The 72,089-nt window shown below is 36.6% G+C and overlaps 1 protein-coding gene across 1 annotated transcript; it reads right to left on the bottom strand.

Moving 5' to 3' along the window:
* Positions 1 to 44,417: 44,417 nt before the first annotated feature.
* ALLC (allantoicase) lies at positions 44,418 to 71,840 on the bottom strand. Its single transcript, XM_049784656.1, has 14 exons — positions 71,751 to 71,840; positions 69,871 to 69,921; positions 68,158 to 68,245; positions 66,582 to 66,707; positions 61,404 to 61,486; positions 60,069 to 60,201; positions 56,228 to 56,383; positions 55,557 to 55,630; positions 53,479 to 53,587; positions 50,846 to 50,970; positions 49,456 to 49,641; positions 45,404 to 45,539; positions 44,827 to 44,942; positions 44,418 to 44,564 (listed from the first exon to the last, which is right to left on the bottom strand). The coding sequence occupies exons 1-14, from the start codon at positions 71,838 to 71,840 to the stop codon at positions 44,418 to 44,420; spliced, it is 1,620 nt and encodes a 539-aa protein (XP_049640613.1).
* Between the last annotated feature and the right edge of the window lie 249 nt (positions 71,841 to 72,089).

Genomic DNA, 72,089 nt, shown 5'->3' with positions numbered 1-72,089 from the left:
ACCCCTGAGCTTAAATGGGTGTGCCCCCCCCAAAAAAATGAAGAAGAAGAAAATGGCATTTTTTTTGTCTTTGCTCAACATAATAACTATAGAATCTACCTATGGGGGAGCTCTGGGAAATGATCTTATATTCACTGTAGTTTAAGCAATTAATGGGGAAGAGGTATATGAGGCTACTCAATCAATGATGCTGTATCCCAAAGACGGCTTTAAAAACTACTAATCACAGCAGTTCCTGGACATAAAGAATGCCTTTACTACTGTAGGAGCTGAAATTTTGTGCTCAAACTAAAAAATAATAGTCTCAGAAAGGAATACCCAAGCACATCTGTACACTAAATGTACCTCATGTATTTGAGATTCCAACATTGGAGCAGTATGCTTTGCTTTTAGAGAGAAGAGAATGGTTTCTGTAGGAAGAATAATGTCCCTATGGGACTAGGGTCTTAATGACAAGCAACTCCAGGCACACATACCTAAAGGCTGCTTACTAGTTATCCAAACACCTCATCTACTTGTTTAGCTTAACCAGAAATCATACACTTAACCTTAACCATAAACTCAGCCTCTAATCTAATTCCAGGGCTTTCATTTGTGATGAACATTTTAAGAACTGGAAGAGTCTTTTCCTCTTAATTTATTCTGATGGGCAGCCTCTTTCATACATACCACTGAACCTGATCTGTCCCCAACACCTAGTACCACTTATATCTCAATATAATAGGACACACGGCCTATGAAGACTCCCAAGACTACCAAGAGGAGTCAGCATCTGACAATATAAAAAGCAAAGAAGCTGCTTGAGATCAAACAATTTTTCAGATTACTAATATAGAAAATGTGGTTTTACACAAAAATGCAACCTAAAAAGTAAGACAGCTGAGACACAGAAAACTGTTAGAGAAAGCATTGCATTTAAATCTCTTTGTTTTGGGTCCACATCCAGCAGTGTTCAGAGATTACTTCATGCTCTGAATAAAGGTATCACTTCTGATGGTACTCAGATGACAATTTCTTGTGCCAGAAACTGAACACTTGTAGGCTATATGCCATGCAAATAACTGATTTATTGGTTTATCACTTTGGCCTTCATCAGAGCAATTCTACCTAGAAATTAGGTAAAATTAGGATAATGCAGAACATCTCCCTATGTAACTTCAAGGACAGTGGGAGAGAGATAGTTTGCTCCACAGGTGGTTATGGAATCCCCATAAGTGGGCTCAATGCAAAAAATAGAGGAAACAATTGTGAAACTATGTTAAATCTGAACTGAACAGAAAGCTTCATAAGAAAGTCAAAGCTCCAAAGCTGAGATTTTCTGCCTTAGTGTAAAGTTTATTGCTGTCTCTAAGACATGATTCCAGGAGAGAGTTCTGTATATTAGTTACACTTCATTACGGTGTTTGTCTGGCTTATGCTAGATCACAATAGAATACGAACCCTGTTTTAAAAAGGCATGTCACACCAATCAGATTAGTAGAATGGGTAACTATGAATGTCTCATTATCGTAATTGTTCCTTCTGTCCCATAAACGGATACAACTTCTATCCATGTCCAGAATCTAATATGAACATCATTGCTCTTTTCATTGGAGAAGCTGCCAACACACACCAATGCTTGTCTTTAAATAAAAGAAACAAGTCAAATTTAGAAAACAAAACAGCACTGTGCAGATAATGAGCTCTTTTGTGTCATATCCCAGGGCCAGTATGGAAACTATCTGCACATTTAGATTTTTGTACCTGAAAAAATCCGACTATGCTCAGAGAAAAAATATTTCAGTGAAGTCATCAGAAGATCCTATGTTCTTGTGTATATTCTAACAACAGGAGTATCTCTATGTGTGATTTTGAAAATCCAAACTGTATGATATAAAGCATTTGAGAAAAAAATAACTATCTAAAAATACTGAATAGTATACTAAAGTACTGAAGAAATAACAAAATTTAAAGCACTTGCTTTGCATTATACCAACTCTTGATTCAAATTCTCAGCACTCATATGGTGGCCCAAGCACAATCAAGGGACAGTCCTGAGCTTGGTTACAGCAAGGAACAGTTCTGAGCTCTACTAGCTGTATTCCAAGGCCTACCACCCCCATTTCCAGAAAAGTAAGAAAAAATAGATATATAGCTAAGCTCGCTGTTTGGGGAGAACCAACAATGGGGACAGGGGTGGAGTGAGATGCACATTTTATCAGCACAGGAATATGCTTACAGTTGGACCTCTCTGAGAACCTTTGGGGACTTCCAGTAAGAAAAATATTTGAAGGAATCCAATCCTGCAGCAACATAAAATTGGTTGTCTTGGAATTCCTTTGGGCTATACAAAAGATTCCCAGTCAATGTAAATAATCTGTAAATAAACAAAGAAAAAATGAGCTGGAGGTTTCAGAGCAATGGTATGGGGATTTGGGGGTAGTCTGAAATGATGTAGCTAGTGTGACTATTGAAAAGCTGATGTGCATAAGCAAAGACAATTCAGACTGACTAATCCAGCCCTGTGGGAGCTGTTTGTCCAGAACTGGGCATTTTTCCACTTTTATATTTTTTAATTAAAGTATATTTTTAATTATGTACATGTGTTCAGAGACCCTGGAGGGCATTTTTAATTCCTAGTTTGGTATTCAATTAATTTTAACTAATAACAGTTAAAATTAATACAAATTGATTTATATTGCAAGAATACTTAGTAAATAAATCAACATTTATTAGCAAATAATATTTTATAAGTACACAAAACTAATATGTGTCCACCTTTTAATTCAGTACTCTTATTGGAAAAAAAACATAACTAATTCACTCACTTGTTTACTTAAGAAATTACTTCATTCATTCAATGCTGAGACTATTTTATACAGTTAATGAAGTAGACATAACCTTGGGTAAAAATTATAAATAAGAAAGTCAGTTTCTGCAGAAATATGATCAGAAAAGAGCAAAGTATTGGATGTTCTAGGCGATAAAAGAAATTCAATAGCTTCACAAAGGTGGGATAATGGGCAGTGAATGAAAATTTTCAACACATGATGGTGAGTCGAGGTATTTGGGATCTGTGAAGGGCCTACACAAAATGCTAAAACCTGAGATAGTTTTACAACGAGTAAAATGCAGATGGATAATTTAGATGGAATTCTAGGGGGAGGAATTATTGGCATGTGTAGTCAAGGTGATTGAAGAGCTCCATAAAGAAGTGGGATAAGAGCAGAGTTATACCGACAGTAAATTGAACACTCTGAATAGAGTGTAACAGTGAGAAAACTTTACTGTAGAGGAGACTAAAGAGCAGCTGCTGCAAGATGGTGTCAGCTGTGCAGTGCAATGTATAGAATACCAGGTGTACAGTGTCTGGTTGTGATACTACTGATGTGAACTACATAATCCATTGGGGAAAGAAGAAAGAACATAAGCACTCTAAAAAGATAAAATCTACATAGTACATACTTCTCCATCAATAATTCTCACCAATCTTAGTGTGCATTAAAATCATCTGGAAGGCTTGCTAATGCAAAGATTAATGTACAGATTGTCAGGGCCCCAGTTCTTGCTCTAAACCTATGACAAACCTGAGTTTTTTGTTTAATTTTTTTTGTAACATGTGGTCTCCCTTCTCTTCTTTCTTCTACTCTACTTTCTCTCCTACAACCTTTTCCTCTTCCTCACACTGCTGTTGTTACAATGATCCTATCTGAGGTCTTAGCCTTAGACCAACCAGTGAGAAACTATAGAAGAGAAACTTCTTATAGGAAGTCTGGAATGACACTAGAAAAGAGAAGTGTCTATTTGTGGGTAGCAGGCAATCGTTACATGGAGCAGAAGGTTTCTGTGTGCTGAATAATGTTCTTCTATTATTGCCTTGGGAAAACAAGATCTGTCCCCAGAGAGAACTCAGAAGCCAGAGCTACTGTCTCACAGGGAAGTACATATACACTCAGCAGGAGAATGCTGAGGGAAATGAGAGACTGACCAATCTCCAGGGCGGGGTCCGCACACAGTTTCTGCCCCTGAGGGCTGGAAATAAAAGTTCTAAAGTGTTGAGTTGTTGGAAGATTTTACCAGAAGCAAATGTGTTGGGACATATGGACCAAGAATGTAACATAAATATGAAAAATTTGTATTTTTTTCATTTTATTTATTTGAAATAGATTTTTTTTATTTTATTTAAACACCTTGATTACATACATGATTGTGTTTGGGTTTCAGTCATGTAAAGAACACCCCCATCACCAGGGCAACATTCCCATCACCAATGTCCCAAGTCTCCCTCCTCCCCATCCGACCCCAGCCTGTACTCTAAACAGGCTCTCCATTTCCCTCATACATTCTCATTATTAGGACAGTTCAAAATGTAGTTATTTCTCTAACTAAACTCATCACTCTTTGTGGTGAGCTTCCTGAGGTGAGCTGGAACTTCCAGCTCTTTTCTCTTTTGTGTCTGAAAAATTTGTATTGTTATTATGCTTTACATTACTATTAATGTAAATTTTATGCATACATTATTCCCACAACACACTATACTTCGAGTGCTTGGTCTCTTCCGCCATTATTCAATAGGCCCCTACCACCCAAAAATCTTCCCAGGTCTGATAAACTAATTTCTGTGAACCACCACTCCAGTTCTGTTGCCTTTGGCCATTTGTTGCTCCTTTGTTTCTTGCCTTTATATCTCACATGTAAATTATACTCTATCTGTGATTTTTCTTCTTAGTGACTTCACTCAGAATGACACCATATAATTTCATTTATGTAGTGAAAAATTACATGATTTCATCTTTCCCAATAGCTATATTCTATATAGTGTATATGACTTATTTAATTAATTCTTCTGGTTTTGGACATTTGGGTCATTTTCATATCCTGACTATTGTATAAGTTTCAAAGTGAACTGGGGCATGAATTAACCATTTCATATTATGTTTTTGTATTTGGGAGGTAAATGCCAAGAAGTGGTATCTGAATTGTAAAGGAGTTCCAGTCTTGCTTTTTGTTTTATAAAAATCTCTATATTGCTTTCCATAAAAATTAAACCAGATGACATTCCCACTACCAGTAAATAAGAGCTCCTTTTCACCACATCTCTGCCAATATTGATTATTTCCTATCTTTTTCAAGGATGCCATTCTCACTTATGTGAATCAATCTCATTCATACACATGTGATTTTACATTTTTAAAAAGGGTTGAGAGCGATTGGAGTGATAACACAGCAGGTAGAAAATAACATTTGCCTTGCATATGATTGACCCAAGTTCAATCCCTGACATCCCAGAGGGTCCCCCAATCACCTCCAAGAGTGATTCCTGAGTATAGAGCCAAGTAACCCCTGAGCACCAAAATGTGTAGACTTAAAACAAAAATAAAAAGGGGAGCTATTATCAGCATAAAATAGGAACATCATACCATTCCAAAAAAAGGCCAAAGATAAATATTTGAAACAGAGCAAAGTGGGAAAGAGCATAATAAATTGAAGCGCAGAACAGATTAGTTTAAAGAGACTGCCTCAAAGATGAAACTGAGGAACTTTCCTAAACGAAAGTAGGAAAAGTGGAGAAATAGGATATATAAAATTAAAATTAAAATAAGAACATAAGATCTGAAGATTTCATACAGGGGTTGTCAATTATCTGGCATGCAATTGACCCAAGGCTTGATTTCCAGCATCAGATGACCTCCCCAAGCACTTCTGGGAATGACCCCTGAGCACAAAATCTGAAGTAGCCCACAAACATCACCATATGTCACTCAACCACTCCCTCAGAAAAATAAAAGGAATACAGAAATGAACCAAAAAATAAGAATCCTAATAAACGTGGAAAGAGAAAATATCATGCAAAATAATTAATTTACACAGAATTTGAAAAGGGGCAAGTCCTAAATTTGAAAGCGTTCATGGATGTCATAAAAATAAAAAGAGTTAGTTTTGACAATATTTACAGTCATATAACCATCCCCACTATCTAATTCCAGAATGTTTCCATCACTCTTGAAAAAAAACTCAAGTACATGAGCAGTCACTCCACACATTATTCTTGCATTGTGGCTCGTAACTCTTTAGTCGATGACCTAATATCTATGTAATTTTCTATTCTGGACATTAAATGTGAAGAGATTATTTGGCTTTTTATGTCTAAAACTGTTCAGTGCTCATCTCTAATGTACCTTAAGTCCCTCTGATTAGTGCTATATTCTAATTTCCCATGATACATTATTAATCATCTTGGTCACATAGTTTATTTGGGCCTCTGAATGTTCTAAAAAATATAAAATTTTATTATTAGAAAAGTATAACTAATCCAATAAGTACTGGACTTAAGCAAGTTCTTACTATTTTAATAAATAAAAATAAACTTTATTTTAAAAAAAGAGTGAAGATATATGCAGAAAATTAGAATGGCACACACTTTTAGATGAAGTAATTATATAAAAGGAGAAGCAAATTGAGCCTGAAAGATACCTCATGTCAAACATGTTCAAGGGTCTGAGTTTGATCTCTGACATTACATTGCCCCCTTCCCACTACATCATTATCAGATGTAGTTAGGTGTGGCTCCAGGCCTGAGCACTGAATGTGATACCAGTCATCAATGGGTCAAATATTAAAGGAAGTGGCCCAATGGAGTAAAAATAGAAAGGCAAATGCAGGAGATGCTTCGAGAGAGGTGAAGAGCAAATTTCAAAGCAGTGGCACAATTTTTATTGACATCAAAAATATTATATCAAAAAGAACATATTCATAGTAATCCAAAAATAAATTTTATGACTTAAGAAATAATCAGGGTGATTTAGAAATAAAGAGCACTAAAATATGTTATTTTCTGGGCCGGAGAGATAGCACGAAGGTAAGGCGTTTGCTTTGCCTGCAGAAGGTCGGTGGTTCGAATCCCGGCATCCCATATGGTCCCCTGAGTCTGCCAGGAGTGAACCCCTGAGTGCGGCTGGGTGTGACCCCCAAAAAAATGTTATTTTCTTATCCAGGAAGAGGAAGATACACAAATCAGTCCAGACTTACAGCTTTGTAGATTACGAGCATCATGCATCCAAGTTTAATTCTGAGTTTCCAGGCAAGAGTATAATAAACAGAAATAGTAAAGTCAGAGGCCACAGTGATGGTGCAAGAGGTAGGGCATTTGCATATGTTAACCTAGGATGGACCGCAGTTCAATCCAGGCATCCCATATGGTCCTCCAAACCAGGAGCGATTTCTGAGCACATCACCACGAGTAACCCCTAGCATCACTGGGTGTGGCCCAAAAATCAAAAAAAAAAAAAAAAAGAGAGAGAGAAAGAGAGAGAGAAAAGAAATAATAAAGTCAATGAGTGAAACTGATGCTTTTGGTGGCATGAGGTGAGTGGAAAATATAACCTTTCAGTAGCAGTGTAGTGGATATAAAAGACCTTGAGAAGCCTATTTATATGCCTCACAAACACTAAAAAATTTACAAGTTTTCCTCCAGGCAAAAAGCTTACTAGGAAGAGTTTATAAAGAACCCATTCCTATAGTACACAGGAATGTAGTGAAGAGCAATTAAGAAATCATTAATGGAATGAGATAGAAAAATATTTCTAGAAAAATAAAATAATATTAAATAAATAAATTATAAATAATAACTTATTTAATAAATAAATGTATGTATTTATTAAAATAAAAATATAAAAATTAAAATTAAAAGTATTTATTAAAATAATTTATTTAATAAATAAATATTAAATAAATAAAATAATACAAAGGGTCTAGTTATTTAAAGTGAAGTAAAGGGAGGCTCTTCAATAAGTGATTATGGGACAATTGGTTAGCCACATCCTATCCCACACCATATACAAATGTCAATTCAAAATGGATTAAAACCTTGATATCAAACCATCTAGATGAAAATACTTCGAGAAAAAAAATCTCTGTCTCAGAGGATTCTTCAATGATAAGGAAAACAAAAGGATGGAGGTGGCGAATGAGACTGCATCAAACTAAAACGCTTCTGCACAGCAAAGTAATGAAACCAAAAATAAAGATCTATTAATTGGGAAAAATATTTTTCACATCTTACAAAGGACCAATACATATAAAGCACTTTCAAAGTTCAACAAAAACAATATAGAAAATATCCTGAAAATTGGAAAAAGAGATGAAAAGACATTTTCTCAAAGAAGGAAAAAAGATGGCAAACAAACCCATATAAAAATAGTATTTGCAAAGAAATAAAAATAAGAACAATAATAAGCTATCACCTCACACTAGCCATAATATTCTATATGACAAAGACCAAAAACAAGTGCTAGTAGAGATGTAGTAAAAAAGATCTCTCATTCACTGTTGGTAAGACTGTTGCATGGTGTAACCTTACTAGAAAACAATTTGAAGATGCATCAAAACAACACAGATGAACCAGTCATATGATTTTCCAATTGCATTCAGGTAGGTATCTTTCCCAATAACACAAAAATAGTCATATGAAATGGCATATGCAAATGATTGTTCCATGCTACACTATGTACAATAATCAAGATCTGGAAACAATTTAAGTATCCAACAACAGTGGATAAAGAACTTGTGGTAAATAAATACATAATGAAATGCTATCAACTATAAAAAAAGAAGAAATTTCAGAGTATGATATAGCATGAAAGAAATTGGAAAGTTTCATGCCAAGTTATAAAGTAAAAGATAAGAAAAGAATTAGATAACCCACAGTGGAAATAAATTATAAAACATGGGGCCGGAGAGATAGCAAGGAGGTAAGGCATTTGCCTTGCATGCAGAAGGACGGTGGTTTGAATCCCGGCATCCCATTGGTCCCCGGAGCCTGCCAGGAGAGATTTCTGAGCGTAGAGCCAGGAGTAACCCCTGAATGCTGCAGGGTGTGACTCCCCCAAAAATTCTAAAACATAATTAATAGAAATGGGAAACAGAGTGTAAAGATGAGGGAGAAGGTATCATAAAATAATAATAGAGGAATTTTAAAACATTAGTGGAATGAATGGTATAATGCTCTGAACTATAAAATAACAACAGTATTGCTTTCAGGAAAGGAACCTGGATGCTGAAGACCCAATGCTGTAGTGTAGACAATACTTACTGGGGTAGACTCTTCTCACAATGCTCATTACCATGCTGTTTAATACCCTAGATGTAAAATTTATGATTGTTCTAATTGTGCTCCATGCACAATCTAACCCCTGAAGCTTTTATTTATAAAGCAAAGTTTACCCTCACCAATGATGATTTGCCTAGAAACTGGAAAACCTTTCCCCCTGCTTTGCTGACCTCAGTTTTTAATATCTTTATTTAAGCACTATGATTACAAACATGCTTGTACTTTGATTTCAGTTAAAAAATATAACATCACCCCCTTCACCAGAGGAACCTTCCCACACCAGTGTCTCCATAGTTCTCTTCCCCCACCCTCTGCCTGTATTCAAGACCAGCCTCATATTTTTTAACCACTCTGACTCATTCAACAAGAGGCAGTTCTTCAACTGCAACATATAAATAGATCTCCAATATCTGTTTATGTCGGTGTGTGTTAGTGTGTATGTGGTGGACACCTCTATGTCTTTGTAATCTGTATTGAACATAATGCCTACCTACACTGTATATAGTGCCTGTTACATATAAACTCTCTTTTTCCCCCACCCCTGCTTACCACCTTACAAATTCTCTTCTATCCTCTCACCCTCTCAACTCTGCTTTGTAATCTCTCCCTATTTAACCCTCTTTTATTATCATTTCTTTTATATATTTTTTATTTAAATACCTGATTACATACATGATTATGTTTGGGTTTCAGCCATGTAAATAACATCACCCATCACCAGTGCAACATTCCCATCACCAATTCCCAAATCTCCCTCATCCCCACCCAACACCCGCCTGTACTCTAAACAGGCTTTCCATTTCCCTCATACATTCTCATTATTAGGAGAGTGAGCTTCATGAGGTGACCTGTAACTTCCAACCCTCCTCTCTTTTGTGCCTGAAACTTATTATTACAAGAATGTCTTTTATTTTACTTAAAACCCATAGATGAGTGAGACGATTCTGCGTCTTTCTCTCTCTATCTCTCTCTCTGACTTATTTCACTCAACATAATAAATTCCATGTACATCCATGTATAGGAAAATTCCATGACTTCATCTCTCCTGACAGCTGCATAATATTCTATTGTGTATACATACCACAGTTTCCTTAGCCATTTATCTGTTGAAGGGTGTCTTGGTTGTTTCCAGAGTCTTGCAATGGTAAATAGTTCTGCAATGAATATAGGTGTAAGGAATGGATTTCTGTATTGTATTTTTGTGTTCCTAGGGTATATTCCTAGGAGTGGTATAGCTGGATTGTATGGGAGCTCAATTTCCAGTGTTTAGAGGAATGTCCATATCGCTTTCCATAAAGGTTAAACTAGACGGCACTCCCACCATCAGTGGATAAAGAGTTCCTTTCTCTCCACATCCCCGCCAACACTGCTTGTTCTCATTCTTTGTGATGTGTGCCAATCTCTGTGGTGTGAGGTGGTACCTCATAGTTGTTTTGACTTGAATCTCCCTGATGATTAGGGATGTGGAGCATTTTTTCATGTATCTTTTGGCCATTTGTATTTCTTCTTTGTCTGTCCATTTCTTCTCCCCATTTTTGGATGAGATTAGATGTTTTTTTCTTGTAAAGTTCTGTCAGTGCCTTGTATATTTTGAAGATTAGCTCCTTATCTGATGGGTATTGGGTGAATAGTTTCTCCCACTAAGTGGGTGGCTCTTGTATCCTGGGTGCAATTTCCTTTGAGGTGCAGAAGCTTCTCAGATTAATATATTCCCATCTGTTAATGTCTGCTTTCACTTGCTTGGAGAGTACAGTTTCCTCCTTGGAGATGCCTTTAATCTCAATATCCTAGAGTGTTTTGCTTATGTGTTGTTCTATATATCTTACGGTTTTGGGTCTAATATTGAGGTCTTTAATCCATTTGGATTTTACCTTCGTACATGATGTTAACAGGGGATCTAAGTTCAATTTTTTGTAAGTGGCTAGCCAGTTGTGCCACTTGTTGAAGAAGTTTTTTTTGCTCGATTTAGAATTTCTTGATCCTTTATCAAAAATTAGGTGATAGTATGTTTTGGGAACATTCTCTGATTATTCCAGTCTAATCCACTGATCTGAGGGCCTGTCTTTATTCCAATACCATGCGGTTTTGATAACTATCGCTTTATAGTAAAGATTAAACTTGGGGAAAGTTATGCCTCCTATATTCTTTTTCCCAAATGATTGTTTTAGCTATTCGAAGGTGTTTATTGTTCCAAATGAATTTCAAAAGTGCCTGGTCCATATCTTTGAAGAATACCATGGGTATCGTTAGAGGGATCGCATTAATCTGTACAATGCTTTGGGGAGTATTGACATTTTAATGATGTTAATCCTGCCAATCCATGAGCATGGTATGTGTTTTCATTTCCGCGTGTCCTCTGTTATTACTTGAAGCAGAGTTTTATAGTTCTTTGTATAGATCCTTCACATTTTTAGTCAAGTTGATTCCAAGATATTTGAGTTTCTGTGGCACTATTGTGAATGGGGTTGTTTTCTTAATGTCCATTTCTTCCTTATTACTATTGGTGTATAGAAAGGCCATTGATTTTTTATGTTAATTTTCTAGCCTGCCACCTTGCTATATGAGTCTATTGTTTCTAGAAGCTTTTTGATAGAGTCTTTAGGGTTTTCTAAGTAGAGTGTCATGTCATCTACAAACAGTGAGAGCTTGATTTTTTCCTTTCCTATCTGGATTCCCTTGATATCTTTTTCATGCCTAATCGCTATAGCAAGTACTTCCAGTGCTATGTTGAATAGGAGTGGTGAGAGAGGACAGCCTTGTCTTGTGCCAGAATTTAGAGGGAAGCTTTTAGTTTTTCTCCATTGAGGACAATATTTGCCACTGGCTTGTGGTAGATGGCCTTAACTATATTGAGAAAGGTTCCTTTCATTCCTGTCTTGCTGAGAGTTTTGATCAAGAATGGGTGTTGGACCTTATCAAATGCTTTCTCTGCATCTATTGATATGATCATGTGAGTTTTATTTTTCTTGTTGTTCATATTGTGTATTATGTTGATAGATTTATGGATGTTAAACCATCCTTGCATTCCTGGGATGAAACCTACTTGATCATAGTGGATGATCTTCTTAACGAGGCATTGAATCCTATTTGCCAGGATTTTGTTGAGGATCTTTGCATCTGTGTCCATCAGCGATATTGGTCTGTAATTTTCTTTTTTTGTAGCATCTCTGTCTGGTTTAGGTATCAAGGTGATGCTGGCTTTATAAAAGTTATTTGGAAGTGTTCCTGTTTTTTCGATTTCATAAAAGAGTCTTGCCAGGATTGGTAGTAGTTCCTCTTGAAATGTTTGAAAGAATTCATTAGTGAATACACCTGGGCCTGGACTTTTGTTTTTGGGCAGACATTTAATTACGGTCTTAATTTCCTCAATAGTGATGGGAGTGTTTAGATATGCTACATCCTCTTTATTCAACCATAGAAGATTATAAGAGTCCAAGAAGTTATCCATTTCTTCCAGGTTCTCATTTTTAGTGGTGTAGAGTTTCTCAAAGTAGTTTCTGATTATCCTTTGTATCTCTACCATATCAGTAGTGATCTCTCCTTTTTCATTCCTAATATGAGTTATCACGTTTCTCTCTCTCTCATTCTTTGTTAGTTTTGCCAGTGGTCTATCAATCTTGTTTAATTTTTCAAAGAACCAACTTCTGCTTTCGTTGATCTTTTAGATTGTTTTTCGGGTTTTCACTTCATTGATTTCTGCTCTCAGCTTTGTTATTTACTTCTGTCTCCCTATTTTTGGGTCCCTTTCTTGAGTACTTTCTAATTCTATGAGCTGTGTCATTAAGCTATTCAGATATGCCCCTTCTTCTTTCCTGATGTGTGCTTGCAAAGCTATAAATTTTTCTCTCAGTACAGCTTTTGCTGTATCCCATAGGTTCTGATAGTTTGTGTCTCCATTGTCATTTGTTTCTAGGAAGGTTTTGATTTCCTCTTTGATTTCATCTCAGAGCCACTGGTTATTCAGTATGAGGCTATTTAATTTCCAAGTATTAAAGTTTTTCTTCTGTGTCCCTTTGTAGTTCACATATAATTTCAGGGCCTTGCGGTCAGCGAAGGTAGCCTGCAAAATTTCTATCCTCTTGATATTATGGAGGTATGTTTTATGTGCTAGCATATAATCTATCCTGGAGACTGTCCCATGTACATTAGAGAAGAATGTGTATCTGCTTCTGGGGGTGGAGTGTCCTGTATATATCTACTGGGCCTCTTTATTCCATTTCTCTTTTCAGGTCTAGTATATTCTTGTTAGATTTCAGTCTGGTTGACCTGTCAAGTGTTGACAATGCTGTGTTGAGGTTTCTCACTATTATTGTGTTGTTATTGATATTATTTTTCAGAATTGTCAACAATTGTATTAAATATTTTGCTGGCCCCTCATTCGGTGCATATATGTTTAGGAGAGTGATTTCTTCCTGCTGTACGTATCCCTTGATGAATACAAAATGTCCATCTTTGTCCCTTACAACTTTACTAAGTATAAAGTTTGTATCATCTGATATTAGTATGGCCACTTCAGCTTTTTTATGGGTGTTTTTTGCTTGAATAATATTCTTCCAGCCATTTATTTTGAGTCTATGTTTGTTCTGACTATTCAGGTGCATTTCTTGTAGGTAGCAGAAGGTTGGATTGAGTTTTTTTGATCCATTTAGTCACTCTGTGTCTCTTAACTGGTGCATTTAGTCCATTAACATTGAGAGAAAGAATTGTCCTGGGAGTTAGTGTCATCTTTATATCGAAGTTTGGTGTGTCTGTTGGTCAGTCTTGTCTTAAAGTAGGCCGTTCAGTTTTTCTTTTAAGAATGGTTTTGAGTCTGTAAAGTTTCTGAACTGTTGTTTGTCTGTGAAACCATGTATTGTTCCTTGAAACCTGAAAGTGAGTTTTGCTGGGTGCAGTATTCTAAGTGAAGCATTTATTTCACTGAGTTTTGTCACTATGTCCCACCACTGCCTTCTGGCCTTGAGTGTTTCCGGTGACAGATCTGCAGTAAATCTCAAGGATGTTCCCTTGAATGTAATTTCTCTTTTCGATCTTGCTGCTTTCAGAATTCTGTCTCTATCTGTGGGATTTGTCATTGTGACTAGGATGTGTCTTGGGGTGTTTTTTCTGGGGTCTCTTTTAGTTGGTACTCTTTGGGCATGCAGGATTTGATCACATGTATTCATTAGCTCTGGTAGTTTCTCTTTAATGATGTTCTTGACTGTTGATTCTTCCTGGAAATTTTCTTCCTGGGTCTCTGGGACTCCAATGATTCTTAAGTTGTTTCTGTTGAGCTTATCATAGACTTCTATTTTCATCTGTTCCCATTCTTTGAATAATTTTTCCATTGTTTGATCATTTGCTTTAAGGCTTTTTTCCAATTTCTTCTGCTGTATGGAATTGTTATTCATCTCATCTTCCAGTGTACTAATTCTGTCCTCAGCTGCTGTTAACCTGTGGGAAAGCTCAACCATGTTTTTCTTCAATTCATCTACTGAGTTTTTCAGACCTGTTATTTGACCTAAAATTTCAGTTTGGAGTTTTCTGATTTCTATCTTCATATTCTCTTGATTCTTATTAGTGTTCTCTTCTATACTTTCTTTGAGTTCTTTGAACATCTTCCCTATTGCAACTCTAAACTCCTTATCTGAAAGACTGTCTAGTTGGTTGGTCATGTTCAAGTCATCAGAGTTGCCATCTTCATTCTCTATGTCTGGCACTGGCCTGTGTTGTTTCCCCATTGTTACACTTGTATTGTGGGTTTTTCTATGTGTAGTGGTTGTATTCATTGACTAAATGATGTGCCCGACTGGGAAGTGAGCAGAGCGGCCGTGCTCCTCTGGCTCCACCATTTCTGGGCTTGTAAACTCACCCCCAGTGAAGGCTCCAGTATTTTGAATATGTCATTCTACTCTTTTCTTGTCTGGATTGTTTTAAATGGAAGATCTGGTTTGATTTTTATATTGTTTCCTTTATATGTGAGGGATTTTTCTCCCTTAGTGCTTTAAAGAGTTGATCTTGCTCTTTGGTTTGTTTGGGGGATTTTTTTTGTATTGGGGAATTGTTGTTTTGTTTTGCATTTGGATTACTAAATGGCTTGGTGCTGTTCTATTTGGGTCTATTTTGCTTGCTACTCTTTTTTGCCTCTTGGATTTGTAGAGAAACCTCTTTCCCAAGGGTAGGAAAGTTCTCTGCTATTATCTCCCTCACTACTTGTTCTTCCCGTTTCCCATTTTCTTCCCCTTCTGGAATTTCTATAATTCAGAGATTATTTCTTCTGTCTTTGTTCATTAAGTACTTTACATTTTCTTCCAAAGTTTTGTCTCTCCGTTTTGTTTTTGTTTTTGTTTTTTTGTTTTGACTTTTTTTATCTCAGCTGGTTCTTACTTTATCTTAAAGTTTGTCTATGTGATTCTCCATCTGTGTAATTCTACTATTATGGCTTGCTAACATGTTTTTTTAGTTTCTTCAGTTCCATTTGTATGGATTCTCTCATCTTTTGAAAGAGTTCTACTTTGAGTTGGTTGAATTGTTCATCTATAGATTTCTTAATTTCACAGTCTAGTGACACCTTGATTTACATTGTTAAAATATTAAGTGTTGATTTTAGGTCCTCATCTATAAGGTTCAGGAGTTTGGGTGGACTTGGAGATTTGCAAGGATTTCTCTCCATATACCCCACAGTAGATGTCTTCTTTAGGACCCCCACTGATTGACACGTAGAAGATAACATTTATATCACAATATACCACTGGTTTGATATGAGAAAAAATACAAATAGAATTTAGTTCAGAGAGATACTTGTTAAGTAGCAATAATGTGCATAGTACCACCCTAAAACATGACTGAAGGTGGGAGAAGATTTCTGATAAAGTACTCAAGGAGAGGACTAATGGACTCAAAGTGGATTTTGAACTATGAGGGAGATGGGAATTAGGATACAAATCAAGAAAATTATAGATTTTCAAACTACGTGATCCAGATGAAAAGTCCATGTGTGAAGTGCACACATTACCCACTATTTTAATCTCCATATATCTGGTTATTATAGATTTTCTTCTGCCGAATATAATAGTAAAACCTTGATTTTCATGTTCCCAAAGTTGCCCTAGTGCTTGAGCAAGGAGTGGCTTTTGGAAAGAGCTTGCTAATTAGAATTAGGTCATGATTCTGAATGAAAAAGATCAATGAAAGAGTGAATGTTTTGCAAGACAACCCTAGCTCTTCAGCAAGATTTCTAAAGCTTGATGAAATACACAACTGCAATAGTTTTCCACTTTAATCTATATATAAATATAAATTATTCATATTTCATATTTATATGTCTATATATGAATAGTGAAAAATAAATGCCATGAATATAAACTGGCATAAATTTATTAACATCCTTTGAAAAGAATACTACAAAAACTAACCTCTGAAAATTTTACTAGGATAAAGCCATCCTGAGAAATCAAATTCTGCTTAATTGCATAAAATTATGGAAACAATGAGCTAATTGCACATTTTTGTGTTAATGACTCATTAGCCCTGATATTACCTGCCTAATTAAATAACTCCAGTAGCTAAATAAGTGATTCTGGATTTTCCACCATGCTTATGTATTAATTACCTCAGTAGTGTAAAAGCACATGTGGTTTTCTGTTATAGTCTAGTCATGATGACAGTTTCAAAACCATGTCACTCACCTGCTTTGGGAAGCTGAAAGAATCAATTGGCTTTAAAATTCTTTAACCAACAGCAAGCTGATTGCAACAGATTTAAATCAATAGAAGATGCAATTAACTTAGAGTATTTCCCCCCATTAACTCCTACATTTATTCAGTGTTTCTTATGTATCAGGAACTGCATTTATACTTATCTGCATGCATGCCTCAAAAAGCCAGGCCAATTATCTCAATAATCTTGAATCACTGAGATTATATAACATTCTCAAGAAGCTTTGCTATTAAGTATTCTAGTTATGAAAGTCATTAATAGTATTTTATTGCAATTTTTAGCAAAATCACAGTAAAGTTAAATCAGTATAGTACAGAATAAAGACAGATGTTCAGATCAATGGAATAGGGTTGAAAATCCAGATGTAAGATCAGTTTATCTTTAATAAAGGTGCAAATAAATATGATGTGAAGCCAGGAAAATCCTTTCAACAAGTGGTATTGGGATATAACATGCTGCATCATGTTATGCGAAATAAGACAGGATGAGGAAAAATATTAATGTCTCATTCACTTGTAGTATATACAGAAACAAAACAAATAAGCAAAATCAAATTATGAAAAAATCCTTGTCTCCTGATGGCATAACTGAGATAACCAGTCAGTGTGGGTATGGGTGGGGGAGGAAGAGGTGAAATAGAAATGATAAAGACAATAGTGGAATGCAGTAATTTTTACATTCATATAACTATAGTAATTAAGTTGCCTAATCTATAATTTTTTAAACATTTTAATACTTTGGGTCAGAGTAATAGCAGAAAAAGTGAGTTGCTTTGTAAATGGTCAACCTAGGTTTGATCTCTGGCATCCCATGTGGAAACTGATCACTGTCTGAAGTGATTTCTGAGTGCAGACTATTGTAACCTCAAACACTACCAGAGGTGGCCCCTAAACAAAAAAATAACAATACCATATAATGATTTAACATTAAAAAAATATCTATGTTATTTGTTAAATACAGTTTGTAGAAGTATCCCTCCAAAAAAATCGATTAATCGATAAATAAACATGTGAAAAATGATTATTTTGTGTTTTTTTCCTTTTCTTTTCCCCCCTGCATAGGCACAGTAACTATTGGGGATATTGTAGAGGGAATTCCCTTGACCCAGGAGATACAAGGTTTCTCCACCCCTGAAGTACACTGTCATGGGATTAACTCCAGACTCCTTGCATGATCATTTACTCTCCCCTTGTTGCTTTCATGGTGTGTGGAAGACTTCTGCTTTGTCTTGGATGGTAAAATAAGACCTCTGTATCTAGAGATCTTGGTGGCTGTGCAGCTCAGGGAATGGAGCTTGTGAAGTCTTTCTTTGTGGTTCTAGCAGTTATGCTTCTTCAGTGTCATTTTATTTTTTTTAAATTTTTTATTTTTAATTATGAGAACAATGATGCAAAGAGGAGAAGGTAAAGTTACAATGGAAGGACAATCGCCCATAAATATAGTTCTCAAAAGAAATCCCCTTACTGACGCCTAAATATTGAACTTACAGTCAAAGAACATTAAGAAAAATAAAACAGAACCCATGTACAATTACTTTGTCCACAAGTCCCCAGATTGTTGTACATTATTTCTTAGCAGTACACAAAGCAATCTAAAGCCATGAGATTTATGTGACTCATTAAACATTGAAGGCATAGTATTTTTTTATATCTTCATGCACATACAATTAGTTTGTTAACATCAAAAGTTTAAGGGTTTTTTTTAAGGGTTAGAGTTAAAAGAACACAGTAAAACCGGTGTTAGAGTGGCAAATATTGTTTGCATAGGCCCACAAAAATATGGGGGACATGGAAAGGAAAAGTTTTGATCTAAACACAAGGAGACCCTACCCCTGAAGTTTCCTGGCATAAGACCAATTCTAGGCTCCAGGCAAACTAGTTTATTCAATCCAAGTCATTGTCTGTAGTGCCAATACAGTTTTATTTTTCACGCAGTCTCTATTGTTGGCATCAGGTTTCTGTATTAAAGATCCTGGAATCTGCACATCCTACATTGAAGTCAGGCTGGTGTGAAGTATCCTCTCGTGACCTCACAATTAAGGGGCAATACAGAAAGAACTGTCCCGTAAGCAGGTCATTGCTGTTGTTAAGTCTTCTCAGTGTTAAGGGGAGTCTCTTTTGAGTAGGTTGATGTCAGAGCAGCGGTAGGGTCTTCCCTGGTAGAGGATTGCCTTTTGGTGATGTTATAGACAACCTTAGATGTTTTGTAGATCTCTTCCCTAGATCAGGGGTGGATGGAGAATGCACATTCTTCTGAGACCTGTGCCAGATCTTTATGTCAAAGTCTTCAGTGTTGTTTTAATCCATCTTCTGTAGTTGATGTTCTTGGTCATTATGTTGCTCCTAGAATGGAGCCTGGGATAAAGTCTTTTGTTATGTTTCCAGAAGACCCATTCAGTTATGGTTGTCTCAGTCAGACTTCTGGAATAGGAGCTCTTGTTTGTTGAACAGATCGTAGACCAAAAGCTAGGTTAGAGCTTTTTGTTGCTGTTGTTGTTATTGTTGGTTTATTTATCAATTGATCAATTTTTTGATGTCTTTATTTTGGTGTGAAGATTAAGGTTGATGTCTCCAATATTATTTTATTTTGTCTTGTCTTTCTCTTTCTTTTTGCACTCGAGCATGATTTGATTTCAGAACTAAGACTATTGTGTGGTGCCAGTCTTTATTGCTGTAGTGCTCACTGGTTATTTAATTCGATATTTCTTTCTGTATTGTTGTGGTGTTTCAATTACCTTTTTCACATCCTCTCTCAAACTGAGGTTGTAAACCTCTAGAGGGACTCCGCCCATTTTCAATGTATTTGATTTTTGACTAGCCAAGGAAGGACCACAGTTCAATCCCCCGGCATCCCATATAGCCCCCCCAAGCTAGGGGCAATTTCTGAGCACTTAGCCAGGAGTAACCCCTGAGCATAAAACAGGTGTGGCCCGAAAACACACACACAAAAAAAAAAAATCAAAGGATAGAGGAAAATTGTCCAAGCAAACACCAGCCTTAAAAAAGATAGAAGGGCCATATTACTATCAGATGACACAAACTTTAGACTCAGAAAAGTTGTAAGGGACAAAGATAGACACTTTATATATAATCATGGGATATGTGCAACAGGAAGAAATAACACTACTAAACATATAGACACCCAATGAGAGACCAGCAAAATATCTAATACAATTATTGACAAATTTGAAAGAGGATATCAATAATAACACAATAATTGTGGGAGACCTCAACATGACCCTGTCAAAACTAGATAGGTCAACCAGACTGAAAGCCAAAAAAATTATATACTAGTCTTGAAAAGAGAAATGGAAGAAAGAGGCCTATTATATATATAGGACACTCCATCCCTAGAAATCTGGATACACATTCTTCTCCCATGTAAATGGGTCATTCTCCAGGATACACCACATGCTAGCACATAAAACATACCCCTATAAAATCAAGAGGATAGAAATTCTGCAGGCTACCTTCGCTGACCACAAGGCTCTGAAATTAGATGTTAACTACAAAAGGACACAGAAGAAAAACTTTTAACACCTGGAAATTAAACAGCCTGCTACTGAATAACCAATGAATCTGAGATGAAATCAAAGAGGAAATCAAAATTTTCCTGGAAACAAATGACAATGAAGACAAAACTATCAGAATCTATGGGACACAGCAAAAGTGGTACTGAGAGGAAAATTTACAGCTTGTCAAGCACACATCTGGAAGGAAGAAGGGGCATACCTGAATAGCTTAATAAAGCAGCTTATAAAATTGTCTTTTCTGACTTAAGAACCTCAAATTATGATGTCAGAGGTAGAAACTCTGATATGAAAACATGTCACCATATAAAGCCAATTGTGATGTCAGAATCATGACCCTTGATCATACTGGTTTGAAAAATAATGTCCATTCTGATCAGAATTATGAAATATGATGTCACAGGGGTGTCCAGAATAATGTCCATTCTGATTTCAGAACCCCAAAATATGACGTGAGAAGAAGGAACTCTGATATGAAAATATTTCACAAAATAAAGCCAATTGTGATGCTAGAATCACAAAATCATGAATCACAATAACACTGGTTCCAAAAATAATGTCTATTCTGAATTCAGAATCATGAACCACGATGTCACAATAGTGGGCTAAAATTATATTCTCTGACTTCAGAACCCCAAAATATGATGTCAGAAGCAGAATCTCTGGTATGAAGATGTTTCACAACATATAGCCAATTGTGGTGTCAGAATCATGACTCATGATCACACTGGTTTGAAAAATAATGTCCATTCTCGATTCAGAACATGAAATATGATGTCACAGTGGAACCGAAATAATGTCTATTCTGAATGCAGAACCACAAAATATGTTCTCAAATGCATGAGATTTGATGTCAAAATGTTTCACTACATAAAGCCAATAGTGATGTCAGCATCATGACTTATGACAACATTGGTTCAAAAAATAATGTCCATTCTGAATTCAGAATCATGTCTTTTCTGACTTCAGCTCCCCAAAATATAACTTCAAAAGCAGGAACTCTGATATGGAAACGTTTTACAAAATAAAGCCAATTGTAATGTCTGAATCATGACTCATGATTACACTCGTTCGAAAAATAATGTCTATTCTGAATTCAGAATCATGAAATATTATGTCACTGTGGTGGGCTAAAATTGTCTTTTCTGAATTCAGAATCCTGAAAATGATGTCAGAAGCATGAACTATGATATGAAAATATTTCACCACACTGTGATGTCAGTGTCATGACTATGATCAAACTGGTTTGAAAAATAATGTCCATTTTGAATTCAGAATTGTGAAATATGATGTCACAGTGGTGGGATAAAATTGTCTTTTCTGACTTCAGAATCCTGAAATATGAAGTAGAAGTAGGAACTCTGATATGAAAAATGGAAAATGATCAACAAAAGGAACCAAAAATAGGGAGACAGAAGAAAATAACAAATTTTAGAGTAGAAATCAATGAAGTGGAAATCCTAAAAAAAAAAAAAAAAAAAACCAAAAGATCAATAAAAGGAGAAGTTTGAAAAAATAAGCAAGATTGTAGACCATTGGCAAAACTCACAAAAAAAGAGAAAGAGAGAAACTTTATACCCCATATTAGAAATGTAAAGGGGGAGATCACTACAAATATTGCAGAGATTCAAAGGGTAATCAGAGACAACTTTGAGGAACTCTATGCCACGAAATATGAGAACCTGGAAGAAATGGATAATTCTTGGACTCTAATAACCTTTCACGATTGAATAAGAAGGATGTAGCATATCTAAACACCCCCATCACTATTGAAGAAATTAAAACCGTAACCAAATGTCTGCCCAAAAACAAAAGTCCAGGCCCGGATGGATTCACTAATGAATTCTTTCAAACCTTTCAAGAGGAAATACTACCAATCCTTGCCAGCCTTTCATGAAATTGAAAAAATGGGAAAACTTCCAGACAGGTTTGGGGGTTTTTTGCGTTGTTTTTTTTTGTTTGTTTTTGTTTTTTTTGTTGTTGTTTTGTTTTGTTTTTTGAGGGAGTCACACCCAACAGCACTCAGGGTTACTCCTGGCTCTGTGCTCAGAAATCGCTCCTAGCAAGATCACGGGACCATATGGATGCCGGGATTCAAACCACTGTCCTTCTTCATGCAAGGCAAATGCCCTAACTCCATGAGATCTCTCCAGCCACAACTTCCAAATAGTTTTTATGAAGCCAACATCACCTTGATACCAGAACCAGATATACATGCTGCCAAAAAAGAAAATTACAGACCAATATTCCTGATAAACACAGATACAAAGGTCCTCAACAAAATCCTGTCAAATAGGATTCAATGCCCCATGAAGATCATTCACTAAGATCAAATAGATTTTATCCCAGGAATGCAAGGATGGTTTAACATCCATAAATCTATCAACATAATGCACAACATCAACAACAAGAAAAATAAAAACCACATGATCATATCAATAGATGCAGAGAAAGCATTTGATAAGGTCCAAACCTCATTCGTGCTGAAAACTCTCAGCAAAATGGGAACAAAAGAAAACTTTCTCAATAAAGTTAAGGCCATCTACCACAAGCCAGTAGCAAGTATTATCCTCAAAGGAGAAAAGGCCTTATCTCTAAATTCTGGTACAAGACAAAGCTGTCTTCTCTCACCATTCCTATTCAACATAGTACTGAAAGTACTTGCTATAGGGATTAGGCAGAAAAAAGATGTCAAGTTCTCACTGTTTGCAGATGACATGATACTATATTTAGTAAACCCTAAAGACTCTACCAAAAAGCTGCTAGAAACAATAGATTTATAAAGCAATGTGGCAGGCTACAAACTTAACAGAAATCAATGGCCTTTTTATACAACAGTACACATAGGGAAGAAATGGACATAGAAAACAATGCCATTTACATTAGTACCACAAACTTAAATATCTTGGTGTCAAGTTGACTAAAGATGTGAAGAACCTATACAAAGAAAATTATAAAACCCTACTCCAAGAAATAAAAGAGGACACACGGAAATGAAAACACATACCCTGCTCATGGATTGGCAGGATTCACATCATTAAAATGGTAATACTCCCCAAAGTATAGATTTAATGCAATCCCTCTAAGATACCCATGACATTCTTCAAAGATGTGGATCAAACGCTTCTGAAATTCATTTGTAACAATAAACACCCACTAATAGCTAAAGCATTCCTTAGGAAAAGGAATATGGGAGGCATTACTTTCCCCAATTTTAAACTGCATTACAAAGCAATAGTTATCAAAACAGCATGGCATTGGAATAAAGACACCCTCAGATCAGTAGAATAGGCTTGAGCACTCAGAAAATGTTCCCCAAACATAAAATCACTTAATTTTTAATAAAGAGGCAAGAAATCAATCCTAAATGCAGCAAGGAAAGCCTCTTCAACAGTTGTGTTGGCACAACTAGTTAGCCACTTGCAAAAAAGTGAATTCAGACCCCCCCCCAGCTAATACCATGTATGAAGGTAAAATCCAAATGCATTAAAGACCTTAATATCAGACCTGAAACCATAAGGTATATAGAACAACATGTAGGTAAAACACTCCATGACATTGAGACTAAAGGCATCTTCAAGGAGGAAACTGCACTCTCCAAACAAGTGGAAGCAGAGATAAACAGATGGGAATATATTAAGCTGAGAAGCTTCTGTACCTCAAAACAAGAGGCTCCTACTGAATGGGAGAAATTATTCACCCAATACCCATCAGATAAGAGGCTAATTTCCAAATTATACTAGGCACTGACAGAACTTTACAAGAAAAAAATTAATCCCATCAAAATATGGGGAGAAGAAATGAACAGACACTTTGACAAAGAAGAAATACAAATGGCCAAAAGACACTATGAACAAATTCTCCACATCACTAATGATCAGGGAGATGCAAATCAAAACAACTATGAGGTACCATCTCATGCCACAGAGATTGGCGCACATCACACAGAATAAGAACAAGCAGTGCTGGCATGGATGTGCAGAGAAAGGAACTCTTATTCACTGTTGGTGGCAATGCTGTCTTGCCCAACCTTTATGAAAAACAACATGGAAATTCCTCAAAAAACTGGGAATTGAGCTCCCATTTGATCCAGCTATTTTATTCTTAGGGGTATATCCTAGGAACACAATAATACAATTCAGAAATCCCTTCCTCACATCTATATTTATTGCAGTGCTATTTACACATCCATTGAAGGGCATCTTGGTTGTTTCCAAAATTTGGCTATTGTCAATAGTGCTGCAATGAAAATAGGAGTGAGGAAGGGATTTCTGAATTTTATTATTGTTTTCCTAGGGTTTATCCCTAGGAGTGGAATAGCTGAATCAAATGGGAGCTCAATTTTCAGGTTTTTGAAAAATCTCTATATTGTTTTCCATATAGGCTGAACTAGAAAGCATTCTCATCAGCAGTGAATGAGAGTTCCTTTCTCTCCACATCACCAATAGTACTGATTGTTCTTGTTCTTTGTGACATGTGCCAATCTCTGTGGCATGAGCTGGTACCTCATTATTATTTTGATTTGAAGCTCCTGGATATTAGTAATGTGGAGCATTCTTTCATGTGCCTTTTGTATTTATTCTTTGAGAAAGTGTCTGTTCATTTCTTCTCCTCATTTTTTGATGGGGTTAGATGTTTGTTCTTCTTAAATTCTATCAGTACCTAGTATAGCTTAGATATTAGCCCCATTGTCTGATGGGTATTGGGTGAATAGTTTCTCCCATTCTGTGGGCTGCTTTTGTATCCTAGTCACCATTTCATTTGAGGTGCAGATGCTTCTAAGCTAAATATATCCCATATGTTTATCTCTGCTTCCACTTGCTTGGACAGTGATGTTCCCTCCTTGAAAATGCCTTTAGACTCAATGTTATGGGGTGTTTTACCTATGTGTTGATCTATATACCTTATGGTCTTGGGTATGATATTAAGATCTTTAATCCATTTGGATTTGACCTCTATGCATGGTGTTAGACGAGGTCTGAGTTCAATTATTTTTGTTTTGTGGCTGACCAGTTGTCCCAATACCACTTGCTGGAGAGATTTTCCTTGCTCCATCTTGCATTTCTTGCTCCTTTATCAAAGATTGATTGTAAGTCTGGAGAACATTCTCTAAATACTCAAGTCTATTTCATTGACCTGAAGATCTGTATTTATTAGTATATCATGCTGTTCTAATGACTGTTGCTTTGTAATACAATTTAAAGTTGGGTAAACTGATGCCTCTCATCTTCTTTCTCCTAAGGGTTGCTCTAGCTATTTGTGGGTGTTTATTGTTCCCAATGAATTTCAGGAGTGTTTGGTCCACTTTTTTAAAAATTGTCATAGGTATCCTTAGGAATTGTATTAAATCTGTACAGTGCTCTGGGAAGTATTGTCATTGTAATAATGTTTATTCTCCCAAATCCATGAGCAGCATTTGTCTCCACTTCTTTGTGTCCTCTTTTATTTCTGAGACAGTGTTTTGTAGTTTTATTTGTATAGTTCTTGCACCTCTATAGTTAAGTTGCCTCAAAAGTATATGAGTTTTGTAACACTAATGTGAATGGGATTGTTTTTAAATGTCCATTTTTTCTCTATCATTATTTATGTATAAGGCCATTGATTTTTGCTTATTAATTTTGTAGGCTGCCACTTTGTTATATGAATATTGTTTTTAAAAGCTTTTTGGTAGAGTCTTTTTCATTTTCTAAATATAGTACATGTCATCTGCAAACAGTGAGAGCTTGACTTCTTCCTTTTCTATCTGGACATCCTTCATATATTTTTTCTTACCTAAATCTATGGCAAGAACTTCCAGCACTATGTTGAATGGGAGTGATGAGAGAGGGCAGCCTTGTTTTGTATCACATTTTAGGGAAAAGACTTTTAGTTTATCTTTATTAATAATATTTGCCATTGACTTGTGATTGATGGCCCTGACTATATATTTTGTTTTTGAGCCACACCCAGTGATGCTCAGGAGTTGCTCCTGGCTATGTGCTCAGAAATTATTCCTGGCTTGGGAGAACATCTGGGATGCTGGGGGATTGAATCGCTGTTTGTCCTAGGTCAGTTGCATGCAAGGCAAATGCCTTACCACTCTGCCATTGCTCCAGTTCCTGGCCTTGACTATATTGAGAAAAGTTTCTTCCATTCTCATCTTGTTAAGAGTTCTTACAAAAAATGGGTGTTGGATCTTATAAAATGCTTTTCACTGTATCTATTGGTATGATCATATGCTTTTTACTTTTCCTTTTGTTGATATGGTGTATTATGTTGATTGATTTACAGATGTTAAACCATCCTTGCATGCCTGGAATGAATCCTACTTGGTAGTGTTGTATGACCTTCTTCATGAGGCCTTGGATCCTATTTGCCTGGATTTTGTTGAGGATCTTTACATTTGTGTTCATCAGGGATATTGGTCTGTAGTTCTGTAGTTGTTTTATTTTTTTTGTGTGTGTGTGTTTTTTTTTTTTTTGCAACATCTCTGTTTTTTTTTATCAGGATGATGTTATCTTCATAAAAACTAGTTGGACATGTTCCTTTTTCTTAAATTTTATGAAAGAGCTTAAAAAGACTTGGTAGTACTTCCTCTTGAAAGGTTTAAAAATATTGTTAGTGAATTTATCTGGGCCTGGGCTTTTTTGTTTTAGGGAAGACTTTTGATTATCATTTTAATTCTCTCAGTAATGATGGGTCTGTTTAGATATGCTAGATCATCCTGGTTTAACAGTGGAAGAATATAAATGTCCAAGAATTTAACCATTTCTCCCAGGTTCTTATATTTTGTGGCATAGAGTTTCTCAAAGTAGTCTCTGATTACCCTTTGAATCTCTGCAGAATCTGTAGTGATACCCCCTTTTCATTTTTATCTGGTTTATTAAGTTTCTCTTTTTTGTGAATATTGCTAGTGGTTTATCAATCTTTTATGTTTTTTCAAAGAACCAACTGTTGCTTTCATTGATATTTCAAATTATTTTTGGATTTCCACTTCATTGATTTCTGCTCTAAGCTTCATTATCTCCTGCCTACATATTTTTGGTTCCTTTTGTTGATTATTTTCTAATTTTTAAGCTGTCTCATTAGGCTATTTATGTAGGCTCATTCTTCTCGATGTGTGCTTGCTAAGCTATTAATTTTCCTTTTAGTATCACTTTTGCTATGTCCCACAAATTCTGATAATTTGCATCTTTATTCGCATATTTTTCCAGGAATCTTTTGAGTTTTTCTTTGATTTCATCTTTCACCCACAGTTGTACAGTAGCAAGCTATTTAATTTCCAGGTGTTAAAGTTTTTCTTCTATGTCCCTTTGTAGTTCACTTTGTAGGCACTGGGGCCTCAAGCAACTGATCATAGAAATATTGAACTGCTTCCTTGGGTTTGATGTTGGGTTTAAATGAGATTTTCAGTGTAAAGCATTTAACATGTATCCTGTAATATTGCAAGAGTATAGCATACAGTAGATATTACTATTACTCAATCATATCTATAAGTTAGAGTTGCTTATCCTCTGTATATCAATATAGTATCTTAGAAAAAATAAATATAAAAATTTAATATATTAATTTATGTTATATGCTGCAAACCTTGAACAAATAAAAATTCACATTTTTAATATTTTATTGTCATTTTAACTTACTTTGTGATACAGTAGCACAGAATAGAAGTACCTAGATTTTTGTATTTCTATGAGTCAAATCAAATTTATTACTTACCCAATTTAATTTGTAAGTTTACAGGGAAAAAATAACTAGTTTCAAATAAGAACACACTTTTGGCAGTTATTGAATTTCAGACCTACCTGAATAATGAAAGAACTATGGTGCATGTTTATTCTTAATACATAGGTACTTTTTTACTCTGTGAAGGTAGGATTAAGTTGAATGATACAACAAATCTGTAAAGTACTTTTGGAGAGCACCCATGTTTCTCTTTTATACACAGTGATTAAATAAGATATTCTAAAGTGACCATATTTAGCATTGTAAGGAAGCTTACAGACAATGTTTTCAAGCCTTTTTATATTGTATTTGCCAAGTGTGTAGCAGAAGCTTTATGACTTTCCTAAAGTCAAGTGAGTAGAAGTTGAATACTCATGTGACATTCCTAAAGTTAAATAAGCGTATAGTAATTGGACACTATGGTCAATACATTTCCTTTAAGTTTACACAATATGCCTGTGAATTTACAGTAATGAGACTATTATTGCCCTAAAGACTTTTATAATTTTCTTAAGGAATTAAAATTTTTAATCTACAGGAAAATGTTTTGCAGAAAAGTCAAAAATACTATGCAGAAAAACCCAAAGAGAGAATGAAGACCATCCATATCCCTAGCTCTAAAAAAATTTAAACTCTTTATATTTCAACATGTCTATTTTCATGTTTTTCTAGGCACAAGTAACAAATGCACATGTAGAAGTACACTTCTACATATAGGTAAATGGACCTAAAAGGAATTCTTCTATGTCAGCTACTTTATTTTCTTTAATTAGCTATGGAACACAACTTTATTTAAAATTTTTTAATATCTTTAGTTAAACACCTTGATTACAAATATGATTGTAGTTGGGTTTCAGTCATGAAAGAACACCCCCCCCTTCACCAGTGCAACATTCCCATCACCAATGTCCCAAATCTCCCTTCTCCCCAACACCCCCACCTGTATTGGAGATAGGCTTTCTACTTCTCTCATTCATTCACATTGTTATAATAGTTTTCAGTGAAGTTATTTCTCTAACTGCACTCATCATTCTTTGTGATGAGCTTCATATCATGAGCTGGACCTCCCAGTCCTCATCTCTTTTGTCTCTGAGAATTATTGCAAAAATGTCCTTTATTTTTCTTAAAACCCATAGATTAATGAGACTATTTTGTATCTATCACTTTCCCTCTGACTTATTTTACTCAGCATAATAAATTCCATGTACATCCATGTATAGGAAAATTTCATAACTTCATCTCTCCTGATGACCACATAATATTCTACTGTGTATGTATACCACAGTTTCTTTAGCCATTCAGCTACTGAAGGGCATCTTGGTTGCTTCCAGAGTTGGGCTAAAGAAACTGTGGCACATTTACACAATGGAATATTATGCAGCTGTCAGGAGAGTTGAAGTCATGAACTAGGGATAGATAGGCACAAAATAGTCTCACTTATTTATTTAAGAAAAGTAAAAGACATTATTGTAATAATACCTAGAGACAATAGAGATGAGGGCTGGAAGGACTAGCTCTCAATATGAAGCCCCCCAAAGGAGTGGTAAGTGCAGTTAGAAAAATAACTACATTTACAACTATCATGATCATGTTAATAAATTAGAGAAGTATGTCTCTAATAATGTCTCAAATACAGGCAGACAATTGGGGAGAAGGGAGCTTGAGGGCTTTGGTGATAGGAATGTTGCACTGGTGAAGGGGGCGGTGTTCTTTTTATGAATGAAACCCACCTACAAACATGTTCATAGTTGAGTACATGTTTGTAATCATGGCGCTTAAATAAAGATATTATTTTTAAAATAACAATGGGTCTCTTTTAACTTATATGTTATGCTGTGAAGAAAATGAGGGAAAGCTTCAACCTGTAGACTTCTCAAATGTCTATCATATAAAAAATAATGAAACTTATGGAAAATCTTTAAGTTTAACATGATAATAATATTTGACATTGTATAACTTAAAATAACTCTCTGACACTTATCTTTCCAAATCATCAAAAGCATAAAGAAAGTGAAAAGTTTTTATAAATAATTGTACAGTGTCACTCAAAGATTATGCTTTCTCTAAATGTGGTCTGGGAGTATTTTTCTGACTTCTGTCATTTAGTTACTTCAGTATTTTGACAAGCATGACAAGCTTGTATAGTGAATTCTGGCTTCAAGAGCAATGTGACTGTATTGAGCAGGAGTCTCAAACTCAATTTACCTGGGGGCTGCAGGAGGCAAAGTCGGGGTGAGGCAGGGCTGCATAAGGGATTTCACACAAAAAAAAAGTCCTCAAACGTCATTAATATCAGTTTTAATTATTTCTTCTGAACATGAATAGAACATTGAGTGAAGATCATGAACAGTTCTTCTGAACATGGCATATTTTGGCTATTCCTTGCTGCCAGAGACTTGACAGTGCTTCTTCTCACAAATCTGAACCACATTTGGCTTTAGAGAGGAAGCAGTTGAGACACATCTCCATATTCTGACTCCATTTCCTCTAAAAAAGAATGGAACCTCCTGTGCTTTAAGCCCCTGGCTCTGATTTGGTTGATGCATTTCACAACAACAGACATCACATTGTCACACGGCAGGCATTTACTGCAAAGGGCCTGCTGATGGATAATGCAGTGAAGAGCAGTGGCCTTCTCTACACCCTCCTTTTCAAGTTTTTTTTTGAACAAGTGCCACCAGTCCATTTTTCCTCCCTGTCATTGATGACGCTTCATTGGTTATTATTCCAACAAACCTCTTCCATGGCAAAACTGCATTCTCAATGGCATCACACAGATGCAAAAATATCTCATTAGCGGTGGTCTAGCCACGCATTGGAATTATTGTGAGCAGCTCCTCTGTCAATTCAAAATTTCAATCAACACCATGGACATAAATTGTGAGCTGCGCAGTGTCTGTTATATTTGTGCCCTCGTCAAGAGCAACTGAGTATGCATCAAAACATTTGGCTTTCTCACACAGTTGATGATAAATGTCACTTGACATGCCAGAAATGCTCTCTGCCACAGTGTTGGCAAAAAGGTTGATTTTGCTAAACTGACCTTTCTTTTTCGGATAGATAATACTTGCAGCCTGTAACATGCATTTTTTAACAAACTCTCCTTCTGTGAATGGTTTCCCTGCCTTAGCAATCATCTCACTAACCATGTAACTAGCTTGGACTGATTCAACATTCTCTTTGGTTGCTTTCTTGAAGAAATCGTATTCCCTCATTAGACATGCTTTAAGACTGGCAACCACTTGGCTCTCTCATTTCCTTGATATTTTGCACATTCCTCAGCATGTTCAGTTGAATAATGGCATTTCAAGTTGTATTCCTTGTGCACTGCAACTTTCTCTGAACAAATAAAACATGTGGGGATGCCCCTGTGCTCAACAAAAAATACTGCGCCTCCTACTTTTCCTGAAATTGTCTGTGCTTGTCATTAATCTTTCTCTTCACTGCAGGCTTTGATGAAGTCATGATGAAAGTATGACAAAATCTAATTCTGTAATAAACTTCTCTCCCTTAGGCCTCCGATAATGCAAGGGACAGCAGGCAGGAGCAGCAGAAATGACGTCTGTGCTAGGCGCAAAGTATTAGCAATTATTTGCTTACCGAATATTCGCACAAAAAATCATATTGTAAGAAAAAATCGCAAAAAATTGCATTAAACATTTGCATACCCCAAACAAAACTGCTCGGGGTATGCGAATGTTTAATGTGATTTTTTTTCTTACTAATGTGATTTTTATTGCAATTATTCAGTAAGCGAATAATCGCGAATACTGCAATATTTGAAGGCCAGCCACGGGCCACAAAATGTTGTACAAAGGGCCATAAACGGCCCACAGGCCATGAGTTTGAGACCCCTGATATAGACATTCCTGACAAATTCTGTTCTTGTAAAACTTCAATTATCCAGTACTTGTATTAAATTTCAACCAAATCAATCCATTTACTACATAATTAGTTACTGACAGTGAATACTTACATTCTTTAATTTTCTCTTTTTTGAAGGCTTTCTGGTAATTATAGTAATATAACTGAAATAAAAAAGAAAACAATTAAAAACCAAATATTTAAATAGGCTATGTAGTTTCCCTAAAAAACTTTTTTTATATTTGCTCATTATTAAACATAACATTTCTTAAATATTACATCTATTCAACTTGTTTAATAAACATATTTAATATATTTACATGCTTACTTTTTCAGATTTAGGAACTTTTTCTTTTGTTTTTATTTCAAAAATATTTATTCTTATTTTATTTTACTGTTATTTTATATTGTTTGTATATTTGTATTATTGTATTTTTATTATTGTATATTATTTGTATATTGTTAATGATGATTTCTTGTATAAGTCATTTTAATACCACACCCATCCAGCATGCCCACTTTCTTTAAGAACTTTTGTTTTTGTTTTTGTTTTTTGTTTTTTGGGTCACACCCTGTAGCGCTCAGGGTTACTCCTGGCTCTGCACTCAGAAATCGCTCCTAGCAGGCTCAGGGGACCATATGGAATGCAGGGATTCGAATCCCCATCCCTCTTCATGCAAGGCAAATGCCCTATTTCCATCTATCTCTCCAGCCCCAACAACTTATTTTAAACATAATATACGACATTATAGCAATTCAAAGCTACAAGCAAGAGTACTCTAAATGCTCAGATTCACACTGAATAGCATTGTTAGATAGCATACCTTCATGTCTGCTATTGATAGAAAGGCTGTCTCTTAAATAAAATTGCACACCCTCAGACAACACTCTTGATCAAAGGGAACTTTAGAGACCCTGATTCTGTTCTCCTTTGACTACAAGAATTGTGCACTTCTTCAGTCCTCCAACAGCCTAATGTCAGAACCAAATCACAAATCCCCTAACCAGGTCCACATCACCTCCAACCTTCCCTCTTTGCTCATGCAATTTCCTCACTATTCTCATTTTGCTGACATGGAACTCCAAAAAATAGTCACCAAAATAAAAGGAGCCACTAAGACTTTATTTTCGGTCACACCCGTTTGATGCTCAGGAGTTACTCCTGGCTAAGCTCTCAGAAATTGCCGCTGGCTTGGGGGGATCATATGGGACGCCGGAGGATTGAACTGCGGTCCTTCCTTGGCTAGCACTTGCAAGGCAGACACCTTACCTCTAGCGCCACTTCACCTGCCCCACCATTAAGACTTTTAAAGAGCTTTCCATATGCCTTAAAATGGAACAAAAATGTTACATGATCATTACTAACATCATAAGGGGTGATTCAGATACATTGGCTGATTCAGATGCATCAAGATGGAAGGCTTGTTTGGGGGCAGGAGAGGTGGTATGAGGGAATCTGGGAACATTTAGTGGAGGAAATTTGACATTGATGGTGGAATTAGTGATGGAAGATTACATGTCTAAATTTATCTATGAGTAACTAAATCACAGTGCTCTAATTTTTTATTTAAAGAAAATTCTTTACATAGTTGACATAGTTGATCATAAAAATCTTTGTTTCCAGATAAGTAAAAGCAGTTATTGAAAAAATTTGAAAAAAATTTAAAAATAAAATGGAAGAGAAAGAAGAAAGAAAGAAGAAAGAAAGAAAGAAAGAAAGAAAGAAAGAAAGAAAGAAAGAAAGCAAGAAAGAAAGAAAGAAAGAAAAGAAAGAAAGAAAGGAAAGAAAGAAAAGAAAGAAAGAAAGAAAGAAAGAAAGAGAGAGAGAGAGAGAGAGAAAGAAAGAAAGAAAGAAAGAAAGAAAGAAAAGAAAGAAAGAAAGAAAGAAAGAAAGAAAGAAAGAAAGAGAGAGAGAGAGAGAGAAAGAAAGAAAGAAAGAAAGAAAGAAAGAAAGAAAGAAAGAAAGAAAGAAAGAAAGAAAGAAAGAAAGAAAGAAAGAAAGAAAGAAAGAAAGAAAGAAAGAAAGAAAGAAAGAAAGAAAGAAAGAAAGAAAGAAAGAAAGAAAGAAAGAAAGAAAGAAAGAAAGAAAGAAAGAGAAGAAAGAAGGAGAAGGAAGGAAAGGAAGGAAGGAAGGAAGGAAGGAAGGAAGGAAGGAAGGAAGGAAGGAAGGAAGGAAGGAAGGAAGGAAGGAAGGAAGGAAGGAAGGAAGGAAGGAAGGAAGGAAGGAAGGAAGGAAGGAAGGTGGGAGCCCCTGGAATTTAATGTCTCTCATCTGCAAGAGCATTGTATCAGTAAATTTTATAGCTTTATTTGCATCTCTTCCAAAATTAGTCATAAATCTGTGAGGCTGGACTAACAAATTTACATGGCGGTGGATGTCCAATATCATGAGACAATAACAACATTTTAAGTTTTTTGTTAGATCCTTTTGGCAGTGCTAAGGGTTTACTAATAGCTCTGTTTCAGGATTGCTCCTAGCTCAGGGATTATGGGGTTCCAGAAATAGAACTTGGATCAGCCTTGTGAAGACAAGTTCCCTATCTGCTGTACTATCTTTCTAGTTCCCTACAGAAAAATTATTTTAAGTAGTTATTAGTTCACATTTTTCTTTATAGAGAAAAATATGTTACTTAGATCAAATAACAGAAATAGGACCAGAGCAATAATACAGCAGTAATACTTGTCTTGCATATAGCAGACCCAAGTTCAACCCACAATATCCCATATGGTCTACTGGGCCTCTCCAAGAATGATTCCTGATTATAAAGCCCAGAAAAAGCCTTGAGTGTGTGTTTTTGTATGTTAATATATATTAACATGTTTGACTGACTGGATTTTTTAATCAATTTTATGGTGTTTTTTTCAACATTTTTATTTCAACTTAATTTTACAGCCTTTACTGTAAGAAGAGCTACAAGATGGGTAATATATCATTAAGTTTCACTTCACAGTTCATTTGCTAGTGGCACAATTAGAAAATTATTTGCGGGTAAAAATTAATTTTAAATGCTCAATGGCTCAGTAATTACAAAATATGCATTTCAACAAGTGCTAGTTTACTGATACCAGCAGAAATCAAACCAAAACATATTTCAGAGCTTTGTGCACAAAAGTCTGGATACTTATTTCATACTTCAATGACCTACAAAGAATAGTTTAAAAAATGGAATCTGAATGTCTCTAAACATTGAACTTTACGTGCAAATATTACCTATCTATCTTACAACAATAAAGGTTCATGAATAATGCAAGATAATCAAGACTACTAAACACACCAGAATCCTATCTTCCCTCTCCTCACTGAGCTGGATCATTTCCTTTCTTTAAAAAAAAAAATGATATTAAGAAACCAGAGCAAATAAAATCCTTAAAATATTTCTCAATATTTTTGTCACATATCTCAAACATTAGATTTTTATTAAGATGTTAGCTTACAATATGTTTTAGGGATACTTTTTTGTACCTCTTTTTTACACCCTCTGTCTATTTGCCAAGACCCCTCCATCACAATCCAGTGGGTCCCCTCCCTTCTTAGTTTTCATTTGGCTTATTTAGTCCATTGCTTTTCATCTATATGTTCTACATGTGAGTGAGATGATCTAATATTTGTCTTTCACCTCTTAATTTATTATAGACTCTAAAATATCTCTCTACAGCTTTAAGAGTGTAATGTGGTCTGTTAGACTGTTACCCTCAGGAAAGTAAAGGGAACGGTATATATTAATGGAGTTCTAGGCAGTTGTTAGCACTTCACTGGTTTCCTTCTGCACCTTCTCACATATCAAACATATGCTGCTTTCATGGGGAATTGTTTTGTAAAAAAATTACTTTTTATCATTCATATACTGAGAAAGATTTTTAAATCCATTTTTGGATTAACTTTCTATTCCTGCCAAATGACGCTGTACATGTAGTGTCTCTGTTCATCCCAAATGTTGTATCAAAATGCCACCAACTGGGCAGTTTAAGCATTATTTTCTCTTAATACTGGACGCTGAAAGTACAAAAGGAAGGTAGATTCATGCATGTTTGGAGAGAGTCTTCTTGTTCACAGAGAAAGCTGTCCCTATGTATTTTTACACGAAGGGGAAAAAGCAGGGGGATTTTCTATGATCTCCCTATACAGCACGATTCCCATTTTTGAGGGCTTCACCCCTCATGAACTAGCCACCTGATAAGCTAGTCACCTCCCAAAGGGCTTGCTCTCCTAACCCCGTCACCTCCATCAATCTCATCACCCTCTCTTACACACCCCATCATGGCTATAAAAACCAAGAATTTCAACACTAAAGCCATAGCACCATCTGCAGGAAAATATAAAAATAGAAATTAACCCAGCATGGTAAGTAAAAAAATGTAGCCGTTAACCTTTGCAAAAATAAGAAAGTACGTGAATAAAAGTAATAGAATATATTTTTAAACATGTATGTAAAAATATGTATAGAAATAGTAGGAAGTTTGGTGGGGGTGGAGGTAAGTCAGGGAAGGGAACACTACAATAGTGGATGGAAGTGATCACACTGGAAGAAGTGATCATGGCTGTTAAAATCAGTACAAAAATGTGCATGATATCCATCAGTCACAGTATTGTGAACCATAGTGCCTAAAAGGAGAGGAAAGGAAGAAAAAAAGTAAGAAAAAAAGAGGCAGACTGAGTGACAGGGGAAACTCGGAACATTGGTGAGAGATGTAGACACTAGTAAAAGAGTTGATGTTGAAATACTGTATGCCTAAAATTTAATCATGAATTACTGTAACTTTGTGATTCATGATGATCTGATAATAAAGACCATGATCAAAATAGAAGACAGATAATTGAAAATGTATCTTATATTCTTTGGTTGGAATAAGGGACAATTAAGTCACCCCTGTACATAGAGCAATCAATGGGTTAATACAAGCTCCCAAACAACAACCAATGGTATTTTCTCAAAGATACAACAATTCCAATATTTGTATGAAACATAACCAAAATGCCATTAATTCCAAAAAAGAAACCTGAAAGAAAAAATGGAGGCATACCATTGCCTGAATTCAAAATATATTACAGAACCAAAGAAAAAGTGTGCTATTGAAAGAAAAATAGGCGGGGCCGGGCGGTGGCACTAGAGGTAAGGTGCCTGCCTTGTCTGCGCTAGCCTTGGATCGACCGCGGTTCGATCCCCCGGTGTCCCATATGGTCCCCCAAGCCAGGAGCGACTTCGGAGCGCATAACCAGGAGTAACCCCTGAGCGTCACCGGATGTGGCCCAAAAACAAAAAAAAAAAAGAAAGGAAAGAAAGAAAGAAAGAAAGAAAGAAAGAAAGAAAGAAAGAAAGAAAGAAAGAAAGAAAGAAAGAAAGAAAGAAAGAAAGAAAGAAAGAAAGAAAGAAAGAAAGAAAGAAAGAAAGAAAGAAAGAAAGAAAGAAAGAAGAGAAAGAAAGAAAGAAAGAAAGAAAGGAAAGAAAGAAAGAAAGAAGAAAGAAAGAAAGAAAGAAAGAAAGAAAGAAAGAAAGAAAGAAAGAAAGAAAGAAAGAAAGAAAGAAAGAAAGAAAGAAAGAAAGAAAGAAAGAAAGAAAGAAAGAAAGAAAGAAAGAAAGAAAGAAAGAAAGAAAGAAAGAAAGAAAGAAAAATAGGCACATGGGGTCAAAGCAATAGCATAGTTGTAGGCATTTGCCTTGCATGCAGTCCATCAACCTCTGGCATTTCATATGATCCCCCTCACCTGCCAGAAGTAATTTCTGAGTGTAGAGCCAGAAGTAATTCCTGACAGCTGCATGGTGTGACCCAAAAATAAAAAAAGAAAAGGAAATGAAAGAAAAGAAAAGAAAAATAGGCACACATACAATGGAAAAAATTGAGAGCCCAGAAATAAACTCACATATAAATTAATATGTAGTCCATGGCAAATGAGTAAAACCCCTTCAAAAAATGGTAGAAACACTGGGCAATTATTTGCAAAAATAACAATAACATTTTTAAACTAGATTATTACTTCATGCTATTCCTAAAATCAAATCAAAATTGATAAAGACTTGGATATTCTACTCAAAATCATTAAATATATAGATGAAAATATAGAAATACACTACAGAACCTCAACATCAGAGATGTTTTGGAAATCAATGTTACTGGTCTCAATTCTAATCACAAAAGCAAGAATAAACAAATGGTATTGTATAGTAAACAAAAAATGCTTTTATAAAGTGAAATTCTGTGAAAACAGAAAGCAACCAAGGAACTGTAAAAAAAACATCTGCACATTATAAATTCAACCCAAAGCAGTTAATATATAAAATTAGGATTCGTGCAACAGGAAAGCAAGGAACCTAATTTTCTTTAATGGACAGAAGAGGGGCTTGCGTGCAGGTGTCCTAGTATTCATCTCTGTTATCCCATATAATTCCCCAAGCACCATCAAAATTAATTTTGAGCACAAAACCAGGAGGAATACCTGGGCATCACTGAGTGTGGCCAAAACTGTTTTTAATGGGGGAAAAGACTTAGACACTTCTCAAAAAGGAGATAAATGGTCTCAAAAAAAAAAAAAAAAAAAGATGGCCTATAGATCTAGAAAGAAACACCACCACTCTACTGGTAGGACTGTAGAAATGATATGCTGCTTCAGAAAAAATTCCTTTTAAAATATAGAAATGGACCTTTAACACCTGTAGGTTTGGTCGTAGGGGTTCCCAACACCACTCGGTCACATCACTGTACCCCAGCACTAAACCCTCAATCCAACTAACTGAATTAGTAACTTGAGTAACCTCTGGAACCTCTGAGTGGTAATTGGAAGTTCCCTGGAAAAATAATGTCTCAGTTTCCCCTTGCCTGTTGCTCTGAATGGTTCTATTTTAGCTGCCATATTGCATTTTAAACATTCTTGTAAATTCTTGAACTTTCTCAAAGACTAAAGTTTAGTTTCCTAAAATGAAAATTCTTGCCCATGCCTTGGGCTCACAGGAGACTAAGATGATAAAGGACAATATCTAGACAAGATGGTCAAATAAATAACCCAAGACATCATAAATGAACAGTCCCTGCTGAGTGGGAATGTAAGATGATCAGCTTATTTTAGCAACACACATCTTGACAAACAAATGGAAACCCTCAAGGACCCACTTTTTTATAAGAAAGAAGAAAGAAAGAAAGAAAGAAAGAAAGAAAGAAAGAAAGATAAAGAAAGAAAGAAAGAAAGAAAGAAAGAAAGAAAGAAAGAAAGAAAGAAAGAAAGAAAGAAAGAAAGAAAGAAAGAAAGAAAAGAAAGAAAGAAAGAAAGAAAGAAAGAAAGAAAGAAAGAAAGAAAGAAAGAAAGAAAGAAAGAAAGAAAGAAAGAAAGAAAGAAAGAAAGAAAGAAAGAAAGAAAGAAAGAAAGAAAGAAAGAAAGAAAGAAAGAAAGAAAGAAAGAAAGAAAGAAAGAAAGAAAGAAAGAAAGAAAGAAAGAAAGAAAGAAAGAAAGAAAGAAAAAGAAAAGGAACTATATTTGGTCCTATACTAAGTTCCCCTTACACTCCCCTGCAAACTTTCTCTTCTACTTTTCAGTAAATTTTTCTATTAATTTTTGAGTCTGAGCACATTTGTCACTCAATATTTTTAAGAATGAAAGACCTTGGGGCTGGAGCAATCGCACAACGAGTAGGGCATTTGCCTTGCATGTGGCAGACCTGGGATTTGATCCCCAGTATCCCATATGGTTCCCTGCGCCTGCCAGGAGCTATTTCTGAGCACAGACCAGAAGTAAATCCTGAGCACCAACAGGTGTGGTCCAAAAACTGAAAAAAAAAAAAAAAAAAAAAGAAAGAGAGACATTGAACTACAAAGACTTGCCACCATCACTCCTTGATCACCCCTCCAAAAAATAACAATACAAATAATATATAAATTAGTGATGCTACACTGAAGCATTCATCCAAAAGATATTAAGCACTTATTTACAATATTAGATATTCAAGATATTTACATCCTCTTGTCATAGCAACAAACTAAACTCCCATTGAGAGATAATTAGATAAAGAAGTGTAAGATATAAATACTCAATGGAATAATATTCCACCATTAAATAATGATGAAATTGTTTCTTTGGAGACAAATAATTTAAATTTAAAGTAATTATGCTAATTAAAATAAGCCAATGATGAAAATATTACCATCTGGTTTTACTCATAAAATGAACTATAAACTAAAACAACTTGTTAAAAGAAACTGACTTCTAGATCAAACGAAAATTACTTTAGTTATCAGGGGAAAGAGGAACAGTGGGAAGAATGTTTAGAGGTATCATTTAATAGTGGGGCACAACTGTAACTTTAATGGTGGATGTGGTAATTGATTATTAAGGTATTAAGCTAATAGGTGTAAAGGCATAAAGCTAAGAAGGCATGCATTTTATATTTGAATGGGACCTTTTATCTTGAACATTTGTATTAGTAACTTGGCTTAGGCTTCAGGTGACCAGACAATGAATGGCTATTTACCCCTGAACCTTAGATATCATCTATGGAACCAGCACTGTTTTCTGCACCAGCACCAGGGAACGGACTTTTACTGGGGAAGGCCCTAATGCTGCCTTGGCACCAACTTGCTCTGGAGTGGGTTCATATGACATCCTGATGACTTGGTAACAGCAACAACTTGCATTCAGGGCAGGGTTCCCTGCATCACCACCTAATGGTGAGATGAAACCAGAAGACACTCCATGACACCCTGATTTTGAAATGGGATCTGTGCAAAACCCAAGATTTAATTACAGAAACTTGACTACAACAGTTGTGATTGAGGACTTTTACTGGAACCACAAAGACTTTAGAGTTAGGCAACTTAGTATGACCCGTAGTCAGCAGTTGGTTTTATGGCAGGATGTTTTTCATAGGTAAGGTATCCTTGTTTTTTAGGCTAAAGTTTTTCTCTTTTTATTTTTCACAACTTTTGCTGTGCCTATGCAAAAAAAAGAAAAAGAAAAGAAAACTTACACACACACACACACACACACACACTTTTTTTATTCTTTTCTCTTCTTTTTTTTATCTTTTAAATAAAATAGGACACACCCTTAGCCCGACTGTAATGACAGTTGGACAGTTGGACATGCCTTTGTCGTGCAAGGTATAAAAGGAAAAACTTGGATAGTTGCAGGGGGTTCAAGATAGTAATTAGAGCAGAACCTGCTGGTCTGCAGGGGACCAGAGATAAAGCATTGAAGAGATGCTGCCTGCTTCGTATCTACTCCTTTCTCTCTTTTTTTGAACCCAGGCCTCCTTGGCCACCTCTGGCCAATGAATTTAAATCTCTTTCTCCCTTTCCCTCAGAAACCCCTGGGAGGTGGCAGCGGCAAGCTTCAGGTTCCAGGAGGAAAAAAGGGTATATTTTGTTTTTTTTTCTCTCTCCCAGTCCCAGGTGGACAGTCGCTACAAAGGAGTAAGCTTTGAGCATTACCAGGTGTGACACTAAAACAAGAACAAACAAAAACCAAAGTCTTCTCAGTTGAGATCTCAGATGAGACTACAGGACTAACATCTCTGTATCTTTCCCAGTGAAAAGGAATTGGCCCAAGCCTTTCTGCATCCATGCTTTCACAGGAAAACCCAGCAACCCCACCTACTGCTGCCATCTTCTTGACAGGAAAAAATAAAACCAGACAAGCTCATCCACCAAGATCAAAAAATAATGATAATAATTGCTGGGGCCAGAGAGATAGTACAGTGGTAGGACATTTGCCTTGCATGCAGCTGACCTGGGAGGGACCCAGTTCTATTCCTGGCATCCTATATAGTCCTCCAGCCTGCCAGGGGTAATTTCTGAGTGCAGAGTCAGGAGTAACCCCTGAGTGTCGTTGGTTGTGGCCCAAATACCAATCAATAAAGTTTTAAAAAAAATAATTGCTGCCAATACTTTCCAAGTAGTCTGGTCCTTGTTGATATTGCTGATAGTCTCAGAAGAGGAATAATCTACCTCATTCAGAGGGCCTATTACATAGTATCACAGAAGTCTCAACTAGCAACAATCACAGCCCAATATATCCCTAGCTTTTGAAACATTATGGAAAAATATAAAAATCACTTCAAATTGACTCAGTTAATCTAACTTTTAATAATTTCATTTGATGTTTGTTGTAACAAACAATATGAAGTAAAAGTAAATTTGTGCCTGTATGGAGGCAAGCTATGGTGATGGGGTGTGAAATTGGCGACACAAATGAAGGGAAGGTCACACTAGCAATGGATTGATGTTGGAGTATTTAGTGACTGAAACAACTGGGGGAAATATTGCATACTTTTTATAATGACAATAATCAAGATAATTGAATTTATAAGGAGGTTGAGGTATTGAGGGTAAAAAAAAATAACCAGAATATAAATGACAGCAATTTAGGTAGGCAGGGCAAGATTAAAACGAATGACAACAAGAAAAAATCTGAGAGTAGATCCAAAATATGCACCCATGGTATAGAGAGGATAATCCTTTCACACATCCTGCTCTTCCTCAACTTCTTTATCTCCCCCATTTTGTATATCTTATCCCAGTGCAGCATGCTCACCCATGCCCTTCAAAAAAAAGAATATAAAAGAAGACTTTTGGGGGCCGGAGCTATAGCAATTGCCTTGTACACGACCAACCCAGGACAGACTCCGGTTCTATTCCCCGCATCCCATATGGTCCTCTGAGCCTACCAGGAGTGATTTCTGGGCACAGAGCCAGGAGTAACCCCTGAGCACCTCCAGGTGTGACCCAAAAACAAACAAAAAAAAAGTTTTCATCTTCCTCCTAGCTGCCTATTTAAAGATACCCTATTCACCAGCTTTCTTCCCTTCCCTTCCTTGTCTCAAAGCTTCTACTGAATTAGGCCATGTGTGTCCAGTCCTCTGCTTTTATCTTGACTTTCTGAGCAGAAGACTCTATCATAACTAAATTGGTTGTGTATGCAAAACTATCTCAGGAGATTTCAATACCAGCATCAAGCTAAACAAAAATTGACATTTTAAGTACCCTCCATAAAATTGACTACCTAAATATAGGCTAATTAATTTCCTCAAGGTTTGCTGCAAATGCAAAGGCATTTACAAACAAACCTATTTTCTTTTTTTTTTTTTTGTTTTTTTGTTTTTGGGCCACACCCGGTGACACTCAGGGGTTACTCCTGGCTATGTGCTCAGAAGTCGCTCCTGGCTTGGGGGACCATATGGGACACCGGGGGATCGAACCGCAGTCCTTCCTAGGCTAGCGCAGACAAGGCAGGCACCTTATCTCTAGCGCCACCGCCCGGCCCAAACAAACCTATTTTCTAGGGAATCTGACATAACCTCCCAGGTGACCACCTAGATCTCAGCAAGACAAGGGGAAGTGTTTTTAATCTGCTCTTGGGTTAGCATCTGGAGAAAATACAAAAATACAAAATACAAAAAGCCCATATCCTGTGCTGAGGTCACAGCACATATCATCTGGTCATCTTATAGTCACCTCTAGCTGGAGAAAAGCAGAGAAGTGGATCAAGTATACACTTTAGTGAATATATTCACAGAAAAAATACATAGTCTAATTCACATCCCAGAGGTTCTGCCATGGAAGCAACAGCCCAGCTTCACAGACTCACCATTGATCTTGAAAGACATGTAAGCCAAGACACTTCAGTGAAACTCACTGGTTCAGTTCTACAGATTAGAACTAAGCTCAGTGTGCTAAAATGGTAACACAAAGACTCAGCTAGCAACAAGCAGCTTAGTCAACCCTCAGACAGTGACTTTACTGACCCCATTATGAAATTTAATTATTTTCACAAATTTTCTTTTACTAAAGTTTTTTTTTTCAATAATTCCATTAGCCATATCATTGTAACAAGCAATATAAAGTAAATTATTTATATCTGCTAAAGGGCAGACTTTCACTGGTGGTGAAATTTGTTTGGAACATAGCAGGTTTAGAGAGGTGGGTGGAAAACTAGGGCAATGATGAAGGGAAGGAAGGTCACACTGTTGGTGAAATTGGTGTTGGAACATGGAATGCATGAAACAACTGTTTTCTGATCAATTCAGTTTAAATGAAGTATTTAAAATGCATGGCTTTAGAACTCCAGAATAGTTTGTGGTAACTTGAGAAAGGGGTGGACCTAATTCTTATCTTAAAACCCCCAAAGTACATTCCTAGCTATCAGTAATAACCACCAAAGTGGTTACAGATATTTGACTCATGTATTAGAATATACTCTTTAGGAGCCAGAGAAATAGCACAGAGGTAGAGCATTTGCCTTGCACGCAGCAGTTCCAATACGGACTGTGGTTCGAATCCTAGCATCCCATATGGTCCGCCATGCCAGGAGCGATTTCTGAGAGCAGAGCCAGGAGTAATCCCTGAGGGGCGCCGGATGTGGCCCAAAACCAAATAAATTATTATTATTATTATTATTATTATTATTATTATTATTATTATTATATCCTCTTTACATGGCTCCTCGCCTAGTAATGCATCTTTCATGTTAGACTGCAGCTTGCATTTCAATAAAAAACATTATAGGTTTGTCCAGTTTTTTTAGATTTTTGTGATAGTTAAATTAGGGTGCTCAGATTAGTCTAGACCCGCTTTGCAAAAGTCTGGAGAAGAGCTGCCCAGCTCCCTTTCCGGGGACCCTTTCATGTAGGTGCCCTGCCCTTCCCATAGGATTGTGCACCAGGAGTGCAAGGACTTTGGTGGCTTGGCTCGCCGGTCCTCCATCTAGCACACAGTACATGTCTCCTGAATGTGAGTAAAGGGTGACTGGGAATGAGTCTCAGCGCTCACCTCTCTACCTGGTAAACTAGTGTGTTTGCTCAAGTGAACAGTGACCTCAGCACACACAGAAGTTCCTAGCTGTGACTATGCGTGGGAAACCGTGAGAGCTGAAGAGGGGTCGAGGAAACATTTATTCCAGCTCTCTTCAAGACTTCCAGCTCCAACACCTGGTGCCGACGTATGGGGGGTATAGAGGCCTCCGCACCCCGAAAGACACTTCCAACTGCTGGGTCAGTTGCTCCAGCAACACCTCGAAGAACTTCTTGCCCACGTAAAACTGGTCCCCATTGTGGTACACCAGGTTGGGTGGTCTGGGCAAACCTGGTGTCCACCGGCGAAGAGGTTTTAAGCGTTCCTAGAGCCTGATCCGAGTGCTGCCAGTGTCCCCAGCCACCAGCGCTTCTCTCACTTAACCTAGGACAGCGAAGATGGGACGACCACCAGGACCTCCGCTGTCTGTGGCTCAAGGGATACCTGCCGCGCTCGGGTCAGGGTGCGGGTGTGGGACTGTGCTATGACGCCCCCCGCCCCACTCTGCGATATGACCACCAGCTGCCACAAGCTTCTGCAGCCCGGTTGTTGAAGTGCAGGCAGAGTTAGGTCAAAGGAAAGTTTCTAGATGGCCCCCTCCCTGCAATAGGGGTGGAAGAGAGAATGAAATTCTGGACCAGTGAGGACTGCAGAGGTCCAGGAAATTCTGGAAGATGCACAGCAACCCTCAAGTGTGACAGAAATACAGAGTGCCAGGGGCCCACCTTGCACCATAATTTCTCCTCACTTGCCTTCAGCAACGAAAATGTTGGGGGAGTGGGTCGTCAGGTCAATCAGATCAGTCAAAACTGCCCCAAAAATAATACTGTCTGAAAACCACCGGTTACTAGCAGCAGCTAGTACCTCCATGGAACATTCAGAATGCATCTTTGAGGGAAGAACAATTCAAGGTGGAGTTTCAGGGGCCTCAAATTCCCGGCCCGAGGGCCGCAAACGGCCCTCCGTACAACATTTTGTGGCCCTGCCCTAGAGTAATCTTTTTTTGTTTTGTTTTGTTTTAGTTGTTTGGGTCACACACCCCCAATGTTCAAGGCTTACTACTGACTTTGCACTAAAGGATCACCCCGACTTTGCCTCCTGCGGCCCCCAGGTAAATTGAGTTTGAACCCCTGGTAGTATGCTAGTATTCTAGATAAGCAGGCCACTCCAACTGAGCTGAGACTGAACAATTCTAATAATGCGTTTTTCATCAAATATCTGACATGGGGTACTATCAAAACATATGAAAAAATCATGAATCAATAACAGAAAATTTTAAATGGAAACAAACTCTTCTTCAAAGAAGGCATGCAGTTTCCATAAATGTACATGAAAAATGTTTGTCCTGTATGATTATAAGAGAAATGCAAACCAAAGCAACAGTGAGCTATCATTTCACACCTGACAGAATGCCTTCTTTCTGAAAGTAAAGATACAAGGGGCCAGAGAGATAGCACAGTGGAAAGAGTGATTTGCAAGAAACTGGATGGTACTTCAAGGTATTGTTTTTAAAGGAAATAAGTCAGGTAAGATAAAAACAGACTCACGATTTTAATTATATATGGCAGAAAAATCAACCAAATAAAATTATTTATGAGCATTTTCTAAGTTAATTACCAAATTTTCTTTAGGTATCAGAAAATAGTACAGTTGGGGCCTGAAAGATAGCATGGAGGTAAAGAGTTTGCTTTGCATGCAGAAGGATGGTGGTTCAAATCCCGGCGTACCATATGGTCCCCCAAGCCTGCCAGGAGCGATTTCTGAGCGTAGAGCCAGGAGTGACCCCCTCCCCCCCCAAAAAAAATAGAAAATATTACAGTGGGTAAGATATTTGCCTTGCCTCTACTCAGATTCATCCCCAGCAGCAGTTATGGTCTTCTGGGCTAACGGAAGAGATCCTTGAGCACAGAACTGGAGTAAGCCCTATGCACAGATGGATTTGGTCCCAAAAAAATTTTATTATCTTTAATTATTATTGAGATAACACTGTTTCAGTGTTCAATGTCAGTATTTGTGTTTTAGGAATAAAATGTTACTTTACCTTACCCATTACCAATGTATCCCTCCACCTTCCCTAGGTTTCTTCTTGTTCACTATCTCATTCCTCAATTCCCCCTCCCTCTCAACCAAGCAAGCTCAATTATTTTGTCAGTCCAAAATGGTTGCTTTCTATGGGCTTTGTCTATTCTCTTTGGTTTATTTCTATATACCACATATGCATGCCATCATCTGATATTTGTCTTTTGTCTTCTGACTAATTTTGCTTAAAATTATACCCTCAAGTTCTATCTAAGTTATAGCAAAATGCAAATTTGTTTCACTTTTATAGATAAGTAGTATTATTTTATATCTAAATAAAATCACTTATCCACTCGTTTGTTGTTGAGCTCTTGTGTTATTTCTAGGCCTTTGTCAATTTAAGTAGCACTACAATGAGCATACGTATGAACATATCATTTTGACTTAGTATTTCTATGTTCTTGGGATAGATACCAAGCAATAATATTACTATATTACATGGTAACTCTGTTTTTAACTTTTTAAGATGTCTTCGTAGTGATAGTCATAGAAGGTAAGACAATTTGCATTTGACCAACGGTGACTGTGAAGTTCTTTTTCTCCTCATTCCCTGCCAGCACTGATCTTTTCCACCCTTTTTTGATATAAGCCACTCTTATTGGTAGGAGGGAATATCTGTTTACACTTTTATTTGCATTTCTCTAATAATTCTATAAGGACACACAATTTTACATACCTATGGACTATATTATCTTTGATGAAAAACCTACTCAACTCTTCACCCTCATTTTTTGAGAAGATAAATAATTAGCTAAGATATATATTAGGAGAGAAAGAAAGGTAAAACAAGAGAGAAGAAAAAATGAAGAAGTAAATACAGTAAAAATAAGTTTAAAAAATGGGGCCAGTGCACTGGAGTTGGAAGGTTTTCCAATATCTAGGCATTTCACCAATGATGGAGGTGGTCTTTTCTAAGTGAAAGTTTCAGGGTTAGACAGTGGCAGGAGCATTTTAGAATAAGCAGTTTCACATCTAGAGTACTAAGCAATGTGATAGTGAAAACTATAAGAGGCGGCTACCCTATATAGTATCGTCCACCGCATCTTATGTATCGATGTTTCTTGCCTAAAGAGAAACTGACAGTGTGAGTTTATTTAATATAGATTGAATTGATGAAGAAGAAGAAGAAGAAGAAGAAGAAGAAGAAGAAGAAGAAGAAGAAGAAGAAGGAGGAGGAGGAGGAGGAGGAGGAGGAGGAGGAGGAGGAGGAGGAAAAGAAGGAACAAAGAAATAGGAAGAAGATAATAGAGAAAAGAAAAGAAGAAAAAAGGAGATAGTAATTTGCAGAAACTTATTCAATGATTGGGACCTGTAACATAAATCTGTGGTGTGCCATTGACTGTTTCAGTGGTCTGAATGATCATATTCTTTGGGTCTTGACCCCCATTTTTTATGGGAATCTTTGTTTTGGTGTAGAATAAACTAAACTTTTAAACTTCACTTAAAGCTCTGTGCATAAGAGACCATTATAATAGCATTGTAATCCACAGAATCTCAATTTTAATTATCAAAAGATAAAAATAGAAAAACAATATGGATAGTCCTCAAAAAAACTGGAAATTGAGCTCCCATATGATCCAGCAATACTATTCCTAGGGATATACCCTAGGAACACAAAAACACAATACAAAAATGCCCTCTGCATGTCTAGATTCATTACAGTACTATTTACAATAGCCAGAATTGGGAAACAACCCAGACGCCCAAGAATAAATGAGTGGCTAAAAATATAATGGAATATGCAGCTATCAGGAAAAATGAAGTCATAAAATTTTCCTATACATAAATGGACATGGAAACTATTATGCTGAGTGAAATAGGTCATAGATAGAGAGATAAGCATGAAATAGTCTCATTTATCTGTGGAATTTAAGATAAATAAAAGACAGTATGACAATAATACCAGAGACAATAGAGATGAGGACTGGAAGGACAGGCCCATGATATAAAGCTTACCACTGGCCCACAGTATGAAGCTTACCACAAAGTGCTTACTCACAAGTGCTGAGTGCAGTTAGAGAAATAACTACACTAACAACTATCATGACATTGGTAGTGAGAGAAATAGAATGCTTATCTTTGAGATAGGGGTTGTGGGGGTAAGTAGGGGGCATTTGTGGTGAGAAGGTTGCACTGGTAAAGGGGTGTGTGTTTTTTATGTCTGAACCCCAACTACAAACATGTTTCTGATCATGGCATTTGAATAAAGATATTAAAAATAAAAAGATAAAAATAAGTGGTTAGTCAAAGAGAAAAGAGATAGGTATAGCTAAAGTGGGTTAAGGAGATCAATTATATGATGAAAAGCAGAACTGGATTTTACTGGAGCACTTAATGTAGCCTGTGCAGAATTTTCAAAATATGCACCTGCATTATAATGTAATGTTACCTCAATTTTTAAAAATGCATTTTCAATGATTTTGATGGGCTTAAAGTTATGGCACTAGATTGTGTACTATCTGTTGAATAAGGTAAAAATATTAATACCATAAATATTAATATCTTATTTTTTATTCTTCAGGAGAAACCTGCCATTTACAGCTAAAGTCATTTTCCAAACTAGCAGCATGTCTCAACAACATTAAATACAGATGTTATATCATAAATGTGACCATGTTATTTAGTCAAGAAGGTTCAAATATCCAAAATACTTCAAAGAGTATGAATGAATATTCATGTAGTAACCCGTGGTTCTTGAGTGGATTTAGAGATTTTCTCTGAATACTGGTTTAACTGAGAACCTCAATGATGGCCTCTCCCGAGGACACAGTAGGCAGATGGAGCTGGGGTAGCCCTTGAGTCTGAGGCGGCTCACACCCCCATCAGGAGAGATGGTGAGCCTCACATGAGTGATGACATCCTGTAGCTGCAGGGTCAGGCTACTGAAGGAATGGCTTTCATTGGGAGACAGCTGAAAGAGAGACAGATGGAAAGGTCCTTGCAATAATGCAGTAATGGAAAAACTGAGCTCCCTCACTCAATGCAAGCAGGGACTAAAGGGCCTTCAGTTATTAAGTTAGAATTTGGTTTATCCCAGAAATCTGCCGGCAGGGAATGGTTGCCAAATAATACTGGTATGAATACTTGGGTTCCTGAGTTGTTTGTTGTTCCTCATAGTTAATTAACAGAACAAATTGATGATAAATAAGTGGAAGTGTTGGGATCCCCAAAAAGTTGTCACTGCTTGTCACATGGAATTAGCCCTCAGCCTCCAACTTTAACCCCCAATGTTTGCCCCCTTATTTGATCTCGTTTTTAGGAGTGGGGATCTCTGAAGCAGTGCTCAGGGTCCTCGAAGCCACTCTTTGCAATTCCCAGTCAATGGGGCAAGTTATTCAATGAAAGGACCACAGAAGCTGTTTCTCAGCCTAGCAGAAGTTGCTCAGGCCACCAATGTGGTGCTCACAGACTTCCAGGGTCATAACCTGGCCATTATCAAGAAGCCATGTGGTGCTGGGATAAGTCAAGATGTCTAGTCCCTGGTCTATCTTCCTGGATTAAGATCATCCCCCATGGGGGGTGTTCTTTTTTATAACTAAAACCCAACTACAAACATGTTTGTAATCATGGTGCTTAAATATATTTTAAAAAAAATATAAGAATATCCCCTTAGAGCATCTCAGCATCCATGTCACAGATAAATTTATTATTATAAGTTTGAACATGCTAGTCCACCATCTAAGTCAACATAATGCAAAAATGCCTTTCCATATATTTATTCTAACACTATTTTTAAACAAAAATAGCTTAAAACAAAATTTTTAAAACAATTGTATTAGTAATATTTTTGTGAATGAATATTTAAAAAAAATTTTAAATGCAAAAAAAGTGAGGGGAAGGAAACAGAGTGAGAGTACAGCAAGTAGGGAATTGGCCTTGACACCCAACCAATTCATTTTAATCAGCAGCAACCCTTGAAACAAGCCAGGAGTGATTAAACCCTGAGCGCTACTAAGTGTAACCCAAAAACAAAACCAAAAAAATGCAAATGAAAAGTTAAATCAATTTTGTTAATTACATAAATGTTTGGTGCAATCTTTAAAAGCTCACTTTGATGTTAAGGTTTGAAGCAGCTCAAGTTGAGAACCTGCAATATTGTCTTGATACTAACTAACCTTTGTGATTGGGAGCAGTGGCTTCCACTTATGGATTGGAAGAACCCATTTTCGCCTCATCATGTTTTCCTCCTCATGAGTCGTCAAGACACAACCATCTAATTTACAGCTATCAGGAGAACTGCCTATCAAGACAAAAATTTTTACATTAGTTTTCCATTTGCTCAATTTTGTTTATATGATATTAGGTTGCTAACTTTTTTAATCATACCTAAATCCAATAATAAATAAGTTACGGTTCTTTACAAACAAAAACAGTGGTAGAAAGTGAATGAGAAAAGGACCACACCCTTTTGTCATGAGACTGATTACTGCATGGAATAAAGAATTTGTTCTTCTGAGGTAACAAAATGATCCAAAGTATGTTTATATGTGTCTAGTACACTAGTGTTTAAATATAAAGCATTTTACTTTTATAGTTGAATGTATTTTATAAGCTTTCCTTTTGAATTTACTTATTTGCATACTTCTATGTGGCTCATCTAAAATTATTAGTAAGCTGAGAAATGTTTTCCTTATGGCATCATATTTATAATGTTATGTAAAGGAAGAAATACTGAGATAAGGTAAAAAGTGCTTAGAACTAATTGGTCATTTTATATTTAAAGATGTTTGTGTGTTCTGTTGGTGAAAATATATAATCCCAAGTTTTTCTTCTCTCTTTGAAACTTTATAGGAATCATGTGTCCATTCACTTAGAGTAATATTCCTCAATCAGGAATCATATTGTTCACCCACCCTGAGGCTCCCCAGGAAATTCCATGGAGGGCAGTAGTGAAAATTCACCTTATAGGAGAGCCAAACCATGAAACTGTAGGGGCAAGTGGTAGGACCAAAGAACCAGACAGATAAAACTAGATCAGAAGGAGGCACTGACAAATAAGGTTAGACCTTTATAGAAGGTTCCACATTCTTTGTGAGGATGGCTACAAGAGTTTCCCTACCCCTCAAAACAAATTCAGCAGAGCTGGGTTAGTGATCAGAAACTGATAAAGATTTAATGGTTCAAATGCCTCTTTGAGGCTTATTTCTTGAAACTGCAAGACCCAAGGAAGTTAGCATGCTTCTAACCAGTGCTTGTGAAAACCCAAAGGATATAAGAGGAAGACATTACTTACAGCAGCTGGTTCTTTGCTCCACAAATGTACATATTGTGTACATATATATATATATGTATATATATCAAGCTTTGTGTATTTGATACTTAGAGGTGGATGTTGATATTGGAAAGACTTGCCCCCACACTACCATGGACATGATGGGAAAACAGAACAGAACCCCACCATGAAAAGTGAATGAAGATAGGAGCACTGAAATCTCAACTAGGAATAGCCACTTAACTAATGTCTCTGAGAGGGAGAGAGAGACACACAGAATAGTCTCACTCATCTATGGGTTTTAAGAAAAATAAAAGACATTGTTGAAATAATTCCCAGAGATGAGGGCTAGAAGACCAGCTTACGATATGAAGCTCACCACAAAAAGTGGTGAGTGCAGTTAGAGAAATAACTACACTGAGAACTATCATAACAATGTCAAAGAGTGAGAGAAATAGAAAGCCGGTCTCGAATACAGGCAGTGGGGGGGTGGAGGGAGATGGGGGTATCGGTGATGAAAATGGGGGTGGTGTTCTTTTTATGACTGAATCACAACTACAATCATGTTTGTAATCATGGTGTTTAAATAAAGATATTATTAAAAATAAATGTCTCTGAAAAAGATTCCAGTGAGTAAATGTTGAGAATGTTTAATAAGCTCATAGAAATTTAATAATCAAGAATTCTTGAAATAGTTATTTTTCTTTTATTATCACTTATCATAAATCTTCATAAATATGTAATGTGCCTGAATAGAATAATTAAGAACAGTGGGCATAATGATTTACAAAATATTTTGTTACATAATTATCCAAAAATTAGCTGCTATATTTGACAGTGGTAGTTAAACAATCATGAGACATCCAATTCAGTACATATATATATCACATTTCAGTTAATAATGAATCATAAAATTTAATAATCTCTCTTGAACTTTTGAACTTTCAATATGAAACACATATATATTTCTTAAGAGAAATAAACAATATAATTGTGTGCAAATGTTTCTACTAATGGATGTACACAATTTTTAAATGTGATCAATCCCTTAAAAACCAAGCTTAATGTGATCAGAGAGAGAGAGAGAGAGAGAGAGAGTCAATAGGCAGGAGCACACATATTGCATGTGGGAATCTTGGGTTCTATTTTCAGCATCCCTTGACTCTACTGAGTACCATCAGGAATGAACCTTAAGCATCACACCAGGAGTAGCCACTAAAAATCTCTTTGTGTGGCCCAGAAGCAAAAATAAACATTTTAATTTTAAAAGTCAATCTTATAGGCGTAGTTGCTCCAATTATTTTCCTCGGGACAACCTTACAGCTGAATAAATATTCTCCATCTAATCATTCACAAGACAACTAGGGAATATTTTAAAGACAATTCCCAAAAGTAATATAGGGATTCCATAGAAAAGGGCTTATAGTAGCAAGAGAATTTCATAGGAGACCATGGTCTGATTCAGTTCTGAGTTCTATGTTTTCTTTATAACCAGCATGATAACTATAATGCACTTCCTAATAGCTTTGCATTTACCTTTGAAATGTTTTGTATCGATCTCAATGTGTGTTATTACACCAGAATGTGCCAGTCGGAAAACTGCCCATTCACAACCCTGAATGAGGAGGGTGCCATTCTCATCATTCTGGAATTTAAAGAAATGTAAATAAAGATAAATCAACTTAGTGACCTTCAGACCAGTTTTAAAAAACAGCAGATGAAAGATGTGACCATGCTACAGAACTAGCTTACCATGATAATAAAAAAAAAATGGTGTAGCATAAGAACATATGCATAAAACCCTAACACTAATACTATTGTAAGCTATGGTGCCTCAAATAAAAAAATTTAAAAACTGGGTCAGAGTAATACCATAGCAATAGGGCATTTGCCTTGCATACAGCACTCAGCACAGACCCGGATTTGATCCCTAGTATCCCATATGGTCCACCAAGCCTGCCAGAAGTAACCCCTGAGTACCACCAGGTGTGGCCCCAAAACCAAAAAATTAAAAACAAAAAAATTAAAATGTGAACATGTAACATCTCTATATATTTTACTATAAAGGAGTTTCCTGTGAATTTGTACATTACTATCTGTATTAATCCTGACTCTACTATCATTTCTTTAAACACTTGATACCAAACAAAGGGTTCATTGAATATTCTCTGAGTTAATTTGTAAATTAATCTCTGTATAAATCATCTCTCTGCTTTTATTTCTTTAAATGTTTCATGCCAAATAAAGGGTTTATTGAATATTTATACATAAATTTCTAACATGTTATCTATGTCAATTATCTCAAATAAAATGCCATACATTAAATAAGGTCTTTTCCAAAGACAGTGCATAAATCTCTTAATCAGTTTGGTTTTAACTCTCAAAGTAGGTATGTACTTGGTCAATTCTATACCATGACCCTACATGATGTCAGTTTCAACCCTTAGTTTCTGATGGGGGGTAAGTTATTTTGGGAGCTACACCTGGCAATGCTAAGAGGTTACTCCTGGCTCTGCTGGAGTAACTTGGGATCTACTGGCAGTGCTTGGGGACCATATGGGATGCCATTTGGCATATGGAATGCCAAATCTGGGTTGGCTATGTGAAGCACCCTATCTCCTGTGCTAAACTCTTGACCCAAGAGTGTTTATTCATTTCTGTCTGAAAGTGTTTGGGCGATGAGAAACTAATCCCCCAAATAAGATACTTAGAAATAAGTTTCCAGTGGAATTTTACAGAGTAAAGGTGTTTTCTTTCCTTTGTTTTGGTTTTGGTTTTCTTTCAAGTTAGCTATTGACCAAATTAAAGAGTTGAACAATCTTTAGATTTCTTGTCACCATTTTCTTCAGTGTTCTCAACCAGACATGCACAGACATAGAAAGAGAACAAGTATATTTTTCCTAGAACAACAAATTTATATAAATATAATATATAAACATTATATTATATAAATGTATAAAATAAACTTATACTTATATATAAGTATAAATTATGTGTGTATGTTGAAATTTTAGCTTCTCCTGTTTATTTGATTTGAGAACCACACCCAGCAATGCTCAGGGGTTTCTCATCTAGATCTCACTCAGGATTTATGCTGCTAGTTCTTAGGGAATATGTAGGGAACATATGATGCTTACAAGGCAAATGCTCTACCTGCTGTACTGTATCTCCAGTCCCTTGTTTCATTATTATAAAAGTCAAGAAACATTTCAGCAGTACATTAAATTAACTAGCAACTACCAGCTGTTTGACCTTCTGGGTATTTGTCCTGATATTATAATGAAGCAGTAGGGAATTTGGGAAATGTGGAAAGTAATAAACAGTAAAGAAATGTTTAAGACATTCATAAAGGGCCGGAGCAGTGGCGCTAGAAGTAAGGCATCTGTCTTGCAAGTGTTAGTTTAGGACGGACCGTGGTTCTATTCCCCTGGCATCCCATATGGTCCCCCAAGCCAGGAGCAATTTCTGAGCACATAGCCAGGGGTAACTCCTGAGCATCAATGGGTGTGGCCCCCAAACAAAAAAAAAAAGAGGTTTATAAAGTGTTGCCTAAAGGTGAAAAAACTTTTGCATTTTATAAAAACTATAAATCATGGCTATTTCTAGCTTCTTGCCTTTAATATTGGGGGCCTGTCTACTCTTCTTGCAGTCTCCCAACCATCCGCCATAGATTTTGCCTGGCCAAGTCCTATAAAAGAATATCAGTTAGTGAGATTACACATAATTTTATGTAAATGTAAGAAAATATATAATTGAATTATAGATCCCATGCCTCTAAGTATTGCTAGATAAATTATTTTACTAAAGTTAGTGTTTAATAAATTCACATAGTCTTGGGATTAGAAAATATTTTATATCAACTGCTGTATAATTTTTTTTTTTTTTTTAGTTTTTGGGTTTGGGGCCACACCCTGTGACACTCAGGGGTTACTCCTGGCTATGCACTCTGAAATTGCTCCTGGCTTGGGCGACCATATGGGATACCAGGGGATCGAACGATGGTTCATCCTAGTTTAGTGCATGCAAGGCAGACACCCTACCACTTGCACCACCACTCCGGCTCCCTATAAATTCCTTTTTATCAACTATTTAAGTCAAAATTAGACTGCTATTGATTTACTTTATATAACAAACATGAACTCCTACATTCATAAGATATAATATTCATATTTTCATAATTTGAGATGACTCTCCTTGTGGACCACTTATACCATAGTAGGATATTTAATGCTGGTCCCCCCAGAATTCTGCAAAATAAAATTCAGTTCCTAGAGCATCATCTCACCTATGATATTATTTGGGTGCCCACGAAGCGCATTACTAAATCCTACACAGGTGCCCCCTAAAGAAATGGCCACTAAGTCCAATAGTTCTTTGGGGTCAATCCGTGTCCAATCTTTTTGTCCAATACCATATACTCTAAGACGTGCGATACCACCATCTGAAAAGGAAGGAACCTTTTGTTATTTCATTCTTCAAAAAGTGTCTCTTAGAGAAAAAAAGTGTCTGCCATACAGGCAGTCTAAGGGGGTGGGGTGGGGTAATGGGGGATAATAAATAAGTGGGGAAATTGGTAGCAGGAAATGAACACTGATAAAGAGTTTGGTATTGAAACATCACATAGTCGAAATTCAACTATCAACAACTTTTTGACTTTGAATATCACAGTGATTTAACTTAAAAAAGAAAAAGATAAAGAAAAAAACATAGAAAAGAAAAAGTATCTCTTAGAAAAATCACAAACTACATAGTCCTTGAACCTGCCTACTCTACTCAAATATATCAGCCCAACCAAAAGTGCTTACATTTACCATTTTTCATTACTTTTTTCCAGCTCTCCTCCTAAAGACTAATTTTTGCTCTGCGGTCTTGACTTGGTGAACAGGTGCCAAGAGCCTTTTCCCTTTTTATCTAACATTGTCTCCTTCCTCCTCCACCTGGTCCCTGATTTATTTCCCAGGTTAAGTTTATCATCTACCCCTGCATATATCCTCCAAAGTTCTCATCTAAGTTCACATTTCTCTTTTTTTAATCCATGTGAATATCAATCTTCCCAAACTCAAATATTAAATTGTTTCAGTCCAATGTTACATAAAAGTTTTAGACTCATCTTTCTCTCGTAATATAAGACAAGAATGATTATTTTGTTTGCCTTTATGTTGTCTCTGCTTTCACCCAATTCTGGCACAAAATATGGGTTCACTTTTTTGCTAAATGTTTCAGAAATGCTTAGAAAGATTTATCAGAGCTATAATAATATTTGTGCCAGAAATTAGCTTTGCTAAAATCCACTCAAGACTCATCACATTCTTCTTTTTTATTTTCACAAATTATTGCCTCACAATACAATTGAGAATGCAAAAATTTTATAAAATGCAAAAAATTATAAAATTATAAAAAATAGCTACTGAGAACCAAGGAGCCTGAGAGTAAACTGACAAGTAGAAAATAACTAACAAGATAATCACACTTACTAAAAAATGTTTGGAAAATAAACAAATGATGAAACTGGAACAAACATAGTAGGTAGTGTTCTTTTCTTAATGAGATTGACTGGCATTCAATTCCTGGCATTATATACAGTCCCCTGAGTCCTGCCAGGAATGATCCCTGAGAACAAAGTCTTGGGAACTGCCAGATGTGGCACCCCAAAAGAAAAAATAATAATAAACAGATTGGACTATATCAATCAAAAAGTTTCTGGGGCGGGAGCACTAATACAATGGGTAGGGCATTTGCCTTGCACACAGCCAACCCTGGTTTGATCCACACCATCCTATATGGTCTACCATGCATCACCAAAAATAATTCCTAAGTACAGAGCCAGAAGTAGCCCATTATCAATACCAGTGTGTCCACCATTAAAAAGGTCTTATAAAAAGACACCTTACTAAGTGAGGGAAAAAACACATGATACATAATTGATTGATACCCAAGATATATAAAGAATTATATATTAAAGAATATATTAAAATATTAATATATTATATATGTAATATTAAATATATATTTAAGAATTCAGCAATAAAATAAATACAATACCCCCATCCACAAATGAGGCAAGTAGATGAGCAATCACTTTCATAAAAGATATATGGATGGCCAGCGGGCATATAAAATAGTGTTCACTAATAATTAGTGGAGTAAAATCAAAATAACAATGAGATATTATCTCAGGCCTGTGAGAATAGCACATATCAAAAACTCTGGAATTAGTGTTGGTAGAGTTGTGATGTGACAGAAACCCTCACTCAATGCTGAGAATGTCATCTGTTTATCCTCTATAAAAAACAATATGAAGATCTAACCAAAAACTAGGACTAGAACTACCATAGGACAGTGATACCACTTATTACCAATTATCAATAATTACTTACAATTATCAACAATTATTAACAATTATCCCCCAAACACAAAACCATTAATTCTAAATTATATATAAGCCAATGTTTATCACCACACTTATACAATATCCAAGATATGAAAACACCCCCAAATGTCCAAATATAGATGAATGAATTAAGAGATCATACTATACTGGGGTCAGCAAGTAAAGCACTGCCTTGAATGTACAAGGTCTTGAGTCTGACTCCTTGCACTAAATGTCTCCCACTATTGCAGGATATAGCCCTGATGGTACCAGGTAGCCCAAACAGCACCATATCACAGGCCCTGGTTTTGAATTGTCTGGCCCAGTTAGACAGATATTTCCTAGAGTAGCTATAAACACCTGAACAGTGTTAATGAGGCTATATAAATAACCAATGTTGTTGTGATGTTGAAACGTGAAACTACTTCATTATACTGTGTATAAGGATATACATGATTTGCTTTTGTTTGGGGCCACATCTGGTGTTGCAGGGGTTACTCCTGGTTTTGTCTCAGCGATCATTCCTGGCAGTGCTCAAGGATGCTGGGGATTGAACCCAGGTTGGCTGTGGGCAAAACAAGTGCCCAACCCACTGTACTATCTGCCTAGCCCTGGATATACCTGACTTTTAATAGTACAAAATAATAGGTATGTGATTTATTATTCATCCTATACTATTTAGAAATATTTCTTATATGTAAGATATTTTCTAGTAACAGCACAAAAATGAGTGTGAACACAATTTATATTGGCAAGTAAAATGGCTAGTCACTCAAATCTGCAAAAATAGCTGAAAGATAAATGGAGTAAAAGGAATGTTAGTATAACAAATGCTAAATAAGTAAAAATATATACTTACTCTCTTTTTGCCCAAATTCTCAAAAATATAGAACTCTAGCCATTGTATCAATTTTGTTAGGATTATAATACTTTTGTAATGTAATGTTCCTAAAAGGCAATAATAATCAACCCCTGAAAAAATAAGCAGTATATCAGAAACAAAAACATTAAATTAAAATAAGAAAATTTAGAAAATTTACAGAAATATAAAAGTGTTTGGTCACCATAGGTGACCAAAAAAAAATCAAAAAGGTAAAAAATATAAGATGAGATGAGATGAAACTCCAAATATGCCAGAAGGATGAAATAAGCTATACTTAAAGGGAATTTTATAGCTATAAATGCCCCTCATCTCTTTCCTCCCCCACCTCTGCCTGTCTTTGAGACAGGCATTCAATTTCTCTCACTCACTACCATTGTCAAGATAGTTGTTAATGTAGTTATTTCTCTAGCAGCATTCACCACTCTTTGTGGTGAGCTTCATATTGTGAGCCAGTCCTTCCAGCCCTCATCTCTATTGTCTCTGGGTATTATTACAATAATGTCTTTTATTTTTCTTAAAACCCATAAATGAGTGAGACTATTCTGTTTCTATATTTCTCCCTCTGATTTATTTCACTCAGTATAATAGTTTTCATAAACATGCTACCTTAGTTGCTAGTGTGCCTATGAAATAAAAATTATTCATAGATATCTAACAATACAACTTAATTCTTCACATCCCTATTTATCTGATAAATTTTCAACGATTACCCATTTGGATAGATAAGTTAAAACAAGAATTTAGTAGAAAACAAAATAGGTACAATATAATTCTACTTAGAGAGTTCAGTAACCATTAAAAAAAAAAAGTAATTTTCTCTTTATTCTATGTTCCAACACAAATAGAGCCGAGGATGTCTCATATCATATTTACCTGGAAAAATGTTGAGTCTTATGTGAGTCCATCTTTGCTGAGAATTAACAGAAAAGTAATTGTGGCTGGAATCAGGCTTGTCTAACTTAAGTTCTGTCATGTGAACCAAGTAATTCCAGTTGTTGGACTTTAGCTAGCAATAAATATTAAAATGTTAGCAATGGTCTAGGGAACAATAAATGCTTTCATTCTAGTGTCTTTGTGGGGGTTATGGAATAGATATGCTTGGAATAAAAATTAATGGTAGATGTCTAATGAAACACATTAATAATAATATTAATAAAGATAAAGCCCCAGGTTTAATAATAAACAGAATAAAGACCCCGGGTTAGTTGGGTTTTTTTTTTTTTCACTGTTCAAAATAGCCACAGGGTGATAGAGGCAAGAAGCAGACAGGATTCATTGGTAATGAAGGGTGAGATTTCACATTATTCTGAATGTCTTCACTTTGAGGATTCTTTGAATGATTATTTGAACATTCAAATAAAAACCAGGGATGCTCCCATGGATCATAGATTTGGAGTAAATTGGTTGGCCTGAACCTTACAACAATTTTCTCCAGATTAGTATTTTAAGATGAGAATCCACTTGGTTCATGTTATTTATTTCCCACTCTTCTATGGACCAAACCTGAAAAAAATTATACAATAACACATGCATATGCCCAAATTATTGTTTAACTTATTGGACATAGTAACTTGTGATGATACTATAAAAAGTATTTAAGGTTGGGGCCAAAGCAATAGTGCAGCGGTAGGGCATTTGCCTTGCACACCTCGGTTCAATCCCCAGTGTTGCATATGGTCCCCCCTAGCCAGGAGCAATTTCTGAGCGCATAGCCAAGAATAATCCCTAAGTGTCATCGGGTGTGGTCCCCAAAATAAAGTATTTAAGGTATATGAGATAGTTCAAGAAGTTGAGCACATGCTTTGCACTTTTGAGGTTTGGGTTTGATCCCCAGCACTTCCTGGTCCCCTGAGCATTGCCAGAAGTGATTCCCTAAGCACAGAATTAGGAATAACCCAAAAGTACACCAGATGTGGCCCCAAATCATCACCACTTTCCCCATAAAGTATTTAAGCTTTAATGTTAAATTTCTGTATCTATCACCTTGAGGCCAGAAATTGTAGAAGCACCCGACTTTGTACCAAGTGCTAGCCATGGTTTTCACTTGCATGAACCTCTCAAAATAGATGTCAAGTACACTGGGTAAGTAAGAGAGGAGAGGCATGCCTGGTTGATAGCCCCACAGAATAGCTTTGCAAGACCAAGTTTGCAATACAGTTTCTTTACTGTCCTGCTGGGACAAAACCCAGTTCTTTCCCAGAGGCATACCTTGGCAACGGCTTCAAACTCCTGAGGTGTGGCTGCGGTTCCTGTCCTGACTCCTCTTTGTGGAATTTCTGGTTGTTTATTATCTGAAGTTAGAGTAGCCATCTAGGGTAAAAATTCTTCTTCCATACAATGTGGAATATACTCTCAAAGTACATTGTATGGTAATTTTCATTTTGTGAAAATGTATTATTTTATGTCAACATATCAGATAGTCAAAGGAACAGTCATGTTTATTAGAGTTCAATGCTTGTAATGATAATTTCAAAAATAGCTTATTTGCCTAAATAATGAATTAGATGAATGACTAAAGAAACTGTGATATATATATACAATGGAATATTAAGCAGCCATCAGAAGAGATGAAGTCATGAAATTTTCCTATACATGAATGTACATGGAATCTATTATGCTGAGTGAAATAAGTCAGAGGGAGAGAGATAAACACAGAATAGTCTCACTCATCTATGGGTTTTGAAGAAAATAAAAGACATTTGTGTAATGATTCTCAGAGACAAAATAGAGGAGAACTGGAAGGTCCAGCTCACAATATGAAGCTCACCACAGAGAGTGATAGATGCAGTCACAGAAATAATTACACTGAGAACCTGAGAACCATCATAACAAAATGTGACTAAATGAGAAAAATAGAAAGCCTGTCTAGAGTACAGGCCAGTGTGGGTTGAGGAGGAGGAACACTTAGGGCATTGGTGATGGGAATGTTGCACTGGTGAAGGGTTTATATATATAAAGAATTCATATATATATGAATTCATATATAAATGGTTATATATATATGTATATATATATAAAGAATTCAGGGGGTATAATACATGTAAGTTGAATCCTGGCATCTCACGGATTGGTACTCCTTGAGCACCAATGGGGAAGCCTGGTGCTGCCTAAGTTTCTCTGAGTATAAGTACCACAGCACCAGGCCCATTAGGCTCACACTACCAGATTGAGCATTTATGGGAGTGAGCCTGGGGTCAGAAGCACTGCTGGGTGCTACCCTATTAAAGAGAGAAAGAACTGTATGCACATAAATACTTGTCATCCAACTAAGCACGTGGGGTATGCCACTGCCACAACTAGAAATACTCAAAATGTACATAAATGAATGGATAAAGAGTATGAAGGCATCTGTCCCATAGATTATTACTTCACAGTAGAAAGAAATGTATTATTTGTAAATATAACAAAATGAAGAAAAAAAGAATGAATATGGTATCAAACTACATCAAACTTAGAAAATATTATTTTGGTTTGTGGCCCACACTCTGTGGTGCTCAGGGATTACTCCTGGCTCTGAAATCAAAAAATTTCAAAAAAATATTTTATTATGTCAAGAATTTTCAAATTTGCATTAATAATTTTTAGAATATTGCAAGCTTAGTTCCATAAGCTCTGGTGCCCTCCATGACTTGTTTAAATTAATATTCAGTCAATATAAATAGAAGTAATGATAGGCAGTTGAACTGTTGGAAGGAATCTTGCTTATCCATTTCCTACCTGTTAAAGTGCCATCAATACTATCATTTTGTTTGTTTGTTGTGGGTGGCACCCAGCTGTTTTCAGGTATTAATCCTGGCTCAAAGCTCAGGGTTCATTCCTTGTAGTACTTGAGAGACCATATGGAATTGAACTTAGATCAGCCATGTGCCAGGCAAGCACCTTAACTGCTGTGCTGTCTCTCTGACTTTGTAACTTTGGGGGGGGAGAGGAGCATACCAAGTTGTGCTCAAGACTTATTCCTGGTTCTGCAGTCAAGAATCAGTCCTGGCAGGGTTAAGGGGCCATATGTTATGCCAGTGATCTAAATGCCAGTTCTGAAACATACTAGGTAAGTGTCTACTATGTGCAAGGGAAATGCCCTACCTGCTGTATTATTGCTCCAGTCCAGATCTCATACGTGTATAAAACAAAGTCCACTTATTCCTAAAACAACCTCAAGACTCATCAGTGCTGTGCATATAGTATAATTTTTCATCTGACATCATATGTCTTTCCTAAAAACATATATAACACATATAATGGTACATATCTCTAAAATAATTTTTCTGTAGTGCCAACTAAAGGAACAAATGTTTATCTTTAAAAGTCTGAGCATGTGACTGGAGAGATAATAGAGCAGGAAAGCTTGCTTTGCTCACAGCCATTAGGGTCCAATCCCTGAAATTCTGCCCTGCTTTGCTGCACCTTGAACCATCCCACCTGAGGGCACTTCAAAGGTGAGCTGTCCCCGCCACTTTTTCCTGTGGTGTGCTGTAGTAGCACAGGGCAACCATTGTGACTTTCTCTGTTCTACTAGGCTGGATCATGAACCATCCCACCCAGAAGTTCCCTGAGGGCACCTCTTCAGAGGTGCGCTGTACCCACCCACTAAGGGTGGAGCCTGATTCCTGCTGTGTGCTGTAACCAGCAGCCATTGTGACTTCCTCTGCTCTGTTGGACCTTGAGCCATCCTTCCCAGAAGTTTCCTGAGGGCACCTCTTAAGAGGTGAACCGCCCCCATACAAGGGTGGAGCATAAATTCTGCTGTGTGTTATAGCTTGGCTGGACCTTGAATCAATTCATCCAGAAGTTCCCTGAGGGCACTTCTTCAAAGGTGAGCTGCCCTCACCCACAAAGTGCAGAGCTTGATTCCTGCTGTGTGCTGTATACAGCACAGGCAGCCAGCAGCCATTGTGACTTTCTCTGCCCTGTTTGGCTGGCCTTTGAACCATCCTGCCCAGAAGTTTCCTGAAGGCACTTCTTCACAGGTGAGCTGTACCCGCACAAAAGGGTGGAGCCTAATTCTTGATTTGAGCTGTAGAACATGGCAACCATTGTGACTTTCTCTGCACTGGTTGGCTGGACCTTAAATCATCCTGCCCTGAAGTTCCCTGAGGGCACTTCTTCAGAAGTGAGCTGTCCCCATCCAACAAGGGTGGAGCTGGAGGAGTACAGCCTCTCTGCTTCACATCCTGGCCATGTATATCTCCTATCCAATGAGCCCTAGCACAACACACACAAAAAAAAAAAAAAAAAAAAGCACTACAAGTCTGACAATGAGGAACCAAGCAGTCCAACACCACGCATAGACAATGAAGATGGCAACTATGATGACCCAAAAAAGTCCCAACCACTTAATTTGTTTTCAGATAAAGAGTTTAGAGAAGAAATATGGAGGATGTTCATAGAACTCAAAGAAAGCTTGGATCGAGCTGAACAAACCACAAATAAGAATCAAGAGGATATAAAAATAGAAATCAGAAAACTCCAAACTGAATAACAGAAATGAACAACTTAGTAGGTGAAATGAAAACCTCATTGGGAATCTTCTCAAACAGAGTAACAGCAGCTGAGAACCACTAGCAAAACTCACAAAGAATAGGAGAGAGAGAAACTCAATAAACCAGATAAGATAATAACATGGGGATATCTCTACAGATACTGTAGAGATTCAAAGGGTAATCAGAGACTACTTTGAGAAACTCTATACCAAAAAACAAGAGAACCTGGAAGAAATGGATAAATTCTTGAATTCTCACAATCTTCCATGATTGAATCAGGATGATCTATTCTAACCTATCTAAACAAACCCATCACTATTGAGGAAATTAAAATGATAATCAAAATTCTTCCCCAAAACAAAATCCCAGGCCTAGATGGATTCACTAATGAATTCTTTAAAACCTTTCAAGAGGAACTACTACTCTTTTTCAGGCTCTTTCAGCAAATTGAAGAAAGAGAAACTCCCAAATAGTTTTTATAAAACTAACATCACCCTGATACCAAAACTATACAGAGATTCTGCAAAGAAAGAAAACTAAAGACCAATATCCCTGATAAACACTGATGCAAAGATCCTCAACAAAATCCTAGCAAATAGGATGCAACGTCTCATCAAGAAGATCATACACTGAGCCAGAGAGATAGCATGGAGGTAGGGCATTTTCCTTGCATGCAGAAGGACAGTAGTTAGAATCCCAGCATCCCATATGGTCACCCGAGCCTACCAGGTGCTAGTTCTGAGCATAAAGCCAGGAGTAACCCCTGAGCACTGCTGGGTGTGACCCCCCCCAAAAAAAAGATTATACACCATGACCAGTAGGTTTCATTCCAGGAATTCAAAGATGGTTTAACATGCATAAATCAATCAACATAATACACTGTATCAACAACAAAAAATAAAGACCATATAACCACATAATAGATGCAGAGAAAGCATTTGATAAGGTCTACCCCCCATTTATGATTAAAAAAAAACTCAACAATCTGAGAATGGAAGGAACTTTTCTCAATATAGTCAAGGCCATTTACCACAAGCAAATGGCAAATATTCTCAATGGAAATAAACTAAAAACCTTTCCTTTAAAATCTGGCACAAGACAAGGTTGCCCATCACCATTCCTACTCAACATAGTACTGGAAGTTCTTGCCATAGCAATTAGGAAAGAAAAGATATCAAGGGCATCCAGATAGGAAAAAAGGAAGTCAAGTTCTCACTGTTTACAGATGACATGATATGCTGTTCAGAAAACCCTAAAGACTCTACCAATCCCTGGAAGCCCATATGGCCCACAAAACCCATCATGAGTTATTCCTGAACACAAAGGAAGTAGTAGTTACTGAGCACTGTTGGGTGTGGTTCAAAAACAAAAACAAAACCAAAAATGCCTGAGTGGTTCATGTGGTCCAGCAATCAAAATATAGAAAGGACCCTTTACTGGAGACCCCAGAACTGCCCATAGCACACTGGAATAGCCCCTATCAGTGGATCCCCACAACTTCTGAAAAATGACTACAACTCCAATTCCAGATTCACTAGGCAATCCATTCCCCATTAACCTCCCAGCAACCTGCTCTACAAACTCACTCTGCTGAGGCATGAAATCTTGGAAATAGTAAAATCTATATTGGGTGAAAGAACACTGTAAAATTAAAACTCAAAAAAATCACATCACACTTGAGTGGAAATTTGATCTAAATTTCATTGTCAAAAGGGGTCCTAAACTTGTAACTTAACCTATTGGGTTCCAGACATGTTACTTAACCTATTGGATACTAAGACATGTTACTTAACCTATTGAGTCCCAGACATATTTTTGAACTTATTGAGAGAAAAGTATTTTAAAAGTCAGATAGGCCTACCAAACTACACAATTTCATTCTGGATACCAGTTATTTTCATGTCACCTTTTTCCAAATTAGCTGCTTGAATTGAAATTCGAGGCGCATAATCTCCAAGGAAATAAGAAATGTCCACATCAAAGCCTCGAATAATCCCCTGTACTCCCAGTTTGATGATGCACCAATCATGACCTGAGGCATCAAAAAAAATTACTCATTAGCTTTGATAAATGAATAGAAGTAAAATAATAACATCAGCACAAGCACCTCCTCCCATTAATTCTCAGTGATTAGTTCTCATAACATTGCTATCCATGGCCATCAAGATCCATAAGTCTAATTTTAGTCAAATTGGAAAGTTTTATTGAACTTGTGAGAGAGTGTATAGGGGTTAAGGTGGGCTTGTCATGCAGGCCATGAACTCTGTTTCAGCACTGCATATGATCACCTAAGCACAGACAGGAGCAATATCTAAGCTTAGAGTACAGAGTAAATCCTAACCACCAGCAGTGTGACCCAAAAATCAGAAAGAAAATGTATGAATGCTGAGTTCAGAGATTTTATGCTGATTCCAAACTGGTAGTTTCTTATGTATATTCTTGGCAAATTTCTTGGTCTTTTGGAGGTTCATTTCTTTAGTTGAGAATCTGAGATAAGCCTCTTCAGTTGTAACTGACACACAGAAAGCCAACTGGCTCAGCATATGTGAACTATAGAATCTCACTTCCTGCAAATTCTGTGTTCATTGTTATCCGGAGCTACAGAATTTGTCTACAAGTTTCCTCTCCCTCCAAATATTGTGTCCACTGTAGTCCAAGAACTTGTAAAGGGTTAATATTCTGTTCTTCAGCTCTTTGTTTCCTGAGATTAGATATACCCATTTTAAAGTGTCCAAATTTACTAAAATCAAATTATAAAAACAGCTATTAACCTAGCACTGAATTATTTCACTTTTGCAATCATTTCTTCAACTTTCAAAAGTGTGTCTTGGTTAAGATTAATGAGTAAAAACCTAATGTTACATATAAGTTAGTGTGATATATAAGCAGAGGTGTAGGATAGATATTTTCCAGCTTATCTTATTATGTGATTTACCATATGAATGGTTTTTTTCATAGTAATTAAATGTGAATAAGAACTCCTACTTCATGTAGTTTTGATGAATTTATAAACAATTCTCACCAATATTTCTGTCTTTCCAACAAAATTTTTGCCCTCACCTATCCAACTGCCTTCTGTATTCTCAGAGTTTGATATCTACAAAGGATACTGAGACTAAAATAGAGTGTCAAGAACCTCATGTTAACAGTAATCAAAAATAGTGGCCAGAGAGCTTTTTCAAGGGGATGAAGCAATGTCTTGCATGTGTAAAACTCCAAATTTGATCTCCACACAACATAGTTCCTTAGCACTGCCATTTTTAGCTCTAGAGGTCCCTGAACCCCATAGGATATAACTAGATGACTTCCAGCACCACTGGGTCCAAGCAGAACTACATTTCCTGCCAAGCATTAAATTGTCTATTTAGCACATTGATTAACTCCAGAAATTAACTCCAGGGGCCCTGTGCCCCTACCCTGGTTTGCAAGGTCAAAAAAATTTTTTTAAATCTTTGCAGTTCATGAACTTGTCATCTTATTACCTGGTGTCCTTTTTCTTCTGGTTTCCCATCCATCCATCCATTTCCCAAACTCTGTGTATTCATGTTCTTTAAATGTTGGACTTTCATTCTAAAGCAAAAACACATAACAAGTTTACAAAAAACATAGTTGACATAAAAACATAGAATTTCATCACACTAAGTTCTAGCATAGTGCAGAAAAAAAAGTCCATGCAAGCAAACCTAAGAAGGTCTAAGTATAAAGTTCCAAACTTCATACACAATCCATTCCTAGCCAGAAGATGATTCCATGCCTTTGTTTAATCAAGATAAATCTACTAGTCAGTGGTTCTCAGAACACAAAATCAATCACTATAGTAATAAATAAACCCATATCACAATTAATCTTGACCTGACAAATGGTTCAAGTTTATGCTAGAAGACTATCAGAAGAAAGTAAAAAAGGTAAAGATGAATGTCCAAAGACTCTCAAAGAAAGGACTCTCAAACAAGGGATTTGTTGATTAAATAAAAATTAAGTTAGCCAGAGACTAAGAGCACTACTCACATAACTAAGTGGTATCTCTAGAACCATAGTAAATACCACTCCCAGTGCACTTCCATTAAGCAAATAAGCACCATAACCAAGAGAATCAACCCCAGAAACCACAACAACAACAAATGTGGAAGGAAAAGAACAAATGACCAAAAAGCTGTATAGATCCTTCTCCAAAGACATTTAGATGACCAATAGACAAATGAAAAAAAAAAGTTCAACATCATATTATTATAGAATTGTAAACTAAAACCACTGAGTGATCATCTCACAAGAGTGAAAATGACCTATAACAAAAACATTGAAAACCACAAACACTGGCAAGGATATGAAAAAAAAAAAATAGCCCTTATTCTCTGATGATAGTAACAAACTGAGCCAACCTCTATAGAAAACTGTATGGATATTCTTTCTGTTGTTCAGATAGGGCATGTAAGAGTATTCACCTTTTCTAACTAGAAACTAGAATAAGTTCATCAGTATCACTATTCTTCATTTTATTATTATTTTCTCTGAGGATTAAGTTAGTTAATGCATATATGATACCTCAGAGGTCTCATACTTCGACAGGCTATGGACCAGCCCAGATAGGGCAGCCATATCTCAACCAGAGCAACCTGACAGCATGTCATCATGATGAAGAACAGCAGAGAACATGTGCAGTGGTGTTAAATAGCACACGTATTGTGTACCTCTGTGTCTGTTCCATCTCACTAACATACTCTTGCTCACACCATAGCTGACCAACCAAGACAGCAAGATTCCAGCAAAACTTCTACTTCCTCCCCAAGCTTGTCAGTATTTTCTTTGGTTTTTTTTTCCAATAAACACATCCTAAATTATATTATTATTATTGAGTATTTAAGAAATGTTTTCTCAAAATTAAAGATGTGTGTCATTTTACTTCCCAACACAGATGATGAACTCATATGAGACATAAGCACAATATCTGAGGTCATGCTCAGTAACTCCCATAAAGCAATGTGGTCCATCATGATGGTGGCAGAGCCCCCAGCTGTGTCTGCAATGTTGTAGCATGAGCTGATGCTGATTTCTCCATGTTGGTACTGTCTAATGTGCCAATTCACCAGTACACATCACAGGACTCTCATCCCAAATAGATGGGTAGATTTAATTAACATGGTGGCATAGATCACTCCACGCAACACTTTCCATCACAGAATGCCGATTTACAATACCTTTATAAGGTTTTCTGCAGGAGCGAAAAAATCATCTGTTGAAAATAAAACCTAGGCAAATAAAGAAATAAAGATAACATAACCATAAATTAAAAACCATTTTATTTCATTCCCTGGTGAAACATTACGAGATGCAGTAAAAACAAAAATGTGAAATTGCTTGGGGGTAGAGAAACAATATGCAATTAAGCCACAATGTTTTTTAAATGTTTCGATTTCATTGTCTGCCTCCTTCATCTTCTCTTCCCACCCTTTTTTCTTAATCCCCTTTACAATCTACCATCTGGCAGCAGACGTGCTTCACTTCTTACACTTGAGAAGAAATGAAGTCAACTTTTTTTTTCAAGAACTTTCACAAAGCATGGGCAAACCAAAAAAAAAAAAATGTGGGTGATCACAGGGTCACCCCAAAGATTTAACCAGTTTACTGAAAGATATCATGCAGGAATTTTGTGATTTACTAACTCAAATAGGACATTTCTGAGAAGCCTCGTGATTACACTAAGCAAGTGTAACCAGGGCTATAGAGCCTGCAGTCTAGAGGGGTCATGGCTGTTGACTACAGCCCAGAGTCTATGAGGCAGGTTATCCTAAACCCTGCCAATTGGGAGCTGCCCTGGATTGTTTGACACAGTGTGGGGTGAGGTATTCTTGCTGTATTGAGGTTAACCTGCTCCCTCTGAGAATTTAACAGGATAAAGTAAGGGAATGGCAGATAGAAGTTCCTTATCCTTCAGCTGAAAACTGCACAGGACACAGAATCCTTCCTTTTCCTTTTCTTCTCCCTATACCACCCTCAAATATCCCCCTCAAATCCTTAAATACATTGTGTTGGCATAAAACTGACCAAACTAGAGCACCACCCCCCTCATTTTCTGAGTCCTTAGCTTGGAATATCGTCACCTCATTTTTTGCCTTGCCAGCTCCTTCCTCAACTTTCAGGGAGTTTCCTTGAATGTTCCTTACCTGAAGGGATGGTGGCCTCTGCCCTTTCCACTGACAAATGTAATAGATAAGTTCCCACAGCATCTGTCCTAGCCTTGATGAAAAAGTCCAAAAAGATGGCTATTCTTTTATAACACACACAGTGTCAACAAAATTAATGACACTTTGGTGTCTACTACACATTTCAAACATTTTAGTCCCACACATCTTGTGGAAAACTTATACCATACACCTTGTTTATAATGTTAGCTCGGCACCTTCTTCTTTCCAGGTACATCTTGTACATTATTGGTTACAAATGTCTTGTACATTTCTGGTGCCACAGCTTGCACATTGTCAATACCACAACCTAATTCATTACTGGTACCACACAGCTTATAAAATTTGGTACCAACACATGTGTACATTGTCTATAAAGTTCTCAAAAAATCTCATCTAATACTTGAGGAGCACTGATCTAAGTAATATGAAAACACACGAGTGATAGTGAATTTTTCATCGACTAAACTGTCTCAGACTCTAACAAAAAGCAATATTACTTTTGCTTGGGACCAGAGTAATAGTGCAGTAGGTAGAGCACTTGCCTTGCATGCCGCCAACCTGGCTTTGATCCTCTATTCTTGACATGTGACTTTGATCCTCTATATGTGACATCATCCCCCAAACCTGCCAGGAGTGATCCCTGAATGCAGTGCCAGGAGAAAGCCCTGAGCTCAGCCGAGTGGGAACCAAAAACAAACTAAATCAAGTAAAAGAAATAAAAAGATTATCCTTGCTTAAAATTATCACCAATCTGATAAAAAGTGCTTTGAATGCATTTAAGAACAATGGTTTTCAATATTCTGGTCTTCTACCTGATTCCTGACATGGACGTAGGTCTATCGAACCAATGAGTGGATTCTTTATATGATTGCCTTGCAGTAGTGACTATTTACCTTTCCTCCTACTGCCTCAGATGCCATGTCAATCAACTGGACGAAGTCTGGAGTTTTGGATCTTGTTCCCTCCTTGGGAAAATCTATCATATTTTCTATAAAAGAGGAAGGCAGGATCCATTATCTTCTGGTATAGTGGGTAAGCAGACTGTAAGTAATAGAGACCCTCATCTTATTTTAATCTTAGAACAACTGTACCATTCTTTTTTTTTTACCATTCTTATATTATTCACATCTTAAAAATTACCAAACTGATGGTACTGGAGCAATAGTATTGCAGATAGTGTCTGTGCCTTAAATATGGTTGACCGATGGGGCCTGCGAGGTGGCGCTAGAGGT

This window comes from Suncus etruscus, chromosome 12 (genome assembly GCF_024139225.1).
Source record: "Suncus etruscus isolate mSunEtr1 chromosome 12, mSunEtr1.pri.cur, whole genome shotgun sequence".
Lineage (NCBI taxonomy): Eukaryota > Metazoa > Chordata > Mammalia > Eulipotyphla > Soricidae > Suncus > Suncus etruscus.
This window is presented reverse-complemented; position numbering and strand designations above follow the sequence as displayed.

Excerpts from the sequence above, each read along its gene's own strand:
- ALLC (XM_049784656.1), bottom strand. The coding sequence starts at position 71,840 with ATGATAGATTTTCCCAAGGAGGGAACAAGATCCAAAACTCCAGACTTC. Across the intron at positions 69,922-71,750 it reads CTGAGGCAGTAGGAGGAAAG|GTTTTATTTTCAACAGATGA; the intron begins GTAAATAGTCAC and ends TTATTTGCCTAG. Across the intron at positions 68,246-69,870 it reads CTGCAGAAAACCTTATAAAG|AATGAAAGTCCAACATTTAA; the intron begins GTATTGTAAATC and ends TTTTTGCTTTAG.